Genomic DNA, 72089 nt, shown 5'->3' with positions numbered 1-72089 from the left:
GCCAATAAAGCATTAGTGTGCTGTATGGTAACCCAGAAAAGGCACTCTGTGTCATAATGTCACTTATTAACAAGCCGGTGGATCTACCATTACCGTGAAGCAGATTCATACTGCACCTAGTAGAGTCCTGTGGTTCTGCATGTTTGTAAATCAGCTAGCATGGAAGAGATTTCACAATGAAGATGTGAGTATTAGCGTCTTCCCAGCCTGGGTACCCGCCAATGACTATGCTACACAGGGAGCTTAGTATTACACATCTTTATTCTGCTGCGTGTTACTGCAAACTCAACATCCTAAAGCAAGATTTCATGGCATTGCGCTCTGAAACCTATGTGATAATTCTACAGGTTCTGTTAGGAGCCAAAATTGTTCCGTCATAAAATATTGCAAGACACTACATCATAAAACATCTCCATTTCTGTTATATATACATGTTAAAAATCTTTTACAAAACCAGCAGATGTATATATAAATATATGCTGCGTGTAACTGTGAACTCAACATTCTGAAGCAAGTTTTCAGGGCATTGCACTCTGACATCTACATCACAGCTCTACGCAGTCTGTTAGGAGCCAAAATACATTTCATGCTACGTCGGTATCCATCTGTACATTGAACTTTTAACTAATGCTCAAATTCGTTTTTTATCAGTGTTGCATTTTTATGAATTCACGACCCTCTCTACCGTGACAATGTACACTAACGAAAACCAAAGTATTTACCCAAAAATCCAATACAACGTGTATATACCACATGCTGGTAAGAACACATATACTCAGCATGTGGTATATAAATGTTGTGTTGGATTTTTGAAATGTTTGCAGTGTTTTTTATGCTAAATGTATTGATTTGTTTGTCATCAGTTAGATGCTTTCTGGCACTCATGTGATTCATGTGATTCTCCTCAAAATATAGTGACCCCTGAAGAAGGGCACATTTGCCCAAAATGCATTGGGAGTACCATCGAAATGTTGTACTATATGAGATCAAGAACCTGCAGCGTTTTGGAGTAAAGCCTACAGCCATTCTTTCAACTGTGGAGAAACTGAGAGTTGACGTGTGGTTAAAAAACTGGATTACCTGATTCACAAAGGTAAAGTTAAACGTGTAGATTTACTGACATGCACCTTTACTTTTTTTTCCTATTCACCATTTCACTATTTTAAAATATATTAAAAGTTATGTATAGAATTCACTATAAATGCTAATAATTATCTAGAAAATGTTCAAAGATGTATAATCATTTTATTAATATTATATTATTATTATAATATTTCTATATATAAAGAAAATATAATTTTTTATTCATATACAGTTAAAAAAATCAACAACATTTATATATTTGTCCATTTAAAACAGAAATAATTTTAATGATTTTCTAAATTTTGTCATCATAGGAGTTGTTTTAAAATGTTGCCTCAATTTCTTTCTTTGGGATTGTGTTGCAGTACCTGTGAGTGGATATGTGTGGTGCTAGGCTTACTCCAAGGCTGGGTTGGAGAACATTTACAACTGTTTTGGGACCTTGTGACCTTTTTGGCTATAATATCTTTAGATACATAAGAATGGGCTTACACTTATGTGTGTGTGTGTTTTATTTGTGTATGTTCCTCTCAAAACCCTTCTAAAGCCCTTACATTTAAGTATAAGTATTTCCAATTTTCCAGCCAATTCCTCGCAACTTCATTTACCCTGATTAATGATTTACTGTATGAGGCGGTTGTTCCTAAACTGACCCAGGCACAACTAGTTTAACTAAAGGCTGAGGCCTCTTTGAAAAAGATTATTATGTTTATTGAATGCATAGATTGTGTTTAGACTCCCCGCCATGAAGACCTGCCCAGTAAGTTCCAGATGCATTCAATGATCTTATGAACCCTCAGCACTTCCACCTATATACATAGGCATGGGGAAAAGGCAGCACCCATACACACGAAAGTCATCATTACAAGTTTCTTGTAAATTCCGATTTGGGTAACAAGTCCATCAGCTTTTTTCCTTGACACATTTCATGTCTAAAAAGCAGACAAAATAAAGCACTCTGAATAGAAGTTGGAGGCCCCATGCAAATGAGGGAATAACCCCTTGATTATACTGCTGGTGCTTTATGTGCGCCAGCGCCATTGTGAATACAGAAGGGGTGCACAAGCGTCTGTGGTCCCTTCCGTAATACCAAAGTGCCCGGGGCTTGCAAAGTGGGCGCAAAAACCCATTGCGCCCCGGGGCACTTTATGTAATACAGCCCCAGTTAACACAGCGTAATGAATTAGTCATTGTATGCTATACAGTACAGCACATATGCAAACTGTGGGAGAAAAGGACACTTTTCACCTTGTCCACATCAGCCTCAGAGAGTCACCTCTTTTTAGCACAAAACCCTGTCTAAAAATGTTCGTAGAGGGGCCTTTGCGTGAAAAACCATAGTTAGTTGCACACCTATGTCATGTTCCATGGGAAGCCCCCTTATTGCTAAGTAGCGCAAAGTAGCTGAAAGTGCTAATTTGCGTTATTTTAGGCAACTTACAGTGCAAAAAAAATTGCGCTAGAAAATACTTTTCAAATCCATGCTTTGCGAAGGTTTGCATCACTTTTGGTAACTTTGGACCAGCACAAAGTGTTGATAAAATTGGCCCCAAGTATTATTTTGTCTGTTGCCTAGTGTGACTTTCTTACCCCAAAAGTTAAAGAACAAACTCATCTACTCACCTTGGAACAAACAACATATGTTTTTATGGTCAGATGTTCTATGGAATTTCTTATTCCTCTGCACCTACAAAAACCTGACTCTGTAACCTATGAGATATAGCTTAACGCAGCCACTGCCCGTATAGGGCGTTCCACCGGACGGTGACGTGGGGTGGGGAGGGGCAGGGTGGGGCGTTGTAAAATGCAGCAAACGGACGATTTCAGGTAAGTAACAACAAAAATAAATAAAACAAATTTCGTTGCGTGCGCTGCTTTGCCAAATACGATGCAGCGCGCGCAACAAAATTTGTTTCATTCATTTTTTAGTTACTTACCTGAAATCGTCTGTTTGCCGCATTTTACAAACCCCCACCCTGCCCCTGCCCCGCCCCATGTCACCACCCGGTGGCACGCCCTATACGGCCGTGGCTTGCTTAACGTGGTGTACCACAAAATTCTCATTCTCACCATATTAAAATAATAATTTAATTGTGTTAGCCTGACAAAGTCCAGCCGCACCACACGATCCTCTAGGATGAGCAGCAATACTCATGGTGGATCTATGTGTTTTGAAACTAATTACCAGAACTTTAGAGCCAATGTAAATCACTTTTTTTCCAGATTTGGTTATATGTCAGAATATCGATCACAAAAATACCATTTGAGGTAAATATTGTAGCCTAAAAATCATTTGCAAAAATACTTCTCCATTGGGTGCAGAGTATCAATTATCAACTCCAACAGAATGCTATTTTTGTTAAAGATATTTAAGACACAATCGTCTGCTACCACACCCTCGACTTATCATGATATGTACTTTTCCTAAATGCAGTACGTTGCTAGGTTGTTGGGGTGACATAAGGTAACCTCTAAGAAATGAAGGGTGGTATGACATTTGCTGTTAGTCAATAAGTATCATTTTGTTCTGTTGCTTTGTAGTCATTCACAATGAAGCACCCGTTTTTATCTGATATACTGTGGATCCCATTTAATTGCATGCTGTGCAAACAAATGTGCAATCAACTCGACCCATGATGAGTTTTCTTTAACGTTAGCATTTCAGAAATGTCTTGGATGTTTAGGATTACATTGAAATGTTGTTCCTCTGTGGAGAAACAGCCAGCATTTCACTTCTGAACTCTGGAAACGTCATTTCATATTAAAATGTAGTCTAAACGTCTAAATTTTCTCTTTTCAACGGTCACTGTTAATCCTTTAATGTTGGCCACCAATTTATGACAAACATAAAATGATTAGGTGCAAAAATATCTGTCATATGTGTATAGTAATAGTTCTACACTACATTTTCTTGTTTTGTCCTGGCACTAAATCCTTTCTGAAACATAGAATGGGAAAAGTGTATTTGCCACAAAAGATTCAAAATAGTACAAAATAAATTTGCCTTGTGTTTTATGCACCAGTACAGATAGATATGATGTTTATTATTTCAAGTTATATAAAACCATCACAATATAAACACCACAATCAAAATAAAATAATTCATGGCTTAGTCATTCAATAAATATAGCTGCACTTGGCTCTATGTGAGCCAAATATACTGAAGTGCAAGGTGCAATGCTAATCACATAAAGTCAATAAGACTAACACATAAAACAGAGATAATCCATCTCCGTACATCAAAAAATGTATCTGAAGTAAGAACCTACACTATAGATGTCAAATTTATGGACTATCCCAAAAAACTCTTATGTCCAATAAACCAATTATAGTTGCTAGGTACAGCAAATAAGACCCTCCAACCACATCTCTGCAATTGTATCCAATACCTTATGCATACTTCTTACGATTGTTTAAATAAAATATCAATGCCCTACCAACCAGTACAGAGCTTCTGGGATATTTTTTTCAAATGGCTTTCTAAATCAACACACTGATACAATTTTAAGTGGGTGGAATTTGGGGTCAGAGAAGTTATGAATTACCTTGTTCTCTCTTGATTTTTCACAAGAGCTATTGATATTGATTCTTGAGAAATAGTCATATTTTCACACACTGTTTTGAAGAGGGTGTGATATGTACCTGATCCAAAAGTCAGAATGATCAACCTTGAATAGAATTATTATTATTAATAATCAGAATTACTAATCTTATTTCCACCTACATTTACACTGGCAATATGTTGGCAGTCGATATTGCGGAGTCAATATAAATGCATGTTGATATTAAAACATCAAGATTACTGAAGCACAAGTATGGAAAGGAGATGGGATTGTGCAACAGTGTTTTGCCCTGTTTTTCCCAGACCACATTCAGTTACCCGAGCATAAAGAGGAGAGTGTGCCGCAATTGTGGTCCTATTTTTGGAATCGGGTGGTGGTAAATGTACAGATGCATATTATGGGGATGTGCAAACAGATGAATTTGGAGTTGGCATACTCATTTGCTCAGGTTTGTAGTCTCTTTTTCTTCTCTACTTTCTGTGTTGCTGTTCTATGTCTCCCATGCAATTTTCCTGACTGCACTTGCTATGCTCTTCTGTCCTATGCTTCCCTCTTGCCATTTTTCTGAACTATATTACTATAAGTGGTGTATTTACGTTCCCATGTCTTGCCTAGCACTTTCTTTCCCATCTTTTCTCTGACTTGCATTGCTATCTGAGGCATGTTAAGGCTCCTGTCCCTACTTACTCAGCCATCCTGAGTCATCTGGGGTTTACCTGGTGGGAGACAGTTAGCTGAGATTACTAGAGATGTCTGGACTCTCTGTGGCTAGGAGGGTGAGCATTCTCTGAATAATGATTTGGCTCTGTAGAACAAATGATAGGATTTTCTGCTCCCTTACCAATCCCTACCTTTTTCCGTTAGCCATCGTTTTCCCAAGTGGAAAGCGGAGAAGTGTTTACTGTTTTGTTTCCACCAATCTGTGAGCCTGCTGATCCATTGACAGTTCACTTGCTTTACAATCCTTGACATACTTGTCTCACAGAGCCCTCACCCCCTCTTCAAGCTGTGGTCCCACTTGATTTTGGACATGGTGCTCCTGTTGCGCCTTGCATTTACCCCTGAGGTTACTAGAGAGCTCCTTGTCACTGTAGCATGGAACTCCTTTTCTGAGTTTTTGTTTTAGCAAACTGATGCCTTCTAGGTATTGAAGTCCTGGTTCACTTCTGTTGAGCCATTTCAAGTGACACATCGGAATGTAATGATCTGTGGGAGAAGAGACGGAATTGTAGGGTTGTGTCTCAGGTAGCAATGATTTATCTGGTAACTTTGCCAATGAATGCAGTCTTTTTTAGGGTTATCCATTCAGCATATGTTCTTGATATTTTTTTCCACATTCCCTAGCATGCTAGTGTGGTTGCTTTTTTTATTTAATGTCCAGCCCCACCCTCCTACTTCTTTTTCGTTTCAAACTAATCACCCTGGGACCATGAAAAGTCTACCACACTTCCAGCACACCCAGTGGAGGAGGGCCACATTAAGTCGTCAAGTTAGTGGTTGTTTTTACCCAAATTTCTGATGTCTCTACCAGACACGGTTTTGAACTTTTCAATTGGACTGGATACAAATGGCCCACCTAGGTGCTGTTGAGTGGTGTGGGTGCCATCTTTTCCATGATGGGGGTCATGATGTACAGGGGGTTGGAGATGGGTTTGCCTTTAACCTGCGCTGGCAGGTGTCTGGGTGCTGAGGGCCTGTTGTTATGGTGTAGAACCTGTGGTTTTCTTGTGCATCGGCTCACGGGTGAGGTCCTACATTGTAGGAGGCATGTGGGACCTGTGAATACCCTGCTACATGCCTGGACAGAGTACAGTGTTAGTGCCTGTTGCTTTCAGGAAACATATTTTTTCTTTGGTGGGTGGATTATTTGTGTGGCATTGCATGTGGAGGTTTGGGGCACTTTGTGCTCACTTGGCTCACTCATCCCGAGGGGCTGGTAATATACCTGTCCTAGAGAAAAGTGAAGGTGCACAGTGTACACTGTTAGCACTTGTTGCTCTCAGGAAACGTATGTTTTCTGTGGAAGGTGTATTGCATTTGTAAGGTAAGTAGATCCCCCTGGACCTATCTCTGTACTGTATTGATGGGCACTTGGGTGTCTGGCCTGGAAAGTCCTCCTATCTTATCAGAATCTCTGAGAAATTACATCCAGGAGGTTGGAACAAAGAAAGACAGCCCTTGCCCAGGGGAATAAATGGAATGTACATGGCTGCAATCCATGCATTTATACACATACAGTTAACACTAGTGCTTATGTTTTGTACACCCAGGATCTCTTCAACTCTTTAAGTCTGTCCTCAACACAGAAACACCATTGTCCATATCACTTGAGATCCGTCACCTCCATCCTTGTTCTAGCGAGTTTATATGTTTCTCAATCTCCCTGGCTAGACTGGTATTGGCACGCTTTCGGCTTTCCAATGAAGCCCCTGATCCTAGATTTGGTGGAGGGAACTGCTGAATATAAGTATGTTGGAGATGGCACTAGTAGAGAATGATCCACAAAGGTGGAGGCTGAGTTGGGCATGGAACTCAATCGGTTTTGGATGGTGGATGTAGTCGCTGCCCAGGACACAGGGAGTTTAGCTTCTAGCCCTTGGTTATGTTATTATTAGTACCAAAAAGCTTACCCCTACTACTATGAGTAAGTGTTTTTTATTTGGTTAAGGATCGTTTGCTTCTTCCCATGGAATGTCATCTGCCTAAATGTTGTTCTTATCCTGTGTCAGATATGTAATTTGTTTTGTTCCTCAGTATTGCTATCTGTTGGTCAATTAAAAAAAAAGAGAGGGATCCATCACGCCTCTATTTTTACCATTTTCAAGCCTCCTCATGTATCAGTCATCCTTAAATTGTTCCGAAACCGCTTCAATTTTAGCACTCACCACAGAATCACCCACATATGGATCACAAACACACAGTTGTCTTCCCAAAGCATAACACATTCCATCTTATCCCCCTATCTTTCCCTTTCCTATTCTCTTCTTTCTGTCTTGTTCACTTTCCTATTTTTATTCTTGCCTTTTACTTGATACTTCTTTAATGTTCACTCACTTCCACTTTCTCTTTCCCATCTTCATCCTTTTTCCTGCTCTCCTCTCTATCCACTTTCTTTGCTCTGCTTTCCTTCACTCATCTCTGCTCTCTTTCCCGTCCCTTCCGTGTAGCCTTCCTTTTTCCTTTTCTCTTTCCTTCTATTGTACCTCTCATCTTCCCTCTTCCTTTTTTAATTACTCCCTCTCTTGTTTGATTGTTTTTCTTTCTTTCTCCTTTTTCTCTCCCATTTATTTCCCATAGCCCACTCCTTGCTATCTTCATTTCTCCTCTCTACCTTTTTATCACTCTCCTGTTTGTTGTCTTCTTCCTTCTTATTCTCTCCTCCTTGTATTTGCTATCTCTTTTTTGTCACTACTCTTCTGTTATACACCTTCATCTTCCTCTCTAGTTCACTTTCTATTCCAATTTTCTTTTAATCCTCCTCTCTTTTCTCCTCTTACTTCTTTGTTACTCTCCCTGTTCCTTATTTTATTTGCTGCTCCTAATGATCTCATGTGTTTTTCTGCTCTCGCTTTTTTTCATCTATCCTCTTTTCATCCTTCTTCTCTTTTGAATCTTCTTTTTAAAACAAATATTAACTGAAAAGTAACATTTACCTAAATAAACATAGCAACATTGGGGGGGCGTGGCTTGGACGCCGAGCAAGATGGCCGGCTAGATTCAGAGCTCCGCCGCACTGTAGCACTTCACGGAGGTTTTTCCCGTGATTTGGGGAACGTTCCTGCAACACCTGGTGGCAGCTGCAGTCGGAACATGCTGGGGACGTTTTGACCGACTTTGGACTTCCGAGGCCAGCTCCTTCGACCCGAACGCCTGCACAAGTATTTTACCTCAGGGTGCACCATGTCAGACGCCGGGGAGTGACGCTGCCGGAATTCAATCGTTTCATGGACACAAGGTATGCACACACTGACTTGCATTCATTTCCCCTGTGCGCTTTTGGGTCACAATACATCGTTTTTGTGACTAGTTTTGGCCCATGTGCAATTTTTTATATAAGCGCTTTTTTAATGCGTCATGGCACTGATAGCTCCCGAATGCAGTGACTGAGTTGAATAGTCAAGGTGCTTCACCGCTCTGTTGATGCCGCTTTGCCAGCACCCTGGACAACATGTTCCTTTGGTTGTTTTTTCTTCTTTTGTCATGCCTTTGAAGCTTTTTGAGGATATGCAGTGAATTGGAACATTACACAGGACTCTTTTTTTCTTGCTCCTTTGAAACCTTTTGCCAGTTCACGTGCCATATTTGACCCTCACTCTCTATGAAGGTGTTCTAATGTTTGCTGAGCTTATCAAAATACAGGCGTTTCTTCAGTGACTTTTTTTGTTTTTATTGCCTGGTCTGCTCATTTTGCTTCAGGAAACTAATTATTTGCATACTGGAATGCTTTAGCATGCTACATTCCCAGCTTTACTGTGTTCTGTGCCCTGCCTTATAACACGTCTTTGAATAGTGCGTCACAGCACCAACACTCCTACAAGCCGCAACTGATTTGAGAGCTGCGGCTTTTTTCTACATAATATTCTCGACGTGTCTATAAGGTCTAGACCTAGTACAAGTTACTTATTTATCTTGTCACCTTGGAACTAAGATTAATTTTCGGAACACGATCCTTTGCTGCAGAATACATGGTCTCTTCAGTCCTATTCGTACCATACATTTTGTTCTTCCATTGATGACTTCTCCTTTTGTTCTGTATGGTATACTCACCTTATATTCCTTGTAAGGTTTCTTGGTGGATACACAGGAAATACCCAATTGCAAAGTGACTTTTTATTGTAATATGTACCTATATTTGCCTTCACTGTGACTCTTTCCAACTTTGATAATGCTTACTTGCAGAATGGTATGTCCCTCATTATAATAATTTTCCTCGAAGGCCTTGTTCTCTCTGCAGAACTTACTGAATGTCTATTGACTCTTGCTAACTTAGGTGCACTTTCCTTCAAACAACTCTAGTGCTTACTTTTATTGTCGGAGTGCTAATATACCAAAGGCATCTCTGTCTCCATTTTTTCTCTTATGGTGAACCTACGTAAACCAAAATGTGTTTTCACTCCTACTGTAAAGTCCCCTGTGAGTCCTCCAGGCGTTGTACCTTCAACTCCACAGTCTTCCAAGATGGCGACTTTATCTTCTCATCGCTCCTCTTCAGGGCAGTCATCAACAAATAAATCTTCGCCTCCTGCGACTTCTATTAAGCGTTTGAAGCGAGACTCTCCAGCACCAGATGCACCTCTTGCTTCATCTTCTATTGACTTAATTTTGGAGGAGATTCGAGCACTACGCCCATTTATTGAAGACACAAGTAAAGATATGCAACTTTTAAAGGACAAATGGGACATTATGGATACCCGAATCTCTTCTATTGAACAACAACTTCCAGAAGTCCAATCTAACACACAACGCATCGTAGCTCTGGAGAAGACTGTTCTATCCTTGCAACAACATACAGAGGATTTGGAAAATCGAAATAGGAGGAACAACCTACGTATTTACGGTTTGCCTGAGAATTTGGAGGGAGATGATCCAGTCACTTACTTCGCCACCTTCCTACCGAAACTTTTGGATATGCCACCCTCTACATCCATTAGTATTCAAAGGGCTCACAGACTTGGTTCACGTACATCTACTTCCACGAAACCTCGAGGTGTTATCATCCTGTTTTTGAAATTCACAGACCTTCTCTCCATTCTATCCGCAGCTAGAGCTAAAAAACAAATCTCCTGGCTTGGTCAACTTGTGTATTTGTCTCAAGATGTCTCTAATGCTACTGCCTCCAGACGTAAAGAATTTTTAGCTCTTCGTCCTTCGCTGCGCTCTCTTGGAGCGCGTTATGGTCTGTTCCATCCTTGCACATTCAGAACAACTTACCAAAACAAATCTTGGTCCTTTCAAGATCCTGGAGAGCTACGAAATTTCATCCTTCTGCACAACAATGAAGGAATGGATTCATCACCTTCAAACAGTGGCTGACAATTGTTTTTATTTTATTGATTGTGCTCTCTAAGAGTTCTATGGTTTCCTGTGTCTCTTATCCCTTATGACTTATAATACCTGAGTATTGTTGCTTAGTAACTCATTCATTCCTCTTGAATATGTTCACTTGTTAATGTTATATACTTTTCAACGAAATCCCCATCACTTGTATTCCAGCTGTTTTTCTTGTTTGTTATCTTGTATTGTCCCTTGCATGTTTTTCATATTAATTGTTCTCTTTCTTCCCTTATGCAGATGTGTACCGGTCTTCCCCTCATCCTATGTTTTTTCTCCTTTGTGGTCCTGTGAGGTCCCGGTGCGGTCATGCTTCTGTTCCTGGTCTTACCCGTCTTGTTACGCATCACCACTTCCCCACCTCCCTCTGTATACCCTCCCCATCAGGTATGTTTTTTGCAGTCATCCTTTGGATTTTTACTGTCTTTTCTGTCTCTTCCTTTCCTATTGATGTCTCTCCTTCCTTTCCCCCTTTTCCTCTTCCCCCTTCCCCTCTCCTTTTTCATTTCTTACTCTTTCTGTCTTTTTTCTCAGTATTTAATGGTTGGCTTGTTGTTTGTACCAATGTTTTTGCACTCTTTTATCCTGTACATTTTCCCAGGTTTTAACCTTTAAAGTTGTCTCATGGAATGTGAAAGGCTTTAACAATCCTATTAAACGGCAGAGAGTGTTATCCCACTTATCTTCATATAACCCTGACATTGCACTTATTCAAGAAACTCACCTTTCTGATCTTGAATCCTTGAAGTTAAAAAGACAATGGGTTGGAACTGTATTATTTTCCCCTGCCTCTCATAAAAAGAATGGAGTTGCTATTCTGATCCACAAGCAACTCAAATGTAAGATTATTTTGGAAGAAAAGGATGAAGATGGTCGCTGGGTATTAGCTAAACTCCTTATTGACTCAATTCCTATTACTGTATTTAATGTTTATGGTCCTACTAATTTTGACTCTTCATTTTGGCCATTAATCACCTCCAAATGTATTCAACATAAATATAAGTACTTTATTTTAGGTGGCTACTGTAATCAGATATTTGATCCTTTCCTTGATCGCAAATCATCTGTTCGCTTTGTTCCACACAAACCTCATAAACAGTTTCTGGACACCATTACACAAGCTCATTTAGTAGATTCTTGGAGACTTACTCACCCTGATGTTTTAGATTTCTCTTTCTTTTCCCATCCACATGCCTCTTTTTCACGTCTAAATTATATCTTCCTTTCCTCCTCCTTGTCTCAAAATCTTCTGTCTTCCTCTATTAAACCTATTGTAATCTCTGACCATGCTCCTATTGTTACAGCCTTTGACCTTCTTCCTCCTACTCCTGCATCTTCTCGTTGGCGTTTTAATTCCTCCTTACTAACTGACCCCCATTTCTCTTCTTCTTTTCGTTCTTTCACTTCCAAATTCTTCCAGATTAATTCTGACCCACAAACATCCCCTCATGTCCTTTGGGACTCTTTCAAGGCCACAGCCCGTGGTTTCATTATCGACTTCGTTTCCAAAAAGAAGAAACAGTTTACTCAAAAACGTAAGATTGCCCTCGCTCATATCAAGACTCTAGAACATCAATTTTATACTTCTTCCCCCACTCATGTATCTCCAGACCTTATTAAGGCCAAACTTTTGTTCAATAAACTCACCACCGATTCGGCATCCACCTTTCTTCTTCGAAGCAGTGCTCGTTATTATGGTGGACGTAACAAATCAGGTAAACTTCTTGCTAATTATCTTAAGTCACGCAAAGAGCGTACTCTTATTGATTCTATCTATTCCCCCTCAAATGTTCTCTTGCACACAGATAAAGATATTTTAGAACAATTTCAATCTTTCTATGAATCCTTGTATACTCCTGAGAACCCACCTTCCCCTGCTCTTCTTCAATCTTATTTTGATAAATTGCCTAAACCAAATACAACCCAACTTCAATTCTCAGACATCGAAACAGACTTAACTCTTCACGAACTCTCTACTGCATTAACATGTCTTACCAAAGGCAAAACTCCGGGCCTGGATGGATTTCCGGTTGAATTCTACTTACACTTCTCCGATCTTCTTCTACCTCGTTTACTTTCTCTTTTTCAGTCTTTTTGTTCTACTGGTATTGCTCTAGGTTCTTTTCAGGATGCGACTATTTGTCTTATCCCTAAAGAAGGCCACGATCTTAAGTTTTTCAAGAATTACCGACCAATTTCCTTAGTTAATGTGGATTATAAGTTATTTGCTAAACTGCTAGCCTTACGCCTTGACCCTTTTATGCCTCACCTCATTGGAAAAGAACAATGCGGATTTGTAAAGGGTCGTCTCATGTCGGATAATTCTAGACTTTTTCTCAACGTTTTAAATAAAGCCTCTTCTCTCTCCATTCCACTAGCAGCTATTTCTTTCGACGCTGAAAAAGCTTTTGATCGGGTTGATTGGTCTTTTCTATTGGCTTCTCTGAAATGGCATGGTTTTGGTCCTAAGTTCATTTCCTTAATATATTTAATTTATTCACGCCCAAAGCCTCAGTCCTTGTGAATGGTCAACTCACTTCCCCCTTTGTGCTTCAACGCGGAGTTCGTCAAGGTTGTCCTCTCTCTCCCCTTCTATTTATATTAGCTCTTGAACCTTTTCTATCTCAAATTGTCTGCCTATGCAGATGATATTCTTTTATTCATCTCAGATCCAGAGACTTCTGTCTCTTCCTTGTTAGAAGAATTTGAGAAGTTTTCCCTTGTCTCAGGATATAAGATCAATTCTGATAAAACAGAAATTATCCCATTAACCAAATTTTGCCTTCCGCACTATTTTTCTTCGACTGGTTTTGCTTGGACCACTACTAAGATAAAATACCTTGGAGTTCTCTTCTCTAATTCCATCGCATCTTCTATCAAACTTAATATGAATGCGGTTATTTTGAGAAATGAATCTTTATTTTCTTCTTGAAATCCCCTCTTTCTCTCTTGGTGGGGTTGTCTGGATTCTGTTAGGATGATGATTGCTCTGATTCTGATTTATCTGCTCGCAATGCTTCCGGTTCATATTCCAGCTCTCTATTTCCGTCACATTGATTCTGTAATATCCAAATTTCTTTGGAAACAGAAGAAACCTCGTATATCCTTAGTATCTCTCCGTAGAACTAAGTCAAATGGAGGGGTCAATTTCCCTGATTTTCGCCTGTACCATAAATCTTTCTCTCTTCGTCAAGCTTCTCGTTGGTTATCTCCAGAACCGTCAGCTTTTTCTCCACTTTGGCTTCATATTGAACATTCCTGAATGTTACCCTTTTCCTTTCAAGATACACTTCACTTCACATCTAAGTCTCCCTATCTTAAATCGCCATTATTCAAACATACCTCTTCTCTTTTGACACCTTTATTTTCGGTATCACCCGTGTCTCAAAAATCCTTTCTGCTTATGCCCATTTGGTATAATTCACTCGTTCTTTTATGTAACAGACCGATTGCCTGGCCTTCCTGGAGATCAAAAGGTATCATTTGGATTCACCATCTTTTTGATGGTTCTTCACCTCGTTCTTTTCCTCAATTTCAACTGCAGTTTCATTGCCCCCGCTCGTTTGCACAGAAATATTATATTCTTATGGAAATTGTTCTTGATCGTTATTACTCTCTCCCATCTGCAGAACTACCTCTCCCCTTTTCCCCTCTTCTTACTATTCTAGCCACTATTCCTAAAGCTTCTCTTATTTACCGTTATTTTTCCGCTCCTAATCCTGAACGTAACAAATCAAAATTGGAGTTGTCCTGGGAAAAAGATCTGGATTGCTCATGGTCTGTTTCGATTTGGGATAAGCTCTGGACTAAATCTTTGAAGACCTCTCGTTCTGCCTCTCTCACTCAATCCATCTTTTATTTCTATCATAGGCTCTATCTTTCTCCTCTTTCTCTTTCTCGTTTTCTTCCCTCCTCTGACGCCAAATGCTGGACATGCAACACTCCTAATGCTGATCTCTTTCATCTTTTCTTTCTCTGTCCTTGAGTTCAAACCTTTTGGATTCAGGTTTGGTCCCGCATTTCCCGCATTTTCAATATCTCTATTCCCTACTCTGCTCCCTTAGTATTTTAGGTAGTCTTTCTCACTCCTTAGATCTCCCCACACATTCACTTGGTCTCTTTGATCTTATGATCGCCGTTGCCCTCCAACTCATCGCATCCAATTGGAAGTCCCTCACCAAACTTTCCATCACTTGTTGGTGGAATCTTATATGTCACTCCCACAGAATGGATGTCGCCTTTGCCTCCTCCTGTAAACCTTCCCGCAATGTTGAGCTTTATTGGTTGCCTCTTACTCTATACCTTGATCAATCTGCCAAAAATAATTATACTCCGTTATCTTCTGACAACTTTAAACCTCCTCGAACAGTTGTGCTCCTGCTTACAGTTTTTTTTTCTTCCACTGATTTCACAGTTTCTTAGTTCCATTATTTAATGCATTGTATAATTATTTCCTTTCTCTTATGTATTTATTGTACAATTGACTTTCTTGCCAACAATGTTTATGTTTATGCTTATATTTATAGGATTATCATCATATCCCTTTCTACCCTCCCTCCCCTCCCCCCTTCCAAAAATTAGAAAATGCTTTGATTCTTTACTAGTGCCTTCAGTAGTATATATTTGCTTCACTTATTACATAATGTATCTGTTTCTTTATTGTTCTACTGTTGCCACCTTATTGGTTTTATAACTAATATTTCAATAAAGCTTTCAAACTGAAAATAAAAACATAGCAACATTTTTTTTTACTGAAAACAGATTCTAAATTATAACAGTTAACTAATAAAATACCACAATTGCAAATAAAGGGGCATACAAAGACTAGACATCCCATAACTATTGCTAAATATGCCTGAGAAATGTACATTATATTAAATAATTATAAAAGTATATTTAATCAAAAAACTTCTATGAAAATATTTAATTTATTGTTGAATTGCATTTGTAAATTAAAAATGTACTTACAATGTACAAACTAAGATCACATCAACTGAATTGTTTCCTATTTAAAAAAAAACTCCAACAGATGAGACATATAAACTTTGGCAGACCCAATATCGCAAACCATTAGTAAATTAAAGGTATATTTTTTTATCTAAGTATAAAAACATCTCCTGAAGATCTAAACATAGCCCAATAAATGTTTTCATTTAAATTTTTATCATTTTCAGATTTCAGAACATTAAGTGAACTGATCAATGCAAGTTCACAAAAGTGGAAACAATTCCTGACTTTCATAGAATATTCTGTACTGACACATGGGAAATGCAATAAACACTATTCCAGTGGTTCCTATGGACTAATACCTACTAATATCAGAGATCTTAGTCATTGACCTCAAATATTCCAAACAGAAATAAAAGGCATAGTATGTGTCCTAAAAGCTGATGCTTCCACCTCTACAGCTTCTACAGGCACTACAATAAAATACTTGTATCAAAAATACCAGTACAAGTAGCTGGGCAAATGCTGCTAGTACAAAACCTTAATTTAACTTATCAACAAAAAAAGAACAGCAGAACAATGGGAACACCACCATCCAAAACAGTGTAAGTAGACATCCCAGTTGCTGACAACCACTAGAAATATTATACCCTCCAAAAAGGCTAATAATAAGAAACAAATAATATCCTTCAATACTACAATAACATACTAACATTAACCCTATCTCCAAAGTATCTAATGGACAGGCCTTCAAATTATGCCCTCACATTTAGCCAAATCTACACTGTAAATAGGTAGTATCTAAGTAACAATGTTTCCTTATCCTATGCCCTTTCAGCAAACACATACGCATTAAACAATCAATAAATATTCACCTGTCATAATAATATTGAACTTTGAATATGATATCATAAACATCATAAAACTCTGTTGGCATTCAAATTCAAGGCTGGTACATTTTAATGAAGACATTTTGCAACTCATAAAAATCTATACCAAATGGGGTTAGGCATAGCTGGCATGATTCTCGCTAGGCTATTACTCATAATTAACACTAAATTTCTATCAACTATGTGTAATTACATGAGAAGAGTAATTTAGCATTTAGCACTATTTTACTAGTGCAAAATGCTACCTCACATTCAAAATGGGACACCTAATTGCTACAGGATACAAACAGCAGTACCCAGCCGCCTTCCACTTTCTTTAGTTCATCGTTCTTGTGCTCCTGCAGTAGGACTTTTGGCCCAAATTACTCTTAATTATTAAATCTAGCATAATTGCATAATTCAGCTACTTTCGAATCACAAGAGCAATGTGTAATTACTGAAATTACTCTGGCATAATTAAAATTTCTCCCAGGGTTGATCATACAAGTGCTATTGTGGAGTATATAAGGTTAGGTAGTTCTCCAAACTGTAACTCACCAGCCTCTGACTGGAGAGATATCCACTCCGCCTCTTCTATCCTTTCTGTAAGGAGATCTCTACTACTGTGATGGAGATCCCCACAAAGGTAGGTATACAATAGGTACACAATTTAATAGTAAATGTGCAATGCTGCACTTTACCGCTATAGTTTTAACTGTGTTATGTCTTGATTATGACATTTAAAAGGGCAAGTGTTTGTTGCTCAGGCTGGAGACTTGTTAGAGCTTTGTACTCTCTGCAGATATCCATATTGACTTAGTGAACAGTGCACTTTAATCACCTATTATTTGTAGTTATGGCCTGATAGTGTAGCTTCCACCCCTTTGAGGCTTTTTATAATTGTAGTTTACTCGTATGATACATTATTATAGTGTACATTTCTATGTTTATGCTTTTTATTAACTAATAAATTTAATTGATGGATTGATAATAATTGTAGGAGGAACAAAGGGGTAGTGGGAAATGGGGAATACATACTGAAAAATGGATGAGGTGAAGGGAAATTGAATGAGGGGTTTAAGTAGGGATAAGCACATATAAAACATAAAAAGTAAATTGAATATCATTTTAAATTAAACTTCATTTAAATTTATCTTAATTCTATAATTATGTTTAAATTATTTTTAAATTAAAATATCTAAAGGTTACATTTTAATATCCATAAACAAGTTTTAATTCAATAAATTGTAAAATGATATTCACCCCAAAAAATTATATAACTTGCTTTTAAGACTGTGACACATTAAATGCTAATACTGTTGAAATTACAAGAGGAAACATTTACATATCAATACATTTTACTTAATTTAATCATATATCTAAATACAGATTTGAAAAAAGTTAATTTATAGTTTAACAAGTTGTTACTTTTTAGTACAAGTGTTTGTGCTTTTGGACTGTAGTTTACGCTAAGGGATGGGTAGTAAATGTTATTTAAAAAGGTATTTATTATTTATGAACTTTAAATTAACTTTCTTACATTCTCCTATTACTTTCTATACTGTGATCTCCATTTTGGTGGAAGAGATCTTCACAAGCAGGCAGAAAGTTACTAATGATAGCTTTTTGATTGTAAATGTGTGCACAGATGTTGCCCCCTGCCCACATTTAAATGTCTGTGGAACTACCGAAAACAAAGAAGCCTCAACAAGAAATACTACTGAAGGGTGGCAAAACCCTTTCCAAGAATCCTAGGGAGATCCCACCGGATACTAGAAAAAGCATAGCTTCAAAGTACTAATCCAAAAGCAGTCCCTAGCCAACCTTTCTGCCCTAATGTCCCCAAACAAACTATACACATGCACAGCATCTTAGCTAACAAAGTACAGATATCCAAAACCTATACCTAGAATAAATAGCGTATGTCCTACTATAACCTGGTCATAAGAAAACAACTTAATAATAAACAACACTAAATGATCCAACCATACATATTGAAAAAAAAGATTACTCACCAGAACTGTGACATTTTTAAGAACCTTGTTTAAGTAACCCATCAAGAACACGTGTTTTACTTCCATTCTGAGATTTACAATTTGTTTAAATTAAAATCTACATGTCCCAGCCTGCAATGAAAATAGTATATACTAGATAAACTACAAGTTAAAATCATGAACTGTAAACAATATGTTCTAACCATTATGCATTATATAAAAAAACATAAATACCTATGTTAGACCTGTCAACCTTAGGGTGGTCTTCCCCTAAACCTTTTTGCCTGTTTCCCTTTATCTTTGTGCTGAAATTCATTGTTTTTGGCCTTAAGACTCTTCGCTTTTTACCACTGCTAACCAGAGCTAAATGCTTCTGATCACTGCCCTAAATATGGTAAAATTAGTTTACACCTGATTGGCATATTAAATATACTTATCAGTCCCTTGGAGAGTGATGTACCATATACCCAGGGCTGTGAATTAAATGATACTAGTGGGCCTGCAGCACTTATTGTGCCACCCACTTAAGTAGATCTTAAAGCATGTCCCAGGCCCGCCAATGCTGCTTGAATGCAATTTTAAACTGCCAATTTGTCTTGGCAATATAACCCCCCTGCCAAGCCTTAAACTCCTGTTTTATTACATATAAGTTACCCCTAAGGTAGGCCCTTGGCAGCACATGGGACAGGGTGCATTGTAATTAAAAGGTTGGACATGTACTTTAATGTGTTGCATGTCCTGGTAGTGAAATCTTCTAAACCCGTTTTTCACTACTGTGTGGCCTACTTGTCCCTTAGGATAATATTAGGTTACCTTATTACATTTAATACATGCTCCCATCTGATTGGGGACAGATTAGAATTTCATGTTTGGTATCTATGATATTGTAATTCAAAATCCTCTTTAATGGTAAAGTTGGATTTTAAATTAAAATTTTGAAACTGCCACTTTTAGAAAGTTATAAGAAAGAAGAAGACCCGGTCACTCGTTTGTTGGTTCTGCTCAACTTTTATTTAGGGCAGAATCTTGCACTCAGGTATTTAATCCTTCTGTGCAACCTATATATTTTTTAGGAAATTCAGGAAAAGTAAATGCAATGATTTTTACAAATACTATGACTGTCCGAAGAATTACTTACTGTCCTGCACAAGGACACATGTATTTACATGTATTTACAAACACAATTTACACTTCACTTAGAAAAACACAAAAAAAAATTCACATTTAGATAATATATACAAGACAAACATTTGAGAGAAAATGACTCATTAAGCTTGAAAGTACCCTGTCCACATACTTTCTGTCAGGCCACTAAAGCTGAATATTTTTTCTTTTTCTTTTGGCCTGATAGCGCAAGAGGCTACTAGTGCAAACAATGTTCAATGTATTTATCAAAACACAAAAGCCTTATGCGCAAAACAGCATTCGGACTTAAGACGAATGAAGGTCAAGAGCCTGTAAGCCGACGCGTTTCTGAGCCTGTCTGTATACTTGGCAGGCTCGTCTTCAGGGCTTTGGGGCTGGGTACCTACATGAGTACAAATATAGGGCATAGTAAGTTTTTAACCCTCTTTTATGCGTCACCAAAAACTGTTCAGCTGACGTTGTTGTTACCTTTTTGTTGTGCAGTCTCTATTATCTGATCTTCAGATCGATTTCTTTTAGGGGACTCCTTAAGTTCTGTAATGGAAACAGTAACGTGGTATGTTTCCCAAAGTTCTTATCTTTACATTAGTGGTTTATTCTCAACCTTTTTTTAGCACTCACGTGTTTAACAGCCAAGACGTTTTCGAGCAGGTTATCGGTCTCCGTTATGAGCGGTAATTGACGCTGGCGCTATAAAGTCAACAGGGACGTTTTTAGTAATTTAACACTATCCTGTTTATCGATACAAACATCTTAGCGCTGTAACACTAGCAGCGGATCATTGGGCACTTACTTTTTGTGTTTTTAGCGGGCGCGGAGCGCCGTATTTCTTTGTATAGGGACGCCACCTCTTGTTAGTCTGTAACCCTCGGCGCTGTAAGTTTAAGCGGATGCGGTATTTTAGTATGAGATTTTCACTAATATGGGCATTCAGTTTCCACAATACAAAAGTAAAGCACCTACTTGTACGATGTAGACGTCGAGTCTATATTGGAGGGGGCGTTGCTCAACTTCTAGTTTGTTTACGGTGGATGCGGTTAGCGCTGCAATCAATTAATAAAGCGGAGATTTAGGATTACGTTTTAACGAGTGTTAAAACATTTAATATTTAGCGCATATGCTCGTTTACCTGTGGATGAGTCGCTAGGCACTGCTGTTTACTCCAGAGTTCCTCAGATGAGAGAAAGGCTGAAAAAACGCGAGGGTTTGGTGTTTTTTATATCACCCAATGCTTCTGGGACATGTAGTCCTAGAATTTCAAGATTGATTATTTGAGAGGTGGTCTGTGCCGCCTACGGCCCAGTTATTGGTTTTGGCTTTCTGTATGTTCGTTCAGTCCATCATTCACGCAGTCGTATTTCAGAATTAGATATACCTCCCTTTTTGCTAATAGTGCTTCTACACTACCTCCTCTTGCAGGGACTTGAATCTTTGATAATACCGACCACTTTAATTCTTTCTCAGTGTGGCCTGAATCGATACAATGTTGGACCATTGGGGCATTTAGAACTTTTTGTTTAATTCTAGATCTGTGTTGGGTCAGTCTTTGTGACACTGTTTGTGTGGTTTTCCCTATGTAAAGTTTGTCACAAGGACAAATGATTACATAAACCACATTTTTGCTCTTGCAGTTTGTGAATTCCACGTGGGTCCATTTAACATTATGATGTTCAAATGTGGTGCCTTCAATGGTATTTATGCACGAGATGCAATTACCACACTTGTGGTGTCCTTTGACCGGGTCTAATTTCCACAATGTGGGTAAATCGCTTTTTGGTCTCTGGGTACCCAAATCCGCTCGAATTATTTGTTGCCCTATGCTTTTACTCTTTTTCAGGGCAAATAAAGGTTTTGGAAACGGTATGTTCAGGTTCGATAACAAGTGCCAATTTTTCAGTACTATGGCCTTGAATTTATTGGTTAGTGGTCCATACGTGGTTACACAAACTAGCTGTTCCAACGGTTTCTTGTCCTTCTTTGTCAACAGTGCTTCCCTTGGTGTGAACCATGCGCGTTTAGTGGCATGTTTTAACATCTTTCTAGGATATCCCCGTTTGGACAGTTGGTCGCATAGTGTTTCAGCATGTATCATATAGTCCTCTTTCCTTGAACAATTACGTCTGATTCGTAATAGCTGGCTATACGGTAAGTTTGCTTTCAAACTTTTGGGGTGGAAGCTATCGTAGTGTAGAATTGAGTTTTTATCAGTTTGTTTGCGGTGAAGGGTGGTGGCTAATTCTCCCTCCTGATGGAATACCTCCACATCAAGAAAAGTTAAGCGGGTGTTACTGCTATTCATACTGAACTTTATATCAGGGTGTCTATTGTTCAGCCACTCATGGAACTCTTTTAGTTGTTCCTCAGTTCCTCTCCACTGACACCAGATGTCATCGATATAGCGATACCAGATCAGATAATAGAGACTGCACAACAAAAAGGTAACAACAACGTCAGCTGAACAGTTTTTGGTGACGCATAAAAGAGGGTTAAAAACTTACTATGCCCTATATTTGTACTCATGTAGGTACCCAGCCCCAAAGCCCTGAAGACGAGCCTGCCAAGTACACAGACAGGCTCAGAAACGCGTCGGCTTACAGGCTCTTGACCTTCATTCGTCTTAAGTCCGAATGCTGTTTTGCGCATAAGGCTTTTGTGTTTTGATAAATACATTGAACATTGTTTGCACTAGTAGCCTCTTGCGCTATCAGGCCAAAAGAAAAAGAAAAAATATTCAGCTTTAGTGGCCTGACAGAAAGTATGTGGACAGGGTACTTTCAAGCTTAATGAGTCATTTTCTCTCAAATGTTTGTCTTGTATATATTATCTAAGTGTGAACATTTTTTTTGTGTTTTTCTAAGTGAAGTGTAAATTGTGTTTGTAAATACATGTAAATACATGTGTCCTTGTGCAGGACAGTAAGTAATTCTTCGGACAGTCATAGTATTTGTAAAAATCATTGCATTAACTTTTCCTGAATTTCCTAAAAAATATATAGGTTGCACAGAAGGATTAAATACCTGAGTGCAAGATTCTGCCCTAAATAAAAGTTGAGCAGAACCAACAAACGAGTGACCGGGTCTTCTTCTTTCTTATAATTATAATTGTCCTACCCGGCCACACCTTTTGGACAAAACCCCCCTTGATAACAGACTTTTAGAAAGTTGACATTTTCCTACCCTTAGCCATTTGTCGCCTGTGGCATCCTCTGCGTCACATGACTGGATGCAATTGACATTTAGACTTTGTGAATTCTTCCATACAGTCACACAATAGAGGGATTAGATGCATCAGAATGGACCATCTGCTGGCAGAACTGGTGGCTTGTCACCACTGCACGTTTCCTGCAACTAGACTGAAGCCAGGGCAGGGGAATCAGGAAATTCCAAACACTTCAAAGAGAAACATCGCAAAACTTCTTTGACCTCAAAGAAGACACCAGGTATCCCTATTCTTCAGGTCACTTTTTGGACTTGAGAAAGCACTCTCAGAGGATTGCCTGCCGCTGTGGCATTCTGTGTACTCCACAAGACTGGTTTGCTGCACCTGAAGGGCCTGCTTTGGTGTGTGGAGCTGCCTTGAACCCTCAGAGGCCTGCCCTGATGCTCAAGCCCTGTTTCTTCACCTGAACCCAGTACTACCAAAGTGACTCCTAGGGATAGTTTTCTGGCCTCCTGTTCAGAGCTAGAGGGACATAACAGCCTCCCATCATCTTGAACCCGCACCTGGACCCAATTAAGTGGTGCTCATCCAGTCCTGGACCCTTGGTAGTGGTGCTGAAGGTGCCCAGATAGCCAAAACCCAAAACTTGGAACTTGAAGAGGTTTGGCCAAAAACTACTCTGAGAACCATGAGGAGGCCACGGCAAACCAACTTGTCTGTCTGTCTGAGGTTTATCGCTGGTTTGATTGACTTTGCAGCTTCTCCTGCTACATTCTTCTCCGCAGCAGCAAATCTTGCTCAGAGGTCCTGCGTAAAAGGAGTATCTGACCTCTTGGAACTCTTGACGGCTACAGCCTCCTGCTTCCAAAAAAGTGACAAAGTCCGAACTTAGCAATCTTTACCAGGACTTTGCAAGAGGCTCCCAGCATCCAACTCTTCCTCCCACCTTGGACACAGCCTGCAGCCTTATCCTGCTAAACTTTACTATCTCAGAACATTCTCTTTCAAATTTCTACTAAGTACAAAGGTAAGCGCTGATTAAGCCCAATTTGCTCTTAGTATCTGACCCATGTGCCATATTTTTGGGCTTTGATACAGGTCTTGTGTGACTAGATGTTCGTGGTTGGCGCTTTCATCTGTTATATATAAGCTTTATGTTGTATCCAAGTATGACAGGAGAAGGAGATAAACTTAAATAATAAGTTTAATCAGGAAATCCAAGTACAGCATAAGATCTATCAGAGTGCACATCCAAGAAGCTCCAGTCTTCAACTGAAGATCAGGAGAAGAACATTCTACAATATCCTAGCAACCAGGTGCTAGGATGCAAATACAAGAACAGCATGACCAATAGAGAAACATAGGATAAGATAACATGGCCCAACAAACAGCAGTTTGTTGGGCCATCCTGAATAAAGAATTAAAATAAATGAATATATATATATGTATAGTTACAATAAGTAATCAAAATTTATGGTAAATAATCAAAATTTATGGTAAATAATACATATTGTGATAAATATGTAAGTAAGCTGTGTGTATCAGCGTAGAATGATATCCGTTGTGGAAGAAAAGTAATGCAAGCTGTGTGTATCAGCGTAAATGATACACATAGGAAATCCAGTCTTAAATGAATAAATATGAGGTATAAGCTGTGTGTATCAGCGTAAATGATACACGTTGTGATAGTAACATAGTATTAGCTGTGTGTATCAGCGTAGTATTAGCTGTGTGTATCAGCGTAGTATAAGCTGTGTGTATCAGCGTGGACGATACACATAATGGTAAACAGGCAAAAAATCAGCTGTGTGTATCAGCGAAGAAACACACTTGTAAGGATTTGTAGGCAACTAGTCTTGAAGTAAGAAACTAAAGAAGTATTAAATACCTTGTCAAAGTCGATGTCGAAGATGAATGTTATAAAGCACTGAGATCCGTGAAGAAACGTTGTATTAGCGGTGATGTTGTGCTAGCGGTAGCTAGGCAACCACAAAATGGCCGCTACGTTGTAGGACGTGCGTGAGAACGTCAAATCGTGATGACGTGTATTGCTGAGAAGACTGCCGATGGATGCCGAAGAGGGAAAACTGCAGCGCGCGTCGCTCTCGAGGAGGTTAAACCGCCATGGCGATTATTTTTGAATGAGGAGAGTTCTAAGTAGGTGGAACAACGAATATATTAATTATTACACAGGCGAAATTGAAAAATACAATAAAATAAAAACGGGAAATATATGTTAGGTGCCTCTCGAGAAACCGGATGGGTTCAGAGAGAAAAGGTGAGAGAGTCTCTCGCAGGTTCAATTCAAAGGCAGTAAACTGACAGCTGTTGATCTTTAGAAAAGGAAAGGTAGATATGAGTAATGATGAAAAAACTGGCGCTGGTGCAATCAAGGCACAGTGAGAAAATATGAGCAGGCGCAGGTGCAATCAAATCACTAGGAATAATTGAGAAGTCTATTTCTTGCAATTTAACGAAAGTCACTGTATTTTCTAGAAGTTGAGGTAAGGGTTGAATCTAGAATAAAGTGACAGCAAGAATGGCAAGCAAAATAAATGAGCAGCCGCTGGTGCAATCAGAACACAGGAAAAACACAGGCGCTGGTGCTATCAAATCACAGAATATAAGAAAATCTTACTTCAAATGCAGTCACAGTTGTTGAATTTTGAAGGAAATTCAATTTAAAGCTGGTTGGTAGATGACTTGAATTGATGTGAAGGAGTAAAAATTCAAAAGTCAATGATGAACATCTGAAGTCTGATGAGATCTGTTTAAAATAGAAATTTGAGCGTAGGTTCGTAGGAAATGCTGACTTGACCACCTCGTCGCCAATTTATGTTGTATCCAAGTATGACAGGAGAAGGAGATAAACTTAAATAATAAGTTTAATCAGGAAATCCAAGTACAGCATAAGATCTATCAGAGTGCATATCCAAGAAGCTCCAGTCTTCAACTGAAGATCAGGAGAAGAACATTCTACAATATCCTAGCAACCAGGTGCTAGGATGCAAATACAAGAACAGCATGACCAATAGAGAAACATAGGATAAGATAACATAAAATAGGATGTAACACTTTACTAAAAAGTTTATAAATTCATAACTCTGGTGGTTGTACTGACTTGACTTTAGTTGTTTTGGTGTCAAATAATTTATTAAAATTGTACTCTATTTTTCTAAATTGCTGAGGGATTTTCCTTGTGTTGGGTTTTCACGTTATTACTCTTTGTGTGCTGCATAAACACTTTAAACATTACCTCTAATTTAAGCCTTACTGCTTTTTGTGCCAAGTTACCTAGGGTAAAGCATGATTCATTTAGTGACTGTTTCGTGGTTCACCCTACTAGGGATTGTGGCTGTTGGTTGACCAGGGCTCACACCCCAGTCAAAAAACAATTTCTCACAACCTATTACATCTAATAAACATGATACAAATAATTACACATAATGATAAATAGTTTTGGACATGTTTATAAAAACATACAAACTTTTTCAACTTCATACAAACCATAAGCAATATTCACATGAAAATCTTACACACTTAAAAGTAAAAAGTTAAACACAATGCAAAGGCACATTATTTGCAATGCCCTCTGCAGCGTGGATGAGCAGCCTGCAGGGAAATTTCTTAGTGTTGTACGTTTCAGGCCTTAGCAATGTTTTTATGCTGTTTGGAAAGGGGGCTGGTTGGGGTAAAAATTATTGTGATTTTATAGAAACAGAAAGAGTTCTTAAAGGGTTTTAAATAGTCCCGCTAACCTATTTTATCCTCAGTTTGGTTCCATCTTGGGGCACCATTAATCTTTAGCTCCATAGTGCTGGAAAATTGTTGCCTCTCCCATATAATACACTCTGCAGAGCATTCACACGCAGTTAGTGTACCGCTGGAGTGCTGAAGGTTCCCCAAAGGCAAGCCCACATACCCAGGGAAAACATGGTAAGGGTGGTGTTTAGTAGGAAAAGTGTACCTGCTCTAAGGTTGGGAACGGCTTGAGCAAATCGTTTTATTCCTCTCTACCACCATTTATGTATGCCCCGTTTGTTAGCATTGAATCGAGCCTTTAAACGGCCAGGTAAGGGTAATTAGTTGCTATGTAGTCTATATTAATCCGAAGGAGCTTAACTCGGGCAGAGGGTTAATTCAGTTTAGGCAGACTTGATGAATATATCAACCCTCCCAAAGCAGGATATTCGGAACATCCTAACGGAGGCAAAGCGCCATGTACTATTTCTTATTGAAACCTTGCTGGGAGCATAATCTGTCCCTGATATTGCAGAGTCCATATTGGAAGGCTATGCTATTTCTTATCTGCATAGAAACTCGGACGAATGTAGACGTTTTAATCATTGACCAATCATCCCTTACCTGTACAGCTAGGAAACTAGAGGGATTGGAAGAGGCAGAGGGGCTTATATTTTGCATCAAACTGTCCACACAATTTCTCTTTTATTTGGTGTACTAATCTACCGTCCAAAAGGATAAAGAGTAAAGTTTGGTTAGGCTTTAGCCAATGCAGTTGCACCTTTAATGCCTCAGTATAGGTGACTTTAATCTTCATCTAATTGAGTTGACAGTAAGGCAGCATTTACACTGATGGAAGTAATGGATGATCTAAACCTCCAACAAAACGTTTTTGGTCCCATACATAAAGGAGGTCATACTTTAGATCTGATCTTTTACAATTGCTCCAATGAAGCAGCAGCTAAAATACTTCCAATGACATGGTCAGATCACTTTTTGGTGCCTTTCTCAATGGTTATATCCAAAACCTTGTGGAGGGACACAAAGACAACAATTTTAACATGACTAACTTAATCCTTGCTCAACCCTTGGTAGCTTGGCAAACAAGCAGTCATGCTTAACTTTGTAGACGGGTATATGTTAAGCACTTAAAAACACCAAAGCAGTAAATTAGTAAAAGACACAGCACAATAAAAATACAGCACCAATTTATAACAATAGAGAGTATTTTTATCTTTAAAATTACACCAAAACAACAAAAATCATATATAGGAAGCTGGAAATATGATTTTTAAAGATTAATTAAACAATTGTGCATTCTAGCACCAAGCAGCTTAAATCGTCACTCACAGCTATCTGGTTACTCTGGACCAAGGACAAAGTCAAAGGTTTAGGATGACCGTGATGGTGCGGGTTGGACTGGCTGAGTGCTGGGTCCCGGTCAAAAGTGTACCTAGTCTTTTTCTTGGAGCTTTTCCCTCATCAAAGAGCTCGTTGGTGGGTTCTCAGGCTTCTAGGATCGAAGTTTGGTTCAACAAAGGTGGCCTGTTGATGCGCAAGGCCTCGGTGAGTCTCTAGAAGTCTTTGTCCTCAACATTAATAGGAAAGAGCTCTAGAGCTTTCAGCGGGACAAGGCAGCGCAGTCAGGCAGATTCGCAAGTTGATGACGGCAGCTTTGCTCTCGACATCAAACCGTCTCCTCTTGCAGCTTATTTATTTTAATTTATTTATTTATTTAGTGTTTTCTAGACTGCGAACATGACCCTGCGTAGGGTATCAGAGCGCTTTACAGATACATTTCAGCAAACAAAACTTTATAAGTTACCAAGTCATTAATGATTTACCATGACTAGATCAGAACATTAAGCTTCAAGGAAAACATATATATAAGTCATCAGTTAAGTTACCATGAATAGATTAAAACATTAAGCTACAAGGAAAAAATATATACAAGCCCATATATGGTTAATGAGCGGCTAGCGGAAGCAAGGAAACAGTCATGAGAAGTTTGTAGACAGAATTCCTGCTATATGGACTTATGGGAGACATTTTCCCATATAGAACGATTTTGCTTCCTTTTCGAATGCTGCGATAGATGGAATTCTTCTAATGATAGGGGGGAGTGCGTTCCAGATTCTCGAAGCTGCCCCGGAGAGTGCTCGGTCATAAGTCCTTTTCCTACAAATACGAGCCGGTTTCAGTAGTAGGTCTGCGTAGCTCCTGGAGAACCGGCACCATACTGATAGCGAGTTTCTGTGCTAGGTAAACTGGTGTTTTGTGGTGTAACGCTTTGTGAGTGATTCATGCCAACTTGAATTGAATTATTGCTTTCAAGGGAAACCAGTTGAGTACTTTCAAATGAGAGGAGATATAGTCGAATTTTTTGGATCCAGATATAAGTCTTGTGTCTGCATTAAGACATGCTTTCAGTTGGGCTGTTGAGATCTTGGGGAGCTCGGCCAAAGTTGTGCAACCATACTCAATCCTTGATATGACCAGTGCCTGAACTGCTGTTTTAAGATCTGTTTTATTTAGGAATGGTTTTAATTTTCTCAGGTAGCTTAAATGGAAACAGGCATTTTTTTTGCCATTGTTTTGAAATGTGCTATCATGTTCAGGTTTTTTTCCAGAGTAATTCCAAGAGATTTAGTAGAGTTGACAATCTTCGGAGTACACTTTAGAGCTGTGATAAGGTTGGTCCATTCTACTATATTTGATTTGCTTTTCTGGGGTGTAATCAGTAGGAGTTCGGTTTTCTGAGTGTTTAGCTTCAGGTGGTTCATGGTTAGCCATTGGAGGGTTCTCGTTAGTGCCTGGCTCATGGTCTTTATCTCTTATGTCGATGCGACCTTGATGTACAGCTGAGTGTCATCTGCGTACATGTAAAAAGAAATGGTTGCTTTTTGTAATATATCCATGAGTGGTTCTAAGTATAGATTAAATAGCGCCGGAGATAGTGTTGACCCTTGCGGAACTTCGATTGTATTTCTGGTTGGGCCTGATAGGGTTGGATTGACAATGAATTTTTGCGATCTATTCTCAAGAAAGGAACTAAACCATGTTAGGACTGTTCTCTCTAGCCCCATTCAGTTTTTCAACCAATCTAATATTTTGGCATGGTTTACCGTGTCGAAAGCCGATGACAGGTCCAACAGGATTAGAGACATGTTTTGTTGTGGTCAAGAGCCAGTAAAGCGTCATCTACGATGTGCAGAATTGCTGTTTCTGTACTATAGTTTGGTCTGAAACCAGATTGCAAATCATTTAACAGATTGAAATCCGAAATATGAAGACTCCGTTGTTATTGGACACATTTTTCCAGTACTTTGGCTTGCATGGTAATGTTTTTTACTGGTCTGAAGTTGTTAGGATAAGAGGGGTTCTCTGCTGTTTTTTTAACAGTGGAATTTTTTAGGCAGGCCGGTATTTGGCCTTCTGACAATGAGGCATTTATGACCTTTGTCCATGATGGCATTAGCAGGTGGTTTATAGAAGACCAGCACTTTGTCTAGTTCACTGATCAGCTTAAATCCTGACCATTGAGCATTGTTTTTAAGCATGGGAAGAAAATCCGTTCTGCTCGCGGATTTCGCGGATTTTTGGTAAATTCGCAATCCGCGAGATTCGCGAATTTCCCGCAAAATCCGCGAACGGAAATCCGCGAACGGGGAATGGGTCAAAAGTTCAAGCTGACTTCTGTAACTCTTTTAGAATGGCGCCAGCAAGCTGCCAGAGCCATTCTAAAATAGTTACAAAAGTCAGCTTCAACAGGAAGCTCTAATAGATAAAGTAAAGCAGGTGCTGCTCAAATGCAGTTACACAATCATTAATCACCCCCAAACTTGGAGTGATTATTAATTGTGTAACTTAATTTGACCTTCAACTGGAGCACCTGCTTTAATTTATCTATTAGTGCTTCCTGTTGAAGCTATTTCTAGCTATTTTAGAATGGTGCTGGCAGCTTGCCGGCGCCATTCTACGTGGGGCTGAGGGCAGAAGGGCACAAAAGTGGGACAGAGGGCAGAAGGGGACAAAAAATGAGTGGGGCAGAGGGCAGAAGGGCACAGAATCAATTGGTACAGAGGGCAGATGGGCATACAAAACAAGAGGGTGGCCGTGATTAAGCAGGCAAAAAAAAAAAACCCGCGAAATTGCAAAGCACCTCGCGAACACCCGTGAACACGCAAAGCGCCTCGCAAACACCCGCGAACACGCAAAAATAAAATAATCCGCAAATTCGCGCGAATTCGCGAATTTTGCGGATTGCCAATTCGCAAATCCGCAAATTCGCGAATTGCCAATTCGCAAAATTCTTCCATGCTTAATTGTTTTTGGGTTTTTCTAGTTCTTGTTGAGCCTGTTGTTCATCTAAAGTACCCTTATCGCTTTCAATGTCTTCGGCTGCTTTTTTGAGCTCCCCCTCCAGTGAGTTAGATTTTTCTGTAAAGAAAACAGAGACATATTCACTATTTAAGTTTGTTTTTGTAATGGCTGGTGCCGATTTAGCTGATTTATTAGATTGTTCTTTTAGTAGATCGAATAGTTCCCTTGGTCTGTTTACCGCATTATCCAGTTCTTTCCTGAAAAAGTCTTTTTTTTATTTTAGAATGCTTTTATTTCCTGGATTGTCTCAGTTGGGTTAAGTGGGGTGAAGAAGGGTGTTGTCGCCATTTACATTCTGAAACTCAGTGACCTTCTTTCTTCATTAAGGGCACCATTGAACCACAAGTTTTTGTTTTTGCCAGAGATCCTTCTTAGTTTTAGAGGGGCTATTTCATCGATAATGCTTGACATTGTCTTGTTATAGTGCAACGTGAGGTCACTGACGTCAACCATGCTCTTAGGTGGCTGCAAATCTATTTCACAGCGAGCTGCTACATTTTTCAATATTGATTCCTCTAGTGTCCCGGGTCCATTTTTTGGGCTTAATAGATTGTGAGGACAATTTCTTTTTTATGAAGGGAATTTTAAATGGAATTATGTGGTGATCTGACCAATCGCAGGGGATGATTTTAATTTTCTCGATTGCTTTCTCTTTAGCTATGATCCAATTAAAGGTGGAGCCTTTGGAGTGAGTAGAGAGATGACATTCTTGGACCAACAATTGCTCTTCCAGGAAGGCTTTGAAAAGGGAGATCTGCTTGTCAGAATGATCCTCCCAGTGAAGATTGAAGTTTCCTATGAAAATATAATTAGACTGCAGATTAGAGTTCGTTGTGATGATTTCTATCATCTGGTCTATGAACTTGGTCTTTGTACCCAGGGTTGGTAGAGTGAGTTGAGTTTACAGTTTTGGTAATCCACCAATCTTAAAGACATGCCCACATATTCACAAGACTCTAAGGGGTCAGAATGTGTTTTTGTGATGGTAATGTCTGATCTGTGTATACAAGCAAAGCCTTCTCCCATTCTGTCTCATCTGTCCTGTCTCATTTCGGGGGGACTAACAGGTCTATGCATGGGGAGGACGAGTCAGAAAGCCATGTAAAAAAAATTGTAGAAAGTTCCAAAACTTTCAGATTTTCTTTCTTGTTTGTTCCTTTGGGGAGAGAATTGTTCAGTACCACCATCAAAGGGTTTAGAGACTCTGGGTTGCCTCATGGGGGCTAGGACTCAATCTCGCACAATGCACATTCACAGTCCAAGAAAAATCCAGTTGAGTTGCAACTTGTCAGCTGGGGTTATCCTCTCTTTGAACTTGCTTGTGACTTCTTCCAGCTCTGTTGTAACTGTTTCTGATCAGTAAGACCACTCCTTTTCCTTTGAGTCAGGTACAGTTCTTTCTTTGTGGAGCCCTGAGAGTGCAGCAGGTGCAGTCCTTTTTTGTGCAAAACTTTTGTGGTGCAGTCGAGGGGTTCAACTGGGGAGTCTTATTTTGGTCCAGACAGTGTTCTGAGCAGCTCCTGCAGTGCTCCCATATTTATCCTCCATTCTAGGCTGACAAGAAGGGGAACACCAAACAACAGGGGTAAAGTTACCTCCCTCTGTTATGATCCCTTCCTGCGAATTGTGGCAAGTTTGTGACCCAGAATACACTCTCCTTGGTGTGTGTGTCAGTGTAACCCAACCTAAAGGTGTGGCTAACAACTCACTACACTCCCCTTCCAGCCCCTCTCATGAACTAATCGGGAGGGCTCCCATCTGGCTGGGATCAAGGAAACGGGGGCTCACCTGGGCCCTGTGACAACTGTTCTCTTGTCTTTGAAGTCCAGCTTATCTCCCAGAGCCCCTTCCTATCCCTGGTTTCTCCAGGAAGCAAGTCTCCTCCCATCAAATAGCTGTATTGTTTCAGCCCCAGTCTCACTAATTTCCTGTTAAAATTATAATAAATCTGACCCTGGCAAGTTGTTGGATTCGTTTTAAGCATTTTAGATACTTTGAATTACATTGCAAGTTAGCTCCCAAGCAAAGATAGACAAAACTAAGTTTAATAAAGTCTTCCATTGCTAGCCTATAGGTCTAGCAGCACTATAATAGGGAAACTTACTTGGGCTGTTTTTGCCTACCAGAGCATATACAGCACCTTTTATATTGTCTCTGCTTTTTATAACAATGCACCCTATCCTTTGGATACCCAGGGCAGACCTTAGGGTCCCTTATACATAATAAAAGTGTAGTTTGGGATTTTGCAAGTACATTTATTCTGAAGTCAAATTTGGACACAGCTTTATTTTAAAACCAGTCTGCATGGCAGGCCTGGCTTTAAAATGACATAAGACACTACATCAGTGCACACTTAAGCAGGACCCAGGGCAATTTCAGATCAATTTATACCAGCACAAGTCAAAATAATGGAGGTGATCAGGGCGAAGGGGATGGCCTCCCTAGACTTTCCCACACACACCATTGATAAGATGGTTCCTTTGAGACAGGGATCACTTAAAAGACAACAATCCTTCACATTCTGGTTTTCCCTTGAGCTATAGGAGGAAAGAATACTTTGTAAACAACTGGAAAGGAAATGGAGGAAACATTATGAGGAAGAAGAAAAGGTGCCATGTTCAGGTTGAGACTTTGGCTAGAGAGATTGATAAATCTGGCACTAAAGCCAGGGATATTTTTAGGAATGTTCAAACCTGCCTATCCACCACTGCCAAGCAACAGAAAATTCCAACCTCTTAAACTCTGTTCGTTAAACTCTCTGATTATTTCCACGAGAAGGTGAACAACTTCTACTGTCATTTCAACAGGCACATGATAGTTGTCATTTCTGACTATGATTCCAATGGTCAGAGAAAGATGTATGGCCCTTCATTGCTCAATTTTGAGCCTATGTTTCTCTCTGATTCCGAAACAGCTATTCACAATGTGGGCTCTGATTCACCTTTAGACTCCTGTCCACCTCATATTTTAAGACTAGTGGTTTCAATGGTGAACCTTATAATCAACAAGTTGTTTAAACAGTCTTTGGAAAATGACGCTGTCCCTTGAGACTGGAAAAAAGTGCAGGTCCTACTCCTCCTGAAGAAATTGAATGCGGACCCTGCCATAATTTTAGACCAATCTCACTATTTTCTTCATTAGGAAAAATCTTGGAAAAACTTGTTAATAAGCAGCTTTCAAAGTTTACTGAGGATAATAATATTCTGCAGGCAAGTCAATCTGGCTTCTGCCCTATACATAGTACGGAGACAGTACTGTTGGAGGTCTCAGCCTTCATAGAGGTCAATCAATACTTTATTAGGATTTATTTCGGCTATTGTCATAAAAGCAAATATAACAATAAGTTAAAAGATAAGTCATTAAACACCTTAAAATCGTAACATATAGGATAGCTAGAAAGACACATAAAAATAAGAGCTAGCAGCATATGAGATAGACATCACGACAATTTAAAGTACAAAACCAAAGGTACTTTCAGAGCTCCTAGACCATAAAGGTCAATCTCAACTAGGGAATGAAAGCTCTGATTTTTCTAGAACTCTTGGCGGCTTTTGACACAGTTTCTCATGACTTTCTGTTGGTTCGCCTTGATCCAGCAGGTATGGTTTCACTCTAGAATGGGCGATAAAGTGTAACCATCTCTCTTTTACCGTAAGCTACAAAGAATTGAAATAGAAGGTACATTATGGTGCAGCACTTAGCCCCACTTTGTTTAATATCTATTTTCCTCCTTTGGCCAATGTAGTTAAACACATGGATTTCAAATAGGTGTCTTATGCAGATGACAATCAATTATTTTTTTATTTGAGCAGACTGATGTAGCCCTGGTGGATAGGTTTCAGGTCTGTCGGTCTGTCTTTCTGAAGTGGCGATTTTGGATGAAAGAAAATTACCTGAGGCTTAACTCGTACAAAAAACTGAGCTTCTTTTCTTTGGGAACTACAACCCTTTTGATCTTCTGCACTGGAGGGTGACAGATCTTGGAGAACCGCCAGTACCATCCAAAGTGGTAAGAAATCTAGTTGTGAAGTTTGACCAAGAGCTTTCATTCAAATCACAAACTGGGACTATTTCAGGGGCTTACTCTGGTATACTCAAATCCTCAAAAAAGCTTTTTTAAATCTTACTAGTCCATGCTCAGAAGCCAATTGTTCTAGCTATAGTCACTTCTGGACTAGGTTATGTTAAGTCCCTTTATCTAGGCTCTCCTGCATATTTCATCAAAAGACTACAGCTGTTCAAAGATGCAGCTGCAAAGACAAGTCTTAACTGTCCTATGATGCAATTTATCAATGCCAGTCTAAAGCAACTCCACTGGTTTCCAATTAACAAACAATTTAAATGTAAAGCCTTGTTGATTATTTTCTGGGTGCTCCAGAAAAAACGCCCTGCTAATCTCAGAAGTAGGTTTTGTGAATATAAACCAATAATTTAATTTAATTTAATAATTTTTTGTGAATATCAACCAATAATAGGTTTTCAGGCGCAGCCTGAAAACCTGGCTTATCCCTCCGACTTGTTAGTGCTTCTCTGCGCCCATGATTCTTCTTCATCTGAGTCTGATATTGTAAAATCTATGCGCCAGGATACCCGTAGGGTGACAGTATGCACGGTACAAAACATTCATACAATACAATACAATACAATAAGACCTTTTGCTCTGCAAATCAAGGATTTTTCCAAGTGCCAAGATACAACAAATCCAGGAGGGCAGTTTCTTCACACTTTTAGCAGTCAAGCTGTAGAATGGGCTTCTAGTAGATAATAAAGTCCTCAAATCAAAAGTGCTAATAAAGAAGAGGTTGAAGACCTTCCTCTTTGCTGGAAAGTAGGACTTCATTGAATTTCCTTGCTGGCCAGAGCAGGGGAAATACCTTGTGAAGCAGCTGTTTGTGCTATTCGAAATGGAAATTCGATTCATAATTTAGAACATGACACAAATAAATGAAAAAAGTATTTATAGTTCTAAAGCTGTAGAAGATAGTAGCAGGATAATTCATTTTCCAAAGTAGCTTATTCAAAATAAAGTAGCTCATTCAAAATATATACCCCTCCCTAAAAATACAAAATGTATAATGCCCAAAAAATGTAACCCAAAAATAAAGTCCTAGATCACATCCACCCTCACCCAGCACCTGAAAAATCACTTTAAAAATAGACAAGCAATTCAAAAACAGAAAATAATTTGTAAAATCTTGAATCAAAAAAATCCAATATATTTTTCTTAAAACAAACCAAGAAAAAATATAAAACGCATCTGTAAAAGTGACACCTGGTGCCTTATTACAATAAGTGTCCCAGGAGAGAAACATGCATTTCTCCTGTTTGCGCGTCCCCGGGGCCCTTTGGTATTATAAAAGGGGGTGCAGATGCTTGTGCATCCCCTTCACTAATACCTTCAGAGGGTGTTCCCTCATTTGCATAGGGAAGTGCCCCATGAATATGAGGGAATTCTTTTGACTCTGCGCCCACGCCATAATACAGATGCAAGCGCAGAGGCAAAGAAGCCCTGAGGAGGCGTACTGACAGTGTGTCATTTAAAAGGTAGTGCACTATCAGTACGCCTCCTGAGAGCAACCTCTGCAGCGTGTAAAGAGAGTCCCAAGGACCCAACAGACATCTCCGTGAAGGTTGATGGAGTCACTGACTGCAACCGCCTACAAGGTGATCTCTATTCCACTGTAAAAGTGCAGGCTGGTGCCACCGGCACTGTGAAAACACAGAGCAGCGCATGTTCGTGGCAGCTTTGGCGGTAGCACATACATTCTAATAGGGTGCATTGTCATTGTTTGCACCCAGCACACCTTTTAACCCCTTGACCGTGGTGAAAATTCCGCCGCGGTGCAGGGGTTTTAATGAGTGGGCTACGTTCGGACGGCCAGGGGCCGTCCTCCGCACACGCCCACCATGACGCGTGATGGCACCCGGCCGTCATGCGCACGCAAGGGGTTGAAAGGTGCGCTAGGCGCAAACAATGACAATGCATAATATGACACCTGCATGTATATGCAAGAATAAAAATATCAATATTCCCACACCTTCCTCACAACAATCAAAACAAACTTCAAATTCCATGTACTATTACTACCGTCTTCTAACCCAAACCCCAATAAACACATTCATTATTAAACACTCACCCCATAGACATCCTGCTTAAAACACTAAAACCTCACTAACATTCTGCTTATTAATGTTAACTGATATATTTTCTTACAATATACCACAGTTAAAATAAATTAAACTAACTTAGTCAGCCTATTTATTTTTAAGTACCTATTAAATGAAGCGTTTCTTGTCTGGTCCGTCAAAACTGGAACCTGCAGTGGTTTCCCTCAATTTGTAAATGTATGTATGCTTGTAAAGCGCACTATCACCTGACAGGCATCTTGGCGCTGTATACCGCTGTGGAACCCGTCCTGGCTTTCCCTGTGAGATGCTCCCTACTGGGCACCCCCAAGGTGAAACCAGGCATCCCAGCGCTTTAGGGCCATTGTGGAGATTAAGCAAGCTATTGCCCAGAGTTGCAGAGTGGGGACCCATGATTAGAGTAGGCACCGAGGCGAGAATTATCGAGTCCGTAGACATTGAGCCCAAGACCCTGCCGCGTTGGGAATTTAACCCTGGGCACAGCCAGACCTCTGCATCAGGGTCTGCCGCTCTAACTATTGAGCCACACTTCACCATAGCACAAAGGTGCATGTGTGCTGTCTAGCATAGATGCTGTAGCTTAGGGATCTCCTTCCAATACAAAATTCTAGGCCAAGACAAGCTTTCAAACATTTCACATGCTGGATTGTCTGCTGTACAGTTTACACTTGCAACATGTGAAATGTTGGGAGAAATAAAAAGATTTCTGCAACGATGCACCTGCCTCAAGAAGATATCATCTTTTGACAGAAAGCCTGTCTAGAAACTTTAGTGGATGTTGCTTTGCATTAAAAACCTGGGTGGTTGCACTGAAACACCAAAGTACAACCCAGGGAATGCCCCATTGACACAAAGTAGCTCAAAGCAGTTGAAAGCAGCACAAATCACTATCTGCTATAAAAAGGGCACTGGAAAGTAAATACCCTGTCAAACCTTTGCCCCACTTTGAGTCACTCTGTGTGACTGGGAATTCTTGATGAATCTGTCCCATTGTGATAAAGGCAAGTTAGTTGGGTGTACTCACTAGACACCCTTGCCTTATAATTGACACAACAGGCTTGGAAGAGGATCCCGGCAGGAAGAACAGGATAATGTAGTTCTCTTGAAGTACAGGAGGTGTTTATCAACTTCCAATGTATGCTGATTATTTGAACTTCTGCATGAAGATTAGTTTAGATAGAGGAGACTGGGAGACCGGTTAGTAGCTGTGTTACTTCCCTCATTAGGGATTAAAATAAGGTCCTGGACCTAAAGCTCGAATAAGGGAAGTAGGGTTTGATTTTGTTTAGTAATGTAACCTGGTACCAGGCTGTTTCTTTTTTAGGTCGAGCGTAGCGATGGACCTATTGTTGGCGTGTTCCGTGGAATGTGAGACAGCGATCGCCCACGCGCCTCGCTGTCTCAGATTCCTCCTCGTGGGCGCGCACGGCGCCGTGCCCATATTCCCGTGCGCACACAGCCAGCCCCCACACTACACTGACTGAAAGACACGCGCGCACACCCATCGCCTGTCTCCACTGCAAGCCTGCTGGTTACTTTCACTTTCCATTTCCCCACCAGTCATCGGGCTCTTTTTACACACGCACGCATGCATTCATACACACACACACACGCGCACACACAGGCACACAGACACACGCGCACACACAGACACACACACACAGGCACACACGCGCACAAACACACACACACAGACACACTCGCACACACGCGCGCGCGCACACATCCCCCCTCACACCCCACTCACCGGGCTCTTTTCGTGTTTCCCTCTCTCCCTCAGCAGGCAGCGGGTCATCCTCAGCAGCAGGCGGGGCTCTCCATGAGCACGGGAGCCCCGCTAGCTGACACGCAAATCTTCCGGCTGACGGGCACAGGAGCGCTTCAGCACAGGAGCGTGGGGTAGGCTCCCGTCTGCTTCCTGTCTTTTTGCGGCCCCGCCCCCGTCCCAACACAGGTTGCCTGGCTTCCTGTTCAAGCCGGGCTGCGGCGATGAGTTTTTATTATTTCATGCGACAAATTTTAGTGTTTTTATATAGTTTTTATATAGCATGGACTTTACCCAAAGGCGTCAGAGCGCTTCACAATAGGAACAGTATAGATAAATGAGGAGAAAATTACAAGTGCGCAAATTACAAAAGCAAATGTATAACAGCTGTGAGCCCGTGCCTGAAACAGTATGAAAACAGCAGTAGGCCTGAATTATTTATTGGCAAAGCCAACATACCTTTGAGGATGGATTATTATTGCACTGTGTTAAAACCAATGACCGACTCACTTGCCATTCATTTAATCTACAGTGCATCGCATCCCATAAGCCCACTGCTTCGAAATCAGACTGCCATATGGGAATCATATTTTCCTTGCTGCATAATTATTTTCCATTCATGTTCAGAAGCAAGAGGTCAGCCACCTTGGATCAGAATAGAAACAATAGACTAAGCACAATACTATTCCAAGACAGCCAGACATGCTATGTATATTTTTGTACCTATTTTTATTGTACGCACTTGCCTGCCAAAATTATATGTTACATTGATCTTTTTCTGCTTTTATTATTTTAATTTATCCTGCATATTTTTCTTGAGAATATGAGGGTGTTTTTGTGGTTTCGTAAGTGGATGAATGCAAGAATGAGTCAGTTGATGGATGGATCACTGAAAGTGGGTCCCTCATTCTGGTCCTGATCTACCGGCCCCCCAATACATGGCCAAATATCCATCTCTTTTGGCGGAGCAGCTGGCTTCGTATGTAGTCAGCTACTCTAAAATCATCCTTATTGGGGACCTAAACTACTGGTTCGACAGCACAGACATAGATACTCAAGCTGCTGAACTGAAAGACCTGCTTACAGATCTCAATTTAAACCAGCACATTCATGCACCTACCCACCAGAAAGGCCACAGCTTGGACCAGATCTGGACGCATAACCTATCTCTATCCAACCCTGTTACCAGCCCATGTATATGGTCGGACCATTATATCATCGATTTTACATTAGAAATACGAGGAAATGTCAAGTCCAAGCCATGCAAGAGCAAAGAATTCCGCAAATGGAAATCTATGGACCTTCCGGGATTTATTGATGTTTTAAGTAAAACCGTACCACCACCGCACGATGACCTGGACACTGGCGAGAGAGCGCTGTCTAATTGGTTACGCAACGCAGCTGACCTCTCAGCCCCCCTGGTACTGGTCCCTAATATTAGAGGGAATGAAGCTCACAAATGGTTCTCCCAAGAACTGAAAGAACTTAAACTGGGGGTTCGACTGAAGGAACGGAAATGGAGACAAAGTTACTCCCCTCAAGCCAGGATAGTGTACTGTACCGCAAGAAAGGAGTTCCAAAAAATCCTGCTCCAACATAAATCCAACTATTTCTCCCAAAAATTTTTAACTTCTTCAAACAAAACTAAAGATGTTTTTAACATAGTTAATGAGCTCTGTGACAATGATAGGACAGCCCCTTCAATAGCTCCCACCCAGAAGTTGTGTAACTCTCTGAATGAATTCTTCAGAGAGAAAATTGTAACCATAAAACGCAATATCGCTAGCTCTCCTAAATCATCTCCTTTGGATGATATTTTTAATAACCCTATTACATTAGACACCCTTCCTGCTATAGACCCTAAAACCTTTTCCACTCTCCTGGCACGGGTCAAATCTGGTTCACCCGATGACATCTGCCCACCCCACATTTTTACAGAGATTGGGCACTCCATCCCCCACGGGATCCTTTCTCTGCTTAACGACTCACTTGATCAGGGAAAGGTACCTACAGGGTTTAAACATGCTTTACTGATTCCCTTGATCAAAAAACCCGGTCTTGATCCTCACGATCCATCCAACTATCGCCCGATATCCTTGCTGCCATTCCTTTCAAAAATTCTGGAGGCACACGTTGCTAGCTGTCTCTCTAGCTTCGTTGAAACCACTGGATACCTGGAGCCCAATCAAGCAGGGTTTTGACCAGGGCATTCAACTGAGATGGTGACACTGGCGGTCCAGAATGTACTAAGATGCAATGCAGACAAGGACATTCACCAAGCACTGGTACTTCTTGACCTATCGGCCGCATTCGACACGGTCGACCATACCATCTTGGTCGACCGTGTCGAACAGGCAGGCCTGAGAGGCTCGGCACTTAGATGGCTGAAGTCAGTTATCTCGGAACGCACCCAGGCAGTGAGATTAGGAACCTATACAGCCCCCAAAATCAAAAACGAATGTGGAGTCCCGCAGGGCTCGTCCCTGTCCCCACTTTTATTTAATTGGTACTTACGACCCCTGCTATTTTCATTAAAAAAGTTCAGAGCCTTAATTTTTAATTATGCAGATGATCTGCAACTGATCTTCTGTTTGGACTCCCCTGGCGCGGCCACCGAATTTCGGGAGGCCATGGTCCACATTCAGAGATGGATGGGCCTAAATCACCTGAAACTCAACCCAGGCAAAACTGAATTGATTTTGCCTGGGAAGAGTGAACTGTATTGGGGACCACATTTTTGGCCTCCAGAAATGGGAAACACCCCGGCTAAGTCCTAAACAGTTAAAAGCCTAGGAATCACTTTCAACGAAGATCTTTCGCTCAAAAGTCAGGTAGGGACTGTGGTATCTGCAAGTTTTTTTCAACTTCGTAAGATTAAGAAAATCGCCCACCTTTTAACCCACCCTGCTCTGATTCAGGTCATCATCGCTCTTGTGCTGTCCCGTCTGGACTACTCTAACAGTTTGTACTTGGGTCTTCCAGCGGGGCAGCTCAAGAGACTTCAACTGGTCCAGAACCAAGCGGCCAGGTTGATTTGCAAGATTCCTAAGTGGCAGTCCGTCAGACCGGGACTGGCCAGTCTCCACTGGCTGCCAGTAGCGCAGAGAGCAGCATTTAAAGCGGGATGCATTATCTTCAGGGCTCTACAAGGCAAGGGCCCTGGATTCATTAGCAGCCTGCTTGTCAGTTACGCTCCCTCTCGTGCTCTCCGCTCAGGTCAGAAGAACTTGTTAGTGGTGCCTCGGATCAGGAAACAACGCCAGGGAGGTGGATCTTTCCACTTCCTGGCCTCCTCCCTGTGGAACTCTCTGCCACCGCCGCTAAGGCTTCATGAAGATCTGTTGGCCTTTAGACAGGCTTTTAAAACTTGGCTCTTTAAGCAAGCTTATCCTTAGTTAACTTCGTTTTTTTTCTGTTACATGTTATGTTTTGCTAGTCTTCCACAGCGCCATGAAGCCTACGGGCGTACGTGCGCTTAATAAATTTAATTTAACATAACATAACATAACATGGATGGATCAGTGCAAGCTTGAGTGGCAAAGCGCACGTGTGATTGGGTATGGAGACCTAAAACTCACCAGTGACCGAAGTGGCACTTGCAACTATGAGCCAGTCGTTTTCACATTGCAGATGCTTCGTAGCATTGTAGATGCTGTCACAGAAAGTTTCTGTCCCATCCTTATAACCAAGCTGCAGGCAGTTTGTGGGTAATCAAGCAGTTCCCTTCAGTGAATGGTTATGCGTGCTTCTGATCTTTTGCTATTTTCACGCAGACTGGTCCAGCAATGTTCTTTGTCAGCAGAAAGGCAAAGTTTGGGTGGAAGGCGGACGTGAGAGTCCTCTCCCATAAGCAATCCAAAGCAAAATCACAAGCCCAAGGGAAACTGCCCGCTTTAACACCTTTTAATATACACACGCGCATGCTCTTTCTCTCTTCCCCCCTCTCTCGCGCACACACACAGGTACTTACGCACACATGCATTCTCTCTTTCTTTGGTGTGTAGTGCCGAAGTACCATTTATTCCTGCTAGGCACGGTAAGCCATTCATGGGTGCTTTTATTATGATACAAGGACCCCTTGCTCCCTGCCAGGCCTCTAGCACTTGTGGCGTGGTGGGGGTAGTTACAGTAAGACCTTCACTGGTGCTTTTAGCTTCACTGTGGTATGATACAAAGACCCCTTTGCTCCCTTTCAGGCCTCAAGCACTGGTGGCCTAGTGGTGGCAGTGCGCAGTGCCGAAGCACTTTTGCCTTCTGCTTCTGCTTTCAATAGGGCCATGGCTTGACAGCAGGCAGGCCTTTGCTCCCTATCAAGTCTCCAGCAGTGGTGGTGCATCATTCATTCCAGCTGCTCAGGGCTGGTGCCTGTTAATGATTCTCCTGCAGCTGCGGAGTCAGCAGTGGGTGCGTTTGTGAAAGGCTAGGGTGGTGTGTGTGCGTTCCCTCACACCTTTTCCTGCTCTACTCCATGCTCCCGCTTGTCCCTTGTGTGTATATTACAGAGGTCCGAAAAACACAGCATTTGAAATACCTAAAACACAAAAATATTGCATGAGAACCGGTGCCGTGGGGTGCCTTTCCTCTCATTGATAGGATATACCCGCTCTCCCTACAACTCTCTCTTTTTCACGCCCACAAGCTCTCTCCCTCTCACACACGCATGCACTCACACATGCATACTCTCTCTCCCTCTCCCCCTCACACACACATGCACGTACTATCTTTCTCACACACACACAGGCACACATGCACGCTCTCTCGCACTCACACACACACACGCATACTCACACATGCAGGCTCTGCTCTCTTTCTCTCCCCCTCACACACACATGCACGCTATCTCTCTCTCTCTCTCTCTCTCTCACACACACACACAAGCACGCACACATGCACATTCTCTTTCTCACACACACACAACGAAACACACACGCACAACCACACACACGCACAACCACACACACAAATTGCACACACAAACCATACACACACACAAAACTAGACACACACACAACCACACACACAACCACACCCAATCACACATCCACAGACACCCACAACTGCACCCACAACCGCACATACACACAACCACACACACACAACCACACACGCACACCACCACACACGCACACCCACACAAACATCCACACACACACACCCACACACAACCACATACACACACCCACACACCCACCCACCCACACCCCCCCCCACACACCCCCCCCACACACACACACACACCCACACACACAGCCCCACCCCGCACACACAACCACACACACACACAACCCCACACACACAACCACACACCAGGATAGCAAAACATAGCATAGCAAAACAAAACATAGTATAGCATAACAAAACACAACAAAAAATAGCATAACAAAACACAACAAAGCATAGCATAACAAAACATAGCATAACATAGCATAACATAGTATAACAAAACAAAACCTAGCATAACATTGCATAGCCTAACAAAACACAACAAAACATAGCATAGCATAACAAAACAAAGCATAACGTAACATAACAAAACATAGCATAGCAAAACAAAACATAGCATAACATAGCATAGCTTAACACACCACAGCATAGCAAAACAAAACATAGCATAGCAAAACAAAACATATCATAGCATAGCAAAACATAGCATAGCATACCAAACGCAACAAAACATAACATAACAAAACATAGCATAACTAAACATAACATAACAAAAAATAGCATAGCAGAATAACACACACAACACACACAACAACACACACAACCACACACACAACCATCTATCTATCTGTCTATCTATCTATCGCCCTCACTCTATCTGTCACTCTATCTATCGCCCTCACTCTCTCTATCGCCCTCACTCTCTCTATAGCCCTCACCCTCTCTATCGCCATCACTCTCTCTATCGCCCTCACTCTATCTATCGCCCTCACTCTATCGCCCTCACTCTATCTATCTATCGCCCTCACTCTATCTATCGATCACCCTCAATCTATCTATCGATCACCCTCAATCTATCTATCGATCTCCCTCAATCTATCTATCGATCGCCCTCAATCTATCTATCGCCCTCCCTCTATCTATCTATCTCATAGCCCTCCCTCTATCTATCTATCACCCTCACTTAATTGCATCACCACAGCATCACTCAGCACCACCACAGCATCACTCAGGGGCACCACAAAATCACTATGCACTACCACAGCATCACTGAACGCCACAGCATCACTCGCCGCCAACACAACATCACTCAGCGCCACAACAGCATCACTCAGCGCCACCACAGCATCAATCTGTGCAACCATTCAACAACTGGTTCAAATATGTTCTCTCAATGTTTCAAGCTTTATTACAAATGTCACAAAAATATGTTAATATTTCACTTCTGTTCTTGGATTTTCGTCACAATAAAATACACTGAACCTAATCTTCACAAAAGTTATTTACAAAAGTTTAAGCTATTGCCATTATAAATTACAATAACTGTTATTTAAGTATTCATTATTAAAACAAATTAAAAGCCATTGTTATTTGTAATAGCAATACATCTAAGTCACGTAAATACAACACGTATTGCATTACAAATGCTTTAGGTGTGACATGTGCGAAAGTTATAGCTATTGGCATTGTAAATGACAAAGCTAATAATGTTGCTATTTTCAAAACCAACACATACATACAAAAATTGTCATTTACAATACCAATAGCTCAAACTTTCCTAATGCGAGACCTATTGCATTGCAAATGCTTGTTTTTCTTGATATAATGCTTGAATGTTATCATTATCTGGCTTGGCTCCTCATATCTGAAACAGGGTTGATCCTAACCCCTACCAAACCACATTTCTTGCAATCTTACAAAATATGGTATTGATTTGTAAGAGCTTATTTCCCTATACTTGATTTGCTTATTAACCTGTCAGTTTTTCTGAGGAGAACAGAGAAGTGTTCTTGCATGGATCAGATTACCATGAGAGGACATGTAACAAGGATCAGCTCTGATGTGGTTGTCTTCTTCAGGCCTGAGCTTGTTGTAGGTTCATGCCACATGGGTAAAGGATTTCTGAAAAGGGGCCATAGCTTCTTTTGTAGTGGGGCATCTGCAATTGTGCAACCTTCCAGCAGAGCTGTTACTTACAAATTTCCCTCCCTAAACAGCTCTACTTATCAAGAATTACCAACTTGTCAATGTTTAGCCTTGAAATTGCTAAGCTGGCTCCAAGTATATGAGATGATAAAGATCAAACTCCTGTATAACATTTTGAAGGATACTGGGAGAAGGACCAAGATTCCTTCAAAAATACATACCACATTATATCCCTTCAAAAACATGGAGCTCACCAACAGTAAATCTCATCATCCAATCATTGTATGAAAAGATGAAACATGGGGCTTTTCCCCGGGAGTGCATTGGCCCAGGCTGGAGAGCTGACGACTGAAAATGAACTTGAAAGCAAAGCGTAATTGAAGGTTGTCCAAAATAAAGCGTGAAAAGTCAATTGCTCCAACACAGATTTTTCGATACCTTCTCACTAAAAGGGAAGTGCACAATGACTGTCGAACTGGGGACCCTAATGCTTATTAGACTCGAAGCCCTCCCATCAGTTCAATGTCCAGATTCTTGTTCACCTGCAGTGCTTGAACATATCCACAAGGTGATAAGCTGTGTTTTATAAAACTCCTAAAAATATATATATATATATATATATATATATATATATATATATATATATATATATATATATATATATATTGTAACCTTTCCTTTTCCGTACTTCAATTCTCGTTGGGAAACACAGGAATAGGAACTCTGGCCAGGGAGATTAATCGTCTGTCACATTGATTTCCAAGGGAATTGACACATTTCACTCACATTAATTACAATCTTTAACACAGAGACTATTTCAATTGTTGTAGCTGCTGTTCCACAAGTCATCCTGCCCTAGGCCATCTCACCACACGTCAGAGTAACTGGCTGCCCTTGCCACCTTGCCTGGTAAGGGACCTATCATATAGCACAGTCTTAATGTGTGCAGCACTCTCCATCCTCACTGCAACAACGATTCTCTCTCTCTGCTTTTAGCAATATGCTGTGACTGTGAGTCTCGCACCTGCATACCAAGAATAAGTATGCAAAATGTGTTCCACCTCTCAAAAGATTTTTCAAACTGCTTTATATGGACTTGCTTTTGAACTGTAATATCTACATAAGGCTGCCTACTGTTAAAAATAGCTTCCTAACAGTGTTGTTACTTTGTTATCTGAAATAATTGTTGTTCATATGTAGCTATTATTTGTTATTTGGGAAAAAAGTGTTTATTGTTGTTACCCTGCAGAATTAATATATGTGCTAAATATGCAGCCTGTGATTTCTGTTAGAATAATTAGTAGCCAACGGGTGCTGTGCTCTCGCATTCTTAAAAACACTACAGGATATAGGTGCCTGTGTTAAAGCTCCTGTGGAGTTAGGTTTTTATGCATATCCGTTTCCGGCATCTAAACACATGACACTGCATGAGTAAGAAGAGGAAAGTTACACAGATTCGTTCATGAAACTGGCAGAATCAATGTCAGTTTCTCTGGCATCACAGCTGCCTATTTAAAGTCAGGACATGGGGCAGAGGAAACTTCTGTATCTGTGGCATCTCGTCCTGTAACTGTGCAGGTAGCATTTCTGGTTGAGTTGGTGGCAGATTTGCAGTCCAATCTAGAGTAACATATGGACCTCCTTGCTTGTGGAGTTACCTATGGGAAAATAGCCAGCGATTGAGAAGCAGGGGATCACAGAAACATTGGCATTGTATCTCTACATGCGGGAAAACATCTGCGGCATGTTAAGAAAAACAGGCATGCTTGCACTGAAAGTTTCCCCGCAATTTGGGGGTACTTTTCCAGTGCCCACATTTGGTATCAGAAATTATTTGGGCACTGACAGGCAGTGTTTCCTGGTTGGTTATGGTTTAACTCTTTTTATTGAAATCGGCTCACAAAAAGAGAAATTCACAACATGTACATTCTGGTTGTGTGCTTTCGATGGTAAAACATACAAGCAAATAGAAGGACAGTACAGGCGCGTTGCAGCATATAAAGTACAGTCAGGTAGGTGTTGGTACATGTTATGAAGGAATAAAATGAAAGAACCAAACTTAGAAACCTCCCCCCTCTTCCCAACCCTCCCCTCATCCCGCCCGTCAAGTGCTCCCTTTCTACCCCTATTCTTCACTGCTGCTCTCTCCCACTATGCCTCAATAACTACGCCTGTCCTAGGGGTCTACCTTCTTTTGCTTTGTGAGCCTCAACAGTGTTAGGTACCTTGGACATGTGATTTCTCTAAATTCCGTGATCTAGAGTGACCTAAATGGTTGCCAGAGCTCTTCATATCTATCTCCTTCCCCTGCCATAGTGAGTGATAATGTCTCCATTTCGAGTACATGCCACAACCTGTGCAGCCAGCCTGTAAAGGAGGGTATAGTGGAGGTGCGCCAATGTGTAAGTATGTTTTGCACCGCAGAGCCCAGGGCAATGGCTATATGTCTACCTCTGCGGGGCGTAGGAGATATGTTAGTGGGTTAGGAAGCCCTAGTAAGACATACGTTGGAAAGAGCAGGAGCTCTGTCTGAAAGTGTTTATCCACCTCGTCTAACACTTGTGTCCAGTAAGGTTGAATCTGGTCACAATCCCACAGCAGGTGCACCAGGTTGCCAACTTAGCCACAGCCCCGCCAACAAGACGCCTCTCTGCTACGGTCCATCTCATGTAATCTTTCTGGAGTTTAGTACCAATATGTTGTTACTTTCGTGAGTGTCTCCGTGAGCCCCATGTGGTATGCGGAGTGGCGAGCTCTATAGGAAATCTTCTCCCATTCCTTATGACTAAGGACCCTGCCCAGCTCTCTTTCCCATCGCTCTCTGCCTGGGTTGTGTATATGTGTCTGTGTTGCCTGCAGCAGCTTATAGAGATCAGATATGAGTTTAGCATCTGATGTGCAGGATATGAGCCATCGTTCATACGGAAGGAGCCGTCTATCTGCGCTTGCACGTACTTGTGGTTGCAGTGCCCAGTGTCTGACTTGTAGGTAGCGTAACCGTTCTGTCTCTTGGAAGCCCTACTCTTGTTTGAATTGGGGGAAGGGGACTGCCCCCTCCGTTCAATAAATGTGATGTAAGGATCGGCATCCCGCAGACCTCCAATGTGCAAACGTCAACCCCACTGTGCCTGGGGCAAAGTCGGGGTCATCCACCAACGGGGTGAGTGGAGAAGGGAAGGTTGTAAGGTCTTGTGCAATGTTGGTGGCTTCCCACACTTCTAGGGGAACCCGTGTGATATATGAGGTGTAAAGGTTAGGGGGCCAGTGGGGCTTGCGGAGAAAGGGGATTTCTTGCAGTGGGCGGCTAGCCAGTGTTTTCTACGACTCCCATTTACTCCGCTCCACCAGGTAGCGCAGTTGCTCCGCCTGGGAGTATTTGTGCAGATCAGGTATCCCTAAACCTCCCAACTCTGAGGCAAGCATGAACAGCGTTCTCCGCATTCTAGGTTTCCAGCACTGCCATATAAATTGGGCAAGTTTGGCTTGTGTCTGCCGGATCCATCCAGTGGGCGGTCGTAATGGGAGAGCCCGAAAAATATAGAGAATTTGGGTAAAATGGTCATCTTGACGCCGCAATTCTACCCAGCCTGGAGAGCGGATAATGTCTCCACCGGTTTATCTCTCCCTGAATTTTCCCGCGAAGTGTAGTGTAGTTGGCCGCAACCATGGTGGGGAGTGAGGAGGCCAATTGGATCCCTAGGTACGGGACCGTGTCCGATGCCCATTGAATGGGATAGAGGCTTTGCAGCAAGGATCTTGTGGGGGGAGACAGTGAGAGGTCTAAGGCTATCGATTTTTCCGTGTTCATTTTGAACCCGGCCACCTTGGTGAAGGCGTCTAGCTCGGCCATACAGGCTGGTAAGGCAGTTCTTGGAGTATCTAAAGAGATCAATATATCGTCTGCGTAGAGACTGATTGTTTGTGTGTAGCCGCCAAACTTGATCCCTGTAACTGTCTGATTTTGTCATATTTTCTGGGCTAGCGGTTCCAAGTACAAGGCGAATAGAAGGGGTGAGAGTGGGCACCATTGCCTCGTGCCCCTCTCAATGGGAAAACTGGCAGAGCTAGAGCCATTCACTCGAACTACCGCCGTGGGGAATTTGTAGCAGTTAAAAATAAAGGTACGGAATTTCTCCCCAATCCCCACCCTCTCCATGACCTGTTCTAGGCAGGGCCAGTGGACGCGGTCAAAAGCCTTTACGGCATCTATTGCTAACATCATTCTCTCTCCCGGCACTCGGGCGGCTTTCTCTATCAGGTGAATGATTTGTTTGGTGTTATCTACTGTCTGGCGTTCGGGGATAAAGCCTGCCTGATCTGGGTCTATGAGTCTAGGTAAATGAGGGGCCAGTCGGGCCGCCAGGATCCCAGTATACAATTTAAGAACGACATTTATTAAAGATATTGGCCGGTGGGCCCCGCCTCTAGTCCTGTCTTTCCCGGGTTTCGGATGACGGTTATTGAAGCCCGCAGAAGGTCAGGCGGCATTGCTCCTCGTTCCGCAAACGTATTGTACATTCGGGTAAGTATCGGGGTGAGTACAGCGCAAAAATGGCGGGGAAGCCATCCGGTCCCGGTGCCTTCCCTAATTTAAGCCTAGAAATAGCGGCAATGACCTCTTCCGTTTGAATGTCCCTCTCAAGATATTCCGTTTGAGGAGCAGTCAAGGAGAGCAGCGCAACAGAGTCCAACAAAGAAGTGGCCTCTGGGCCATTCAGCTGGCTGCTAGCATAGAGGGTGGCATAAAAATTGTGGAAGGCCTCCGCAATCTCAGCATCCTCCGAGACACAAGTCCCGTCGGACTGCACAATCTCCTTGACCTTTTGGTTTTGACGTGTTTCTCGTAGCCTGATAGCCAACAGATGGCCACATCTGTCACCCCCAGTAGGGCCGCAAATTCAACTCGGTCCAGATCCAATGCCGTTAACTGGTGTTGCATGGCTTTAAGTTGCCTCCACACTCTTGGGGCCCCCGTTCTCTGGTGCATTTGCTCTAGTTCGTGAACGTGTTGCGTAAGTTCTTCGCGTTTACGTTGCCGTTCTCTATTATCCGCCGTTGAGAGGGCTATATACTCCCCCCGAATTACCACCTTTAGTGCCTCCCACTGCGTCGCAAGCGTCGTATCTGAGTTGGTGTTTTGAGAAAGGTAGCTGCTAATTGTGTCTTCAATGCGCTTCAAAATGTCCACCCAATGTAATAGCGTGTCTCTAAGGTGCCATACTCTGGGGGGGGGGTATGATGTAGGTGGTAGGGTGAGTGTGGCAGTGACTGGAGCGTGGTCTGAGAGTGATGTAACTCCTATCTCAGTTGTGGTCGTAAGCGAGCACACCGGGCCTGAGGCTAAGAGATGGTCTAATCTGGTGTATGTTTTGTGTGCGTTAGAGTAGTAGGAATTCCTTATCCTGAGGATGGAGCCTGCACTAAAGATCATGTAGGTCTGGGTCCCGCAGTCGATCTAGGCTGCCAACTGAGAGTGCGCCTGCCTGGTGAGTGCGTTGACTGGATCTATCTAGGATATTATCGAACACCAGGTTTAGATCACCCCCAAGATAATGTGTCTGTCTGGCGTGGCTGTGGCCTCGGTGAGCGCTGATTGCAAGAACTTTTCCTGGCCATCATTCGGGGTGTAGAAGGACCCAATAGTAACCGTGAGGCCTCCCAGGGCAAAACGGTATGTCAGAAGCCTCCCCTTAAGTTCTGCACTTTTATGTGATACCTCTCCTTTGAACCGCTGCACCACTAAGATCGCTACTCCCTCTGTCTTGGTAGGGCTAGAGGAGAAGAACTGCACAGGAAATTTACAAGAGAGATGCCGATAGCAATCGCGTGCCAATAAGTGAGTCTCCTGAAGTAAGCATATGTCAGCTTGTGCATTTTCTAGACAGGATAGGATCGCTCGCCGCTTAAAAGGATTATTATGACCCCTCACATTGAGGGTCAAGATCTTAAGGGTGGTGGGAGGCATAACCATCGAAGAACCAGGTCAGGCTAGTCTTTGAGGCCCGGCGAGTAGTGTCATAGGTGTGAGCATATGCATGACGTGAAGGGGACTCACAGCCATGCGTGAGTATAGGATCGGGGAGCTGAAGTCGAATACGGAGCACAGGACACCCTTCCCTCCTCCCCTTCCCAACTATCCCAAAAACACCCCCTCCCTTCCCCCTTGCCCTCAAAACCCCAAAAGTTCAAAGGTACAAAGTCATTCACCCTCAAGGGCGATCAGGAATATGTTCACATGGGGTAATACAGTCAGTTCGGAACACTCCTCTCTCCCACAGACGGTCCGGCAAAATAAATGAACAGCCTGCAACTGCAAACGACGAGGCCATTAAGGTCAACTGAGATGGGTTGATGTCAGATCCGAAGCGACATCTTAGACCGCGGCTCGCTGGCCATCCTTGATTTCGGTTGCCGGGGGCTTCCTGACACGGCGTCTTCTGCCGTGTTGGCGCCACTGGGGGCCGGGGGCCGCAGCTCCTCCAGAGCGGACCGGTGAGTCATCTTCCTCCTTGGGTGGGTCTATCCCTAGCAGGCGACAGGCTTCCTTCAATGAGCAGATCTGATACAGCTTGTTGTCGAGTTTAAACACTATACAAAATGGATGGCCCCAGCTGTAGGGGATTTGGAGCTGTTGGAGATGTGCTGTGACAGGCTTGAAGGACTGTCTCTTCTGCAAAGTAAGTGCTGACAGATCTTGGAGTAAGACCGGTGTTTGATTCTTGAAGGTTATGGGGTGCGGCTGCTGAGCTTTCTGTAGGATGTCCTCCTTTGTGCGGTAGTCCTGTATACATACCAAGATGTCCTGTAGGGGGCTGACAAGCTCCTTGGGGGTCCCATTCTTTGCACTTTGTCCAGTCCAAGTTCTGACTCAAGTGGACGACCCAAGATGTGGTTAAAAAGTTCCCTGGTGAAGCCAAACAGGTCTTTGGTATCTTCGGCCAATTTTACTCCCCGTATTCGCACGTTATGGCGACGAGATCTGTTCTCTAAGTCTTCCATATATGATTGCAAATCTACCTGCTGGTCGTGGAGCCTCAGTATCTCTTGCTGTAGGGCCTCGATGTCAGTGTCGTGTTCGTCAGTCTTTGTCTCTATCGTCATTACGCGCTCCCCTATCCCGTCAACGTCCCTGCGAATCTCCTTGAGCTCATCTGTAAATTCTTTTTTGAAGGTGTGAATGTCGTCTCTCAACGCCGTGAATAACGATTCTAGGAAGGCTTTCGTGATGGGCTCTGAGCCATCCGCCAATCCCGTGGACGGATGTCTGGCAGTCGCAGCCATGTCTTTAGGTGATTGGGTCACTTGGGCCTTCGCAAACAGGTCCTTAACTGTTTTGTCCTTACGAACCCTCGTGCCGGATATGATACATATATCATGTATTTGGACCCCTCTTCCTGAGACTTACACCAGGCACTGGGTGTCTGCACTGTCGATCCCACCGCTATGCGGCGACACTCAATTACTGTCTGTGTGTTGTTGGCTACGAAAAATCGGTGTGCTGTGTCCTGCCAAGCAACCTTATTGTCTTTTGGACTGTACTGGGTCAGTCCTGTCTCCCACCCGGTCCGCTCACCAAACCAGTCCGTAACAGTCCATCAGTGGGGGGCCCAGGCTACCACGTCACCCAATCCACTCGCAGCTCTGTTGGCCAACAGCACCTCATTCAATAGGCCCCACGCAGCATCAACCGAGTTGCCCACAAGTCCACTCACCCGCTGTATCGCTAGATCTACTCCACTGACCTTGCTCGTCTGAGCTGGAGCCCTGTCGCAAAATGGCGGCGCCGCTGCACCCTCACAGTGTCCTCCGTGAGCCACACTCCGCACTGGGCATCAGGGTCGATGAGATCTTCCTCCTCCGGGTACAGATGTCCTCTCCGGTTCCCCACGTCGTGCCTCCTAAAGCCCCCAAGCCTTGGTGGCGGCTGCTCTCCTCCACGTCTGTCTGCTCCTCGCCAAACTCCGGCAGTTGGTTCCAGGCCCAAACACTCTAATGTGCCACGCCAGGTTTAAGGCGGCGGCACACGGTTCAGCTCCCATGCCAAAACCCATTGCGTGGTAGTCCGGGACTCCTCCACTTTGCCTCCTTCTGACAACATGGATCTGCCCTGCGTGTGCCTGTCACCTTCGGGGAGGTTGCAGACTGTCTCGGCCACCTCCGGGTCTTCCCAGCCGCTGCGTAGCCCCCCCGGTGCGGTCCTCTAATATCCCTGTGAGGGTAGGTGCTCGGCCCTACTAGCATTCGCCTTCCCTCAGCGGCGTCCAGCAATCACCCCGTTCTACTCCCCTATGTGTGCCTCTTGGTATCTTCGGGTCCCCGGAACCACCCTTCACACCGACCTCGCAGGAGATCCGCAATTCGGGCCTTGCTGTGTCTCCACTCGACTCTTCCCACCGGGCACCACCACCTCAGGGCTGCTAGACTCACTCCTGCTTTTTCTGTGTCAGGACTCTCTCTCCGCTGGCCTCTTTCTAGGTTGCCAGGGGTCTCTCTGGGTTGCTGCAAAATGGTGGGTCCGGCACCCCTCTCCGTTATTGCCGTTTGATCGCTACAATGGCCATACACTGGGAGGTAGTCACCCCGTCCGCTGGCGTGGGGATGGTGCCGCTCTGTCAGCTTCTCCGATGATCTTCCGAATCACTGCGCGGTCTCGGTGCCCAACCGGGCATTCCGGGTCACTCGCCTCCGGCTCCGCTGCATCCAAGATGGCAGCTCATCCGCTGTCTCCCGCTGCACCTCCACCTCCACTACGGGAGACCTCCGCCATACCCGGCTGCTTCACCCCAGACTGGCGATTCAGAAAAGGGGGTGGTGATGAACAGAGTGTCTGAATTAAGCAGACCACTCTTACCCAGTCCAAAGATCAGGGCTTGATCCATCACCGTTATTTATCTCACTGCAACATCCCAGCTCAGAACCTGGCTATATGCAAATCAGTCTGTCCCTGGCCCAGTGCATCATGGGAACAGGGCAGACTAAACTACCAAGCCAATTCTTCACCAGAAAGGAGACAAGCTACCGGGGACCGGTTTCTGGCATTTCAGCCGTCTTTGGCCCGGCTTGCTTGAATCCTGATGGTGCAGTGAGAAAGGGACTCATGTCTGAGTATACCCTGCCACACCTATAGTGGCCAAAAACGATTCAGAAAAGGGGGTGGCAGCTGCTCCCGGATCTATTCCTACAGGGCTCCCGCTCCAGCAAAGCGACACTCACTTTCCGTCCGCGACCTCCGGTCCTCCACCTCACGGGCCTCACAGGACCCCGGTCTGCCAATCGCCTCCAAAAGCCCCCTCTGCGATCTTTTTGGTCTCCACACAGAGCCCGGCTGCCCCAAGGACACTCAACTTGTTTTTGGGGTACCGACCGCTGCTGTATCGGCTCCAAAGCCGGTGCTATCGTTGGCCGTTGGCGGGAGCTCCGAGTCAGAGCATCTTCTCATGCCGCCATCTTGGCCACGCCCCCTCCTGGTTGATTAGAAAGAGTATTCAACTACACTGACAGTAATGGGAGGAATGCTTGCAAATAGTTTAACCACTGGCAATCACTCAGGGTAGCATTCCAACCCATCGTTTTTTGTCCACTGTGCCATCTCAAATCAGATCTAGCCATATGCAAAACAGCCTTGGTCCTGCCACAATAGGAACAATAGTGGATCCTGTGTGCCCTATGTCGTTGAACTCAAGCCACATCCAACTAAAGAGGACAAAATAAACTGAAACTGATTTTCAGTTGATTGTACTTGCTTTCAGAGGAAGTCTTCCTGGCAATTGGGCTAGACTGTTTCTATTGCAGCATATTCAAGACTGATTTGCATGTGGATGGTTGCGATCTGAGGGGACTTGGTGGGCAAAAGAATGATGCACTGAAATACCGGCCTGAGTGATTACCAGAGGCTGAGATTAATACAAGTATGACTTCACCACTTTTTTCGTGTAACTGGGCAGTGGCAGCTCCTCCGCTATGTCGTTGGAGCATCGCCCCACTGCTTTTGATCAGTGCAAAGCACGAAACACAAAATGATAATAACTTTGTGTTTTAACCATTTTATGCTTTGTGCTGCGTGGTGGGCAGGCGGGTGGGCGTGGCTGCTCTGCACTCCGAGCAGGGCAGGGCTGGAGTGTTTTGCCCACTCCTAAGTGCACAATGAATGTTTGTCATTTGCACTTTCTCTGTTCTCCGTGCAGGTTGCATTACAGCCTGCACGGATAACATACCCGGCCCTCCAGCCCCTGGCTGAGTGCTGTGCCACCGCTCTCAGACCAATCACAACACTGCATTGCATCATTGTGATTGGTATGGGCAGTTTGGGTGCTTAGCAATCACAATGCTGCATTGCAGCATTGTGGTTGGTCAGTGTGACCTGACTGTGCTTCCTGTTCGGAGACGAGGTGAGCAGAAATGCAGGACCCACAGCAAGGTAAGAATAAAATATATATATTGTGCACTCAGTCCCCCCTGCTCCCCTGTGTGGCTCCCCTCCCCCGTTACTCCCCCCTTGCGAGAGCCCCCCCTGCCTCACCACCCATGAACTATGCCGGCCGCAACTGCAACTGGGACAGAGTGTTGCCAATTGGTTGCCAAATCAAGGTGCACAAAGCAGAGATATAACCGGTACCCTCCCTTCAGTGGATTCAATTGGCTACCTTATGTCCCTTGATGCAGCCATATGTATTGCTGTTTGAGCATGCTAATGATTCTCTTTCTAGTATATCTTGTGCCATCCTGTCCACAGCTGTATCTTTTCTGCTCCCGGATGTCTGTGTTGTGGTACTGCATCATCAATCACGTTTGCACTGGATAGCTACTGTAACCTATAGGTAGAAATATGATCTATGAGTGTTTTTCGGTGTGTGAATGTGTGATGTTATTTGTTCATGTAGTGTTATTTACGGGAATTGAGCATTTCTAGGAATTTGTGCCTATTGCCAAAGCTAATCATAAGGAGCCTCCTGTGTGTTGAATGGGGATTTGGAGCTATAACTCTTTAGATATGCTTAATCTGTGCAGGTGTTGAAGAATATGAAGAACTATGTATAATCGTACTGTGATTTTTTAGTCACAGTTTGTATTATTAGGGTGCTGCGTTTTCTTCTTTGCCATCAATCACTTGAAGGAAAATGGGTATCGCCCTGCATACTATATAGTTTTATTCCAAGCTTTTCATTGCTCGTGTCTGTGTCTAGTTGTTAATTTTCTGTGAAAATTGCTGGGCCTGCTAAATGTTTTTCTTTAACTATTCCTAATGTGAGATATCATGGCTCAAATTGGGAAAATCCAAAGTAATTGAGAATTATAATTGTGAGGCTTCCAGAACTTAGGCCATGGCCTGTCGTGTCTTTTAATCATAGCTCGTCCACAGTGGGTAAACGGCACAGATTGTAGCCTTCGTGACTGCTCCTACACGCTGCAGGAAATTTACAGACAGATGCGCCATAAGAGCACAACAATACGTGTTTTCCAAATTTTTCAAAAATGGAGAATAGGGCATGCACATAGCATTGGCGTGCATTTTTGTGAACGCTTCTGACAAATTAGCATACATAGTTGTGCAGTTTCTACCAGCTAAAAGCTTGCAAAAAAAGCTTGCTATAGAGCAAGGTCAAACAGAAAGCAAGTACAAAACCACCTGTAAATTGGCCCTTGTATTTTAAGTCTGTAGATATTACTTATTCCTGTCTCAGCATTACCAACAAAGTCAAAATTGGACCTTTTTTAGGATTACTATTGGGCAACATTCGCAGCACACAGAGCACTGTTATGTTTTGGGATGTTTCCACTTTAGCTTTTTTCTCCTCTTGATCACGCCGTACTTGACAATGGCTGTCAGTCATGATATAAACAAGCATTGGCATAGCCAATAGGTCTCCCCTTTTGGTCCTCATAAGTGTTTAGCAATGCAGCATGTTATCCTGGGTGTTTGTGGAGAAGTGTGGCTCAGGGGTTAGAAGCGGCAGACCCGGAAGCTGAGATCGGCCCTGGACCAGGGCTCAATTCCCCGCCTCGGCGGGTCTTGGGCTAAAAATTCCACGGACTCGATAATTCTCGCTCCGGTGCCTTCTCAACTCACGGGCTCACACTCTGCGACTCTGGGCAATAGCTTGCTTAATCTCCACAACGGCCCCTCGCGGCGGGATGCCTGGCTTTCACCTTGTGGATACCCTGCCGGGGTTATCTCACAGGGGAATAACAGGACGGGTTCCCTAAGCAAGCGCAGGGACACCCACTGCGGGTAGCTGTGCGCTGTATAAGCTCAAATACATTTACATTTACAACATCTACTGTAATTTTATGTGCCACTGGCGATGTGAGGAGGCTATGTACAACAAGGATGCACGTATACTGAATGATAGGTGCTACGAATGACGGGAACAATAAACAACAATCTTTCTTTTATTAAATAAAGCTGCCTAGAATGTCCTGAGGCCGGTGTTGTGCACTGTAGATAGAGATTACATAGAAAGGAGGTTTTCTTATTAGAGGCCTGTTCTAAAACTAACTGTGACCTCATGACAACTTTTAACCATTTCACCGGAAAGAATGCCTATTGGTGTAACTACATCTTCAGACCATACATGGAGTCAAGGGGGAGGATCAGTATGCGTACGGTATGACCGTGAGTACAGTCAGTCCAGTCAGTCCAGCTTCCATCTTGTTTGAGGATTACAACACTTTTCCGTAGGCAGGAGTACATAGTGCTGGGACCTGGGTAAATGAGTAGTGGCAACTAAACTTCGGTCAAAATGAACTGCAGTAATAAGTTACTTCCATCGTTTAACACTCAGTCAGAGGTGTTTAACCCCTTGCACGCTGCTATAATTCTCCCCCTGTGCAGGAGAATCAATGAGTGGGCGGTTTTTGGACGGCCCCCGGCCGTCGTTAGCACATGCCACCCATGACGTATGATGCCCGGGGGCCGTCCTGAGCACCGAAGGGGTTAAGTATTCTCAGTGCAATTTGTGCTTCAGTGAATGGCACATTCGGTATCTAAAAGAACCGCCGCATATTTTGTCAGTTGGCAACTTTGTACAAGTTTAGAGAACTTCGGAAAGCACTGCGATAAGTTGCTTTGGTTGTGTGACACGTGGTCATGATAATTAGCTTTCAGCTCCGATGCGGGGATAAGAAACCCCAGAATGAACCGCAATGGGAAATTACTTTCATCTTATGTTGTCTAACACTTGGTTATAGATGTTTAAATGGCCCCAATACAAATACCGGCTCCATGCACAAGAATATTTGAGTTGTAAAGCTGTATTACGTTAATATGCCTGCAGCTTCAAAAAGGAAGGGGATGGGTGTATGTGTAAGCAAGGATGCCAGCATGATAGAAAACGAAACCAACATCTGACACAAACCTTTGACAGTATGAGCTGGATGGAGGGCCCCCTTGCCGCAGGGCTGCCACAACAATATGGGCACCTATACACATAACAAGGGGAAGTGCGAGAAGAGGCTGCAGTGCAGCCTCCACTGCAGCACTGGGCTGAGGATCCACCTGAAGAAGACAGCACTCGGCGGGGTCCAAAACAGAGAGAGGGGCCCCCAGGTGAAGAGTGAAATAAAAATAAAAATGAAACGCGCGGAGCAAGATAAGAATAGATTCAGATCGCCCTGGAATAAACCTGCATTAGAACAAGATAGCCCTAAGTCTGGAGTACAACTGCTTGGCGAGGAGACTGAAGTGGATTGAAGCAGAACACACAGAAAAAAAGTAAAAGCAGGGCGCATTGTGTGTAAATAGTAACCTGACCCTTGAGGAATGGAGCTGCCACCCTTGCACCGCTGCCGTGGGAGTGAACATTACAAAAGAGGTGGGCCATGCACCTGCTTTTAGCCATTTGAGTGCTTTCATTATTGAAAGACACACGCAAAAGCCAATCCAATGTGTGGGAGGTGTCAGACCCACACAGAGTAGACACAAGAGGCCTCGCAGAGAAGTGCATGCACGCTGCTAGGCTCAACCAAAAATAGTTGGTGTGAGGTAACCAGGCACAATAAACACCAATTACAGGCCAAACGAGCCAATGAATGACAGAACAGAATTTTTCTAGGTGCCCCTTTAGAATAAACGCACCTAACCTGGAGCAGGTGCACACCAATCGACTGTATGCCTGTGATGGGAGTAAAGATTCCACTGCCACTTTCCAAACTACTGATGGAGGACAGAAGTCCCTCCCCTTGACTTCGGGTAGGTGACTTCTGATGGTGAGCCATGTCCCCTTACAAATCTGAAGTGAACCACTGAGCTAACGAGACTGAAACAATGTGAGTAAGTAATGCATTTGAAAAAGCACAGTTTTCAATCATTTTCATGGACTTGCCTACTATGGATACCAAAGAACGCAAGGAGGTGCTCTGTCCTTTTGATAACATTGAAGTTCTCCTGGGGCCGTATTACAGAAAGTGCCCTGGGGCGCAACAGCTGTTTTCACCCGCTTTGCCAGGCCCCAGGGCACTCTGGTATTACAGTAGGGGCTACAGATGGTTGTGCAGCCCCTTCTGAAATACTGAAAGTGCTGGCGCAGATACAGCACCAGTGATTTCCTTATTTGCATGGGGCGTGGTCCCTTGCAAATGAGGACATCCCTTTGCCTCTGCACCCGTGTCGCATAATAGATGCTGGCACAGAGACAAAGACAATCTCAGGGGGTGCAATAAGAGTATGCCACATGGAAGGAGGTGCACTCTCAGTGCGCCCCTGATAGCAGCCCTCTGTGTACCCCCCAAGACATCCCCTTGCAGACCAGTGAAGTCGCTCCCTGCACCCACCTGCATGGGGACCTCTAATCCCCTTTAAGGTTGCTCCCTGCTTAGTGAAACACTGAGCGGCTGATTCATAGCCGTTTCCTTTTTCACCTGAATGTGCTTCCCCCAGGACAACAGCAATTTAGCGGCTTCCCTGTGGGTAGAGCGTTCTATGTATTAGGGTGCACTTTCTCTGTTAATGCCTGGCACAATTGTTTTAAGGTGTGCCAGGCACAAACAGAGAAAGGGTACCCTATACATAATGGGCCCCAGGACTGCCAAGCACAAAATCTGCACAAACATGGTGTGCACTTTGGTATGATACCAGAATATCACTGAGAAAAGATCGTCACACGTCTATTGTGTCAACTTTTTATTTACATAAATATCACCCTGGTGGAGGTATCAATAGTAAGCTCTGTGACAAATATGCCAATATTTTTGTAAATGGTGTTTAGGAGGCATCATTTAAGTCAGATGATATTTCTGTTGAAGATCTTATAATATACAGCCCTGCAGTGCTACGAGTCAAAAGCACTCCTTACAGTTTTCCATAATTATTTTACTTCTAGCATTGTTTTTTTCCATTATTAACTTCCGCACCTCTAATTTGATTGAAGTGCACATTTACTACTGAATGTAGAGTTCATGATATAGCACTTATGCAGCATGAAGACACAAGTTGTGTTCGGATGACAGAGCACATTCAATAATGGGAACATATTTACACGATACATCAGTTGGGCAACGATACTTTACACGACCATGGACAATATCTCTTCAGCAACAATTTGTAAATTGCAACATTGTACAAGACCCTAGTGTGCTTTATTCTGCCCTTCAAGGGGGTCTTTCGCCTGGGAAGTAAGTCAATGCTTGTGGTAGTGATTTCCATAGGTCAAGGTCTTCTTGTATCTTGTCATCATTCTTGGGTAGGTTCGTTTTTATTTCCACTCTGCTACCCCATGGATCCATTGTCGCATCTCTGGGGTTTTTGTGTTCAGCCAGTATTTATGGCTACTAGTCTTTCTGCTAGCAATAGTGTAAGCTGTTCACATTTTCTCCATAATAGAGATGTATTAATTACCCAAACTGCGGACAAAACATCTTGCATTTACAGGCTGCAATTTACACACTGGCAATTCGGAATAGTTCTACTCAACCTTTCCTTGAGCAGCGCAATAGCAAAAAGAACAACTTTTGGGGAGAACTGCCTAAAAAGATGAACCTCCACAAGCCTCTTCAAGACTAATTGATAATGAATGGCGAGGAAAGCCTCATTAACTTCCTGCTTGTCTCTGGGGTTTCCTCGGCTAGAGCACCATACGGTGGTATTGTAATTGGACATACAACGCCCACTGGAGTGTGTGTCAGCTTTTGTAAGCTTGAGGTTCTGTATTTTACCCAGACCATTATGCTCCACATAATATACAAGCAGAGGAGAGTTATTGACTAAGTGCATTTGTGTGTACATAACAGAAATAGCACAATCTTTCTTGAATGTCTTTTACCGCCGAGTGTTTCGCCTATTGTATTCCTTTGACATTGTCCATGGCAAGTAATGTCCTTCGCCGTCAGTGGAGCCTTTCAATGGTTTATAAAAATAATTGTAAATGGACAACGATTGCATTGTAAGGAGAAGCAGAGTATGAATAACAAATTGTACATTGGAATTCGTCTTCTTCGTAGCTATTTTGCAATTTACAGTGCGACAGTATCGGAAAGGTTTAGGAAGCACTGGTTGTTAGTCGACCTATAAATACAAGTGAACAAGGAATAATCATTATGGGGTCAGTTTTGTATTTATTTTGTGATTTAACGTAGAGCGTACAAGGCCTATTGGGATAGAGAGTCGTTTTCAGATCAAGGAAGAGTAAAATCACAACATAGATAAATCGATAGGTAAAAGGCACACCATTAACTATTGTGTGTGTATGTATGTGTATATATAAATATATATATACATACATACACACACATGATAGTTAAAGGTGTGCCTTTTACCCATCGATTTATCTATGTTATATATATATATATATATATATATATACCACTTCTTCCTGCTTCTCCCAGCTCGGCATGCAGGACACAAGGACCACCACGCAGCTTTTCCAGTTTAAAGGGTCAGTTTATTATCTCCTCTCATTCTCTCTGGCATGACGCGTTTCGGGTAGAAACTATCCTTGATCACATAACGGTACTTTGGTTTAGAGAACCATTAAATACTCATTTTTTTACATTTTTTTGCTGAGCACACCACGTGATTAATGGAAAGTGAAAACACACTTCTAAACAATATGTATAGGGGAAGTGGCTCTTTCATACATTTCAAAGCACATTTATGTAATCTCTTTCTTATTTTTAAAACACTTTTTGTTGTTTTCAATCTTAAACACATACTAGCAGCATAAATGCATTGGTGGTAAATCTGGACTCAATATGTGTAACAGTTTACAAGAATCAATTGATATGGCACATGTTATTACATTTCTAAAATGGGGTTCTAAAACCATGAATTATGTACATATTAAAAACTGTATAAAAATATATATATCTAAATACAAAATGTATACTATTTCCAAAATAAATGTGTCCATCTATATACACACAATTTTAAGAAAATATACAATTTAAAGTAAATGTGAATTCTAACAGCATAAATGCTATTATAAATATGTGCAAAATTATGCCATCTTGTAAGCTTCACTATTTGATGTTTTATAGCGCTTAGCCCAGTACTACCATTTGTGCAAATCTTCTGCATAAGTGCAATTACATATGTGCAAATAAGCAAAAAGTGCAACAATATCCAAATACATATATCCATGTGCAAAATAATACCAGATTCAATAATCTTAGTATACCTAACAACTGGTCCCAGTTGTTTGTAAACAGCTCACTCCAATTCCTATGTCAAAAACTAAAGTGCTAGGTGCTATACAAGTAAAGGTGAGTTGATGCTAAAATATACAGTATTAAAAAAGGTATACATGTATAAAATATAACTTATTGTGCGATTATCTATGCCTTAACTGTAATTCATTAATATGAACATATAATCAAAAACTCATTCTTCGTAAAAGTGATCAAGGAGAAGTGTGGCTTACTTCCTCAGTTTCTTCCAAATAAATCAAAGTTCTGCAATCCTACAACTCGTGTAGTTTATATTGATATATTGGGACTTGATGTTATTTACTGTTTTATCCTCTCTTCTCTCTTAATATTCCTTTAGTAGGCATATAACGTGCGATTTGTCCCACCATACTTTGCCCTCTCTTTTCCCACCACAAAGGGCACCATACCAGTGGCTGGTCTTCACTGCGTAGTCTTTATTAATTCTCAGATAACGCTAACCATCTTTATTTGTAGATGCACTTTCAACATTAGACCAGCTTTTATTAACTAATTCAACACACATTGATAAACATTGGGTTGCACAGTATTCTTTTGAACCACAGGTTACAGTTACAATTGTATATACAGTTCAGGATCTCCAGAGACACACTGTATGCGGGTTTTACCAGCAGGACACAACCCATCTACAGTGCTTCCATTTCAGGCAACTACCTGTCTTCTCACTGTATGCGGGTTGTACCAGCAGGCCACAACCCATCTCCATTGCTTCCATTTCAGGCAACTACCCGCTGTCTACCTCCTAGACGCGGCCTTTCCTTGCGCACCAGCTTTCACCAAGTTACTTCCTCCAAGAACCGGCATCTCGGGTAAGGCCGGAGAGTCCAGGGCCACCAGCAGGACGGCCCCCTCTCCCACCAGCCCGGAGCCCCATTGACTGCCTCCCTGTTCCAGGACCGGCCAGTCCCCGTCAAACAGGAGTCCCCGCTATTTTTCTTGCCCGGGACCCTGCCACAGGAGTCCCCGCTATTTTCCTTTCCTGGGACCCCAACCCCGCCAGCTCTACTTTTATAATGAGGGATGGGTGGGTGGGCAACTTTGCTTCTGGCTGCGACCTGCTGGGCGCCCGAGGCAAGATGACAAGAGGGCTTCTCCCTCGTGTTCTGTGCTCTTATCCTTTTCCCTGGAGGGGTCGCCTGCGCACCTAAGTGACGCGCTAAGTGCCTGCCCTACCTCCTCAAATTTTCTGGCGGCCCCTCCCACTCCCCCATCCAGATGTGCACTGGTCCAGCCTCTCTCTCTTGCCTCTCGCCCGAAATGCCACTAAAGGCCCCCCTCCCCTAGGCGCGGGGGGGCCTTTAATGTGCGATTCGTCCCACCATACTTTGCCCCCTCTTTTCCCACCACAAAGGGCACCATACCAGTGGCTGGTCTTCACTGCGTAGTCTTTATTAATTCTCAGATAACGCTAACCATCTTTATTTGTAGATGCACTTTCAACATTAGACCAACTTATTAACCAATTCAACACACATTGATAAACATTGGGTTGCACAGTATTCTTTTGAACCACAGGTTACAGTTACAATTGTAAATACAGTTCAGGATCTCCTGAGACACACTGTATGCGGGTTGTACCAGCAGGACACAACCCATCTACAGTGCTTCCATTTCAGGCAACTACCTGTCTTCCCACTGTATGCGGGTTGTACCAGCAGGCCACAACCCATCTCCATTGCTTCCATTTCAGGCAACTACCCTCTGTCTACCTCCTAGACGCGGCCTTTCCTTGCGCACCAGCTTTCACCAAGTTACTTCCTCCAAGAACCGGCATCTCGGGTAGGGCCGGAGAGTCCAGGGCCACCAGCAGGACGGCCCCCTCTCCCACCAGCCCGGAGCCCCATTGATTGCCTCCCTGTTCCAGGACCGGCCAGTCCCGGTCAAACAGGAGTCCCCGCTATTTTTCTTGCCCGGAACCCCGTCACAGGGCGAGGAGCCTACTGGCGCCCTCGCCCTCCCCCCCCAAAACAGCTTTATCTTCCAGATCTAGCGCTAAGGCCCTTCCATATATAGCGTGACTAATAATTCCAACCCTGCGCTGGACTGCTGCACCCTGTCAGGTACACTTTCGATTCCACTGCCTGTACCATGGTATGCCTAATAGAGCATAACTTGACGCGGGAGCACCTCTGACAAACATATTGATGATTCCCGGCAGTGAGCTCATCACCCCGAGAGTGTAGCGAATAGAGGCTCATTCACCCCCTGTTGCCCACCGGAATCATAATATTGCCGCCTAAAAATCTCCACCCCAGCATACTTGCGTCTGATGCCTTGAAACCACAGAATGAAGGTCACAGAATAGAAAGAAAAAGGCGCTGTAAGCTATCCGCTGCCCCTCGCCCTCCGATTAAACTACTGCATTCTGCCATACCGTTCACAACTAGACTACCTCCACCTGTCCACCTTTTTGATTAATTTGTTGCTCAAATTTGCAGCGACCCTGCTTCCACACCTGAGTAAAGTCAGACCTAACAACCATTCTCCTTTGTCCCTTGGAGTTACTAAAGGCGGCAAACCAATTGATGTGGGTGCTGCAGGACTACAAATGCCATCCTGGGAAACATGTTTGTTCTGCACCTTATTTTGTCTTCTATTTCCAACACCCCTTAGTAAGCATACCCTCCTTGGATATATCAATAACGTATTCACAGCTCCCCTTTTTACAACGTCCACCTATGAACCGCTGCCAGAAAATTAAGTAAAGATATTACCTTCCTCTTCAGCCTATTCGCATTCTTGTTTTCGTCAGCCCATTTGAATTTTGGCCTTACTCTTGACGCTTAGGCGTCCTCCTGAACTTAGCCGTCCTCCTGAACTTAGCCGTCCTCCTGAAATTTAGCCGTCCTCCTGAACTTAGCCACCCTCCTGTATTTAGCCATCCTCCTGTACTTAGCCATACTCCAGAACTTAGCCGACTCGGCCTACCAAGTACCCACTCTGCTGTGTCCATTGCGCTTTACAGCCCACAGTGACACCACTTTAAAAACCGGGGCACTGCATCCCGCATCTGCCCCCCCCAGGGTACCTGCACACCTGCAGGCCCTCCAAATATTCTACTCCAGTCCACCAGTGTTAGTTTAGCGCAGTAGAGTCCAGTACCACCAGCAGGACAGTCCCCTCTACGCCTACCTTCTGTACTTGTGGAAAACCACCCCTTCATGGGGTCAAGAAATTGCTGGAAAAGAAAACCACCATTGTCTGGCATCCCGCTTGCCCCTAAGAAAACTGCAACAGCCCCCCCAACCTTCTACTCCAGTCCATCCGTGTTGGGTTAGGGCAATAGATTGCAAAACTAACCCCTCATGGGTTTCATTCCATAGCCGAACACACCCATGTTGGGCATCTCCCTTGCACCTAAGAAACTGACGCAGCTTCCCCCCCAATATTCTACCCCACTGCATCCGCATTGGGTTAGGGTAGCAGAGTGCAGGACCACCGGTATGCCGGCCCTCTCCCCGCCTACCTTCTGTACACGTGGTAACTACCCCTTCATGGGGTCCCTTCAGTAGTTGTAAACTACCTTGCTGGGCATCAGTTCCTTGTCTGTAGCGACCACCTCCTTGGTGTGACCCACCACTTTGAAGTGGCTTGGTATTTGTTCCTCTACTTACCACCAAAACAGTGCCCCTACCACTTTGAAGTGGCTTGGTATTTGTTACTTTACTTATCACCAAAACAGTGCCACTCTATGCAGGACAGTGGGAGAGCCTCACCCTAAGGGGATACATCCCAAACGCGGCCAGTGGGAGAACCTTACGAAGAGGCAGAAGATACAGCTCAAACGCTGCCCCGATACCCTTCCGATAGACAATGCTGTGACACACCTCTTAACTTTCCTAATTTTATGCATGACTGGATGAAACTCCCCCCACCTTAGATAGGCTTGGTCTTTACTGCATAGTCTGTTAACTACACCTACCTTCAAACACCCTCTATAACTGTTAATGGAATGTAAACACTTAACCAGTGTTTCTAGATACCGTAAACCCACCAACGTGGTAGTAACCAATTAGGCTTGTCAAAATACATTCCAGCCACGTATTTGTATTATATTACCTTACATTAATGGCCCTTCGACATCAGGTTCCCCAGAGATGTACTCTTATGCTTGTTGAGTCAACAGGCCACAGCCGACGACACGCACAGTTTTTACTGAGGTAGCACCAGTTCTGTACCCCAAAGGCACCACATATAGGGCTGCGACCCGCTGGGCGCCCGAGGCAAGAGGACAAAGAGGGCTTCTCCCTCGTGTTCTGTGCTCTTATCCTTTTCCCTGGAGGGGTCGCCTGCGCACCTAAGTGACGCGCTAAGTGCCTGCCCTACCTCCTCAAATTTCCTGGCGGCCCCTCCCACTCCCCCATCCAGATGTGCACTGGTCCAGCCTCTCTCTCTTGCCTCTCGCCCGAAATGCCACTAAAGGCCCCCTCCCCTAGGCGCAGGGGGGGCTCTCATACTATGAATTTTCCAAAATTTCTAGGAAAGAAGGGGAAAAAAATGTAAGTATGAAGAGAGGGTAATAGCCACATGGATATAGATTCAGAAACAGGAAAATCAAAAGTACCGGACTAAAAAAGACAATTTGTTTTACAGAAATGAATGTAAGTCCTCTGTATTATTGAGGCCCTGGGGAAACTTAGAATTAAGATTCAGAATATATTTGGTCTCTAGGTGTCGCAAGAGAGTTTCCCTTTCACCTCCCTTCCTGGGCATCGGGACGTGATCAATTACAAAGTTTTTTAAACAGTTAATGTCCTTATTATGTACGGACTTAAAATGCCGTGCTACCGGATAAGCCGGATCACAATTGATAATAGCTCTTATGTGTTGCAGGATTCTCACGTGCACTTGTTTTATCGTACTGCCCACATACCTGAGCCCACAAGTGCACGTGAGAACATACACAGCATAATCCGTGCGACAGCTGAAGTTTCCTTTAATTTTAAGTTCTTTCAAAGGTAGTTTTATTGCTCCCTTGTCACCAGCATGACGCGTTTCGGCTACAACATGGTAGCCTTGATCACATGACAAAAGGAACCAATGCTTGTGTTTAAATACAGTGCAGTTGCAGATTGATGCAACGTCAGCAGTCATAAACATGAAAGACATACTATCAGTTACTCTCCGAGAAAACATTTATGAAAATAAATACATTGATTTGATCTTATTAAAATACATAATTTATCTTTATACATATCATCAAATTATCCTACCATGAATGGTACATCGGAGGCAATATTTACAACTTGCGTAAACTTATATTGTAAACAGTCTTATGTTAAAATGCTGAATGCGACAAATGATCGATGGCTCAATCTGCTTAGAAGTGCAAGTGCAAGACATTCATAAAGTGCAAAACGTGCAAAATACAACACAGTGCAATTCCTAAACAAAATTTAGGATACATACATTTGCAGAAGCAAATCGGACGGCACGTTAAACTCCTAATTAGGAGGGTTACATGACGTGGAAACCAATGATTTAAAACCAAATAAACGGCAACAGTGAAGTGGCGCAACACAGAAGAAACATTATGGCATAGTGCCTGAATTCAATCGATTCTTTATGTTAAGATTAGAAACTGTTTTCCAATAACACACCTAGGTCCATATCTTAGATTAACTGACAATAAGATAAGGTGGATTGTAAAGACCATAAATGTTCAACAAATACCTGCACAAGGGTAAAGCACACTCCAAACATCAATGGATTTAAAGTTATAACTGGCCAATCGAGTAAGACAAAATAAACACCAGGATAATTATGTGTTAACATGTCTAACAGGACTAGGGAGGGACAAATAATGTCTCTTTGGATAATGATACAGGAGATTCACAGCACACTGATACACAGCAAGAATTCATAAAAAACAGTGTAAATCCTCTCCTGTGTTCATCCCATTAGGAATCCTGGTATCTAAAAGCAAGATATACTTGCTTTCCAATTGTCTAAGGGTTTTCTCCCTATTGCCTCCCCTGATGTTCTTGGGTACCGCATCAATGATGAAATATTTCAGGTCATTTAAGTTCTTATTATGGACCAATTCGAAGTGGCGTGCCACAGGGTAATTCACATCAGAATTTACAATGGCTCTGAGATGCTGTAGGACACGATTAAAAGCCTGTAGTTTAGTACTTCCAATGTACTTGAGTCCACAAGTACATTGGAGCACGTAAACCGCAAAATCAGTACGGCAGGTGTAATGATTCCTGATTTTAATGGGTTTGGGATCAAATGCAGAATGGAATTCACTGGTATTAATACCAAACTTGCATGCTCTGCAAGAGATGCATTTGAAAAAGCAGCATTTATCTGCTAACCAGTTAGTTTGAGAAACCACCTCTGGACTAGATCTAACCAGGGCGTCCCTCATCGAGGGAGCTCTTTTGAACACAATAGAGGGTTCATCTGGTATCAGAGAAGTTAAACTGATGTCGGTTTTAAGTAATGGCCAATGTTTCTTCAATATCCCTCTCACCTTCCTCTCCTCACCATTAAAGGTAGTGATCAAACTGATGTTATTACTGGAATCTCCTTCCTCACAATACCTCTCTGAAGAGCTCTAATTAGAGCGAAACACTGTGTCAGGGGTTGCTTTTACTCATTTCAGGCTGGCTTGAGTTGGTATTTCACAAATTCAAAGTTGTAATATTGTAATATTGTCAATTTTTGCTGTAACACGGCTAAATAAATTTTATCTTTTGTTTCGAAAATCATATATGGCTCAGGAGTGCACTCTTTTGGAAACGTTTCTTATGTGGATTAAGGAACGAGCGTTGTGGAATATATATATATATATATATTCACACAAGGTTGCCCAGATTTGAGACCGCACTCCGTAGCTGGTAAGTAACATACTTTATTTCAAAAGGCATTCAGCTTGGCATCCCCATTAAAGACATCCCTGGCCTTACACGTTTCGAATCTCTTGTGATTCTCATCAGAGGCCCGTGTCAGCAACCTTTTCTTTTCAACTGCATTCTCCCGCTCGAGTTGTATGCAAATTAGTTGGCTTCAGGTGTGCCTCCAAACTAGGAAAAAAAACAACGTCCTTTATTTTCAAAGCACTCTGGGAGATGTAGTTGCATTTAGTCCATTTCTCAACCCTCCAGTGGGTGTGGTTGCTGCACTCGATATGGAACATAGTTTATAGCCCTCCAGTGGGCTTCAGGATGAAATTCTGGATGCCTGTATTTCAAAGACCAACTGCGCCCGCACAGAGGTGGACTTTTCCACCCCCTGGGTCCTTTGGTTCAGGATGGTGCGTCGTCTCACGCGGCCTGGAACCGCCGCGATTGTATTCACACAAGGTTGCCCAGATTTGAGACCGCACTCCGTAGCTGGTAAGTAACATACTTTATTTCAAAAGGCATTCAGCTTGGCATCCCCATTAAAGACGTCCCTGGCCTTACGCGTTTCGAATCTCTTGTGATTCTCATCAGAGGCCCGTGTCAGCAACCTTTTCTTTTCAACTGCATTCTCCCGCTCGAGTTGTATGCAAATTAGTTGGCTTCAGGTGTGCCTCCAAACTAGGAAAAAAAACAACGTCCTTTATTTTCAAAGCACTCTGGGAGATGTAGTTGCATTTAGTCCATTTCTCAACCCTCCAGTGGGTGTGGTTGCTGCACTCGATATGGAACATAGTTTATAGCCCTCCAGTGGGCTTCAGGATGAAATTCTGGATGCCTGTATTTCAAAGACCAACTGCGCCCGCACAGAGGTGGACTTTTCCACCCCCTGGGTCCTTTGGTTCAGGATGGTGCGTCGTCTCACGCGGCCTGGAACCGCCACGATTGTATTCACACAAGGTTGCCCAGATTTGAGACCGCACTCCGTAGCTGGTAAGTAACATACTTTATTTCAAAAGGCATTCAGCTTGGCATCCCCATTAAAGACGTCCCTGGCCTTACGCGTTTCGAATCTCTTGTGATTCTCATCAGAGGCCCGTGTCAGCAACCTTTTCTTTTCAACTGCATTCTCCCGCTCGAGTTGTATGCAAATTAGTTGGCTTCAGGTGTGCCTCCAAACTAGGAAAAAAAACAACGTCCTTTATTTTCAAAGCACTCTGGGAGATGTAGTTGCATTTAGTCCATTTCTCAACCCTCCAGTGGGTGTGGTTGCTGCACTCGATATGGAACATAGTTTATAGCCCTCCAGTGGGCTTCAGGATGAAATTCTGGATGCCTATATTTCAAAGACCAACTGCGCCCGCACAGAGGTGGACTTTTCCACCCCCTGGGTCCTTTGGTTCAGGATGGTGCGTCGTCTCACGCGGCCTGGAACCTCCGCGATTGTATTCACACAAGGTTGCCCAGATTTGAGACCGCACTCCGTAGCTGGTAAGTAACATACTTTATTTCAAAAGGCATTCAGCTTGGCATCCCCATTAAAGACGTCCCTGGCCTTACGCATTTCGAATCTCTTGTGATTCTCATCAGAGGCCCGTGTCAGCAACCTTTTCTTTTCAACTGCATTCTCCCGCTCGAGTTGTATG

This window comes from Lissotriton vulgaris, chromosome 6, assembly GCF_964263255.1.
Source record: "Lissotriton vulgaris chromosome 6, aLisVul1.2, whole genome shotgun sequence".
Lineage (NCBI taxonomy): Eukaryota > Metazoa > Chordata > Amphibia > Caudata > Salamandridae > Lissotriton > Lissotriton vulgaris.
This window is presented reverse-complemented; position numbering follows the sequence as displayed.